Raw genomic sequence first — 61,806 nt, forward strand, 5'->3', positions numbered from 1 at the left:
AGGCAATCTACAGATGTAATCCTTATAAAAATGCCAATGGCCTTTTCACAGAACTAGAACAAATAATTCTAAAGTTTGTATGGAAATACAGAAGACCCTGACTAGCCAAAACAATCTTGAGAAAGCAAACCAAAGCCAGAGGTATGGTCTCTGGTTTCACACTTTACTACAAAGCTACAGTAATCAAAACAGTATGGTATCGACAAAAAAGCTAACGCATAGATCAATGGAACAGAATAGATAGCTCCATGATGTATATGTATTGGTCAAGTAATCCATGACAAAAGAGGTAGGAATCTACAATGGAGAAAAGGCAGCCTTTTCAATAAACTGTGTTAGGAAAACTGAGCAGTTACATGAAAGGAATCAAACTGGACTACTTTCTCACACTATACACAAAAACAAACTCAGAATGGATTAAAGACTTAAGCGTAAGACGTGAAACCATAAAACTCCTAAAATATAACATAGGCAGTACATCTTTGACATATCTTAGCAATATTTTTTAATATATCTCCTCAAGCAAGGGTAGCAAAGGCAAAAATAAATAAATAAGACTACATCAAGCTAAAAAGCTCGAGAACAGCAAATTATCAACAAGTGAAAGACTGCCTACTGGATGCGAGAAGGTATTTGCAAACAACAGACTTGATAAAGGGTTAATATCCAAAACATACAAAGAACTCATATAATTCAATAGAAAAAAAGCAGACAATCCTATTTAAAAATAAGCAGAGTGGCTGTACTAGTTTGCATTCCCACCAACAGTGTAAGAGGGTTCCCTTTTCTCCACACCCTCTCCAGCATTTATTATTTGTAGACTTTTGGATCGCAGCCATTCTGACTGGTGTGAAATGGTACCTCATAGTGGTCTTGATTTGCATTTCTCTGATAATGAGTGATGTTGAGCATCTTTTCATGTGTTTGTTAGCCATCTGTATGTCTTCTTTGGAGAAATGTCTATTTAGATCTTTGGCCCATTTTTTGATTGGGTCGTTTATTTTTCTGGAGTTGAGCTGTAGGAGTTGCTTGTATATTTTTGAGATTAGTTGTTTGTCGGTTGCTTCATTTGCTAGTACAGCCACTATGGAGAACAGTGTGGAGATTCCTTAAAAAACTGGAAATAGAACTGCCTTATGATCCAGCAATCCCACTGCTGGGCATACACACTGAGGAAACCAGAAGGGAAAGAGACACGTGTACCCCAATGTTCATTGCAGCACTGTTTATAATAGCCAGGACATGGAAGCAACCTAGATGTCCATCAGCAGATGAATGGATCAGAAAGCTGTGGTACATATACACAATGGAGTATTACTCAGCCATTCAAAAGAATACATTTGAATCAGTTCTAATGAGGTGGATGAAACTGGAGCCTATTATACAGAGTGAAGTAAGCCAGAAGGAAAAACATCAATGCAGTATACTAACGCATATATATGGAATTTAGAAAGATGGTAACGATAACCCTGTATACGAGGCAGCAAAAGAGACACTGATGTATAGAACAGTCTTGTGGACTCTGTGGGAGAGGGAGAGGGTGGGAAGATTTGGGAGAGTGGCATTGAAACATGTGAAACGTCATGTATGAAACGAGATGCCAGTCAGGGTTCAGTGCATGATGCTGGATGCTTGGGGCTGGTGCACTGGGACGACCCAGAGGGATGGTGTGGGGAGGGAGGAGGGAGGAGGATTCAGGATGGGGAACACATGTATACTAATTAAATAATTTTCTATTAAAGAAAAAAAAAATAAGCAGAGGACCTAAATAGACATTTTTCCAAAGAAGACATATAGATGGCCAACCAGCACATGAAAAGATGATCAATATACTAATCATCAAAGAAATGCAAACCCAAACTACAGTGAGATATCATCTCACACCTGTCAGAATGACTGTTATCAAAAAGGTAAGAAATAATAAGTGCTGGGGAAGATGTAGAAAAAAAAGGGAAGTCTCATTACTATTAGTGGCAATGTAAATTGATGCAGCTACTATGGTCTTCCCTGGTGGCTCAGTCAGTAAAGAGTCTGCCTGCAATGCAGGAGACCTGGGTTCAATCCTTGGGTCAGGAAGATCCCCTGGAGAAGGAAATGGCATCCCAATCCAGTATTCTTGCCTGGAGAATTCCATAGACAGAGGAGTCTGGTGGGCTACAGTCCATGGAGTCACAAAGAGTCAGACACAACTGAGTGACTAACACTTTCACTTTCACTATGGAAAACAATATGCAGATTGCTCAAAAAGTTAAAAATAGAACTACCATACGATCCAGCAATTCCACTCCTGGGTATTTATCCAAAGAAAACACAAACACTAATTCTAAAAGAAAGATGAACCCCTATGTTTATTGTAACATTATTTACAATAGACAAGATATGGAAGCAACCATTGATAGATGGATAGATAGATGGATAAAAAAGATATATATATATATATACATACATTGCCACCAATAGTAACAGAAGAGAAACAGAGTCACAGATACAGAGAATAAACAGGTGGTTGATGGATTAGGGGTGTTAGGGGGATGAGGAAAATAGATGAGAGAGATTAACAGACTTCCAGTTACCAAATAAATGAATCATGGTTGTAAAATGTGCAGAGTGGGGAATATAGTTGATAATAATGTAATATCTTTGTATGGTGACAGACTTATCATGGTGATCATTTTTTAATGTATAGAAATGTTGAATCACTGTGTTGTATACCAGGAACTAACATAATAAATCATTTGTACTTCAAACAAATAAACTCATAGAAAAAGAGATCAGATGTGTAGTTACCAGAGGAGGGGTTGGAGGGAGAGGGAATTAAATGAAGGTAGTCAAAAGTGACAAACTTCCAGTTATAAGATAAACAAGTACTAGGGATATAGTATACAACATGATAAATATAATTAACACTATTGTAGGTTAAATATAAAAGTAGTTAAGGGAGCAAATCCTGTGAGCTCTCATCACAAGAATTATATATACATTTTTTTCCTTTCTCTGTTATTTAGTATCTATATAAGATGATGGATGTTCACTAAACCCACTGTGGTAATTATTTCATGATGTATGTAGGTCAAATCATTATGCTGCACACCTTAAACTTACACAGTACTGTATGTCAAATATATCTCAATAAAACTAGAAATAAGGAAGGAAGCTAAGTGATAAGAAAAAGAAAATGGCAAAAGTGCCAAGTAAATATCAGCAATACAATATCGTAATACTAGCACAAAAAAGTGAAAATGTCTTGTAGCAACAGCAATCATGACAACTAACACTCCCTGGACCAGACACTCTTTGAAGCATTTTAACTATGGTATATCCATATGACAGAATACTAGGCAGCCTCAAAAACAATGATGTAATATTTGGAGGGAGTTTAAATTAATATAGTCTTTACAGAGAACAATTTGGCAAAGTGAATTCTTTCTGTGCTGAGATATAAACAACAACAGCTCCTTGGAGTCCACCCCCTGCCCTTGAGACACATTTCTGTGGTTTCAGTAGCACAGGGCTTTTCAGCTTGCTGTTTAATTGATCAATGTGCTGATTGTTCATTAACTTGTCAAATGAGAATAAATCTGTGTATGGCAGCAACAAGTGGCTCACAATTTTCTTGGTTGCTTCTTCAGACTGACATTTTTGGACGGGTTCTTTGTCATAACCCAAGTCAAAAAACCTAAATTAAACGTGCTCTTACATATAATAACTGGCATTTGGTTTATATAAAGCAGATATATTCACAAAAGTTCACCTAGTAGGTTTATTGCATCACTGTTGGTAAAGGAAACAAGATGTCAATCAGGACTGTCTAAATATGATATATTCGTATAATATAAATAATATGCAGTCAATTTTTAATGGAGATATATTTTCATATGTTCTTATAAAAAGACATCCAAGATACATGTGTCATGTGAAAAAAGTGCACGGTTTTTTAGCACTCCAGTTTCTGCCACAGAACCAGATACATTAGGAAAAGTTGCTAAATATACTGGTCCATTTCAGAGTTGTAGGTTTCCCTCTCTCCCACTGCATCCGTCCCTACTAAGTGGTTTTGTGACTGTCTCCCTAGTCGAGAACCATAGTCCATGTTGAACATGCAGGGACCTGATTGAGGGTGATGTTGCAATCCTGTCCTCTGGACAGGGTACAGTAGAGGTCAAGCGGTTCTTCAATAAGCAGTGCATGGTTCAGTGAGTATAATACAATCTTTTTTGTGCTTAAAAAAATTGCATAAGTAGACAAGTTTTATAGGGTCTACTGCTGCTGCTAAGTCGCTTCAGTCGTGTCTGACTCTGCGACCCCATGGACTGCAGCCTACCAGGCTTCTCCGTCCATGGGATTCTCCAGGCAAGAACACTGGAGTGGATTGCCATTTCCTTCTCCAATGCATGAAAGTGGAAAGTGAAAGTGAAGTTGCTCAGTCGTGTCTGACTCTTAGCGACCCCATGGACTGCAGCCTACCAGGCTCCTCCATCCATGGGATTTTCCAGGCAAGAGTACTGGAGTGGGGTGCCATTGCCTTCTCCCTTTATAGGGTCACTTCCTATCAAACAGATTGAGTGAATTTTAGAGAAAAACTTCAAACAGATACAATAACAGACAGATAATGCATTCCAAATGTGTATTTAAAAGGCAACCCATTTTAAAACAAAAACAAAATTAGAATCTCCATGAACTGGAAATGAAAATATGATAGATGGGGAGTGAAACTACAGGACCAGTATTAGCCACCTGGAACCAGTTCCTTTGGAGTGTTTCCTAGATGTTCCGCAGCATGACAGGTGGCTGTACGCTGCTGTGACTCCTGACTGGGCTCTATACATTAAAACTGCATGCCTGTGGCTTCCCTGTTGGCTCAGTGGTGAAGAATCTGCCTCCAATGCAGGAGACATGGGTTTGACCCCTGATTCAGAAAGATCCCACATGCCAAGGAGCAACTAAGCCCTTGCTCCACAACTATTGAGCCTGTACTCCAGAGCCCCGGACCCGCATCTACTGAGATCATGTACTGAAGCCCCAGAACCCTAGAGCCCCTGCTCTGCAATGAGAGCAGTCTGCAAACTACAACTAGAGAGTGGCCTCCGCTGGCCACGACCTAGAGAAAAAGCCCACGCAGCAACAAAGACGCAGCACGACCAAATGAATAAACAAATAAAATTTTTTAAATGCTTGCCTGGAGTGACTGCAAAGAGCAGAGAGGATTAGGCTAGCCAGCCCTCCTAGGCTACTGTGGTGAATAAACTACACCTGCAGCTGGCAGAGGACAGGATTGCAACATCACCCTCAATCAGGTCCCTGCATGTTCAACATGGACTATGGTTCTCGACTAGGGAGACAGTCACAAAACCACTTAGTAGGGATGGATGCAGTGGGAGAGAGGGAAACCTACAACTCTGAAATGGGCCAGTATATTTAGCAACTTTTCCTAATGTATCTGGTTCTGTGGCAGAAACTGGGGTACTAAAAACTGCCTCTCTCCAAATCCCTTGCAGCTAGCCATTCCTTCATCAATTAGATGCATGCCTAAGAAACCTGAGTAGGGATAGCCTTAAATTGGGGAAGGAGGGATGTGACTATAGTAAAGGTCAAGTGGTTCTCCAATAAGCAGCTTCCTGTTTTCGGAAGTTTGTTGAGGTTGTGACCTCCATTTTGCTGATGCTAGAGGCTCAGGTATATTCCTTCAAGTTGTGCCCAAAGCAGTATTTTCAACAAGTTTGTATCAGCATCTAGGGAAGGACAAGTCTTTGTTGCTTAGGCTTGTCCTATTAATTTAACTTAGCTGACACCTGCCCACCAATTGCTACTAGCTTCACCAGTCACTGTCAGCGCCAAAAGTGCCCCCACAAATTTCCAAAAGTCTACAGAAGGCAGAAAGTGAAGAGAAACTAAAAAGCCTCTTGATGAAAGTGAAAGAGGAGAGTCAAAAAGTTGGCTTAAAGCTCAACATTCAGAAAACTAAGATCATGGCATCTGGTCCCATCACTTCATGGGAAATAGATGGGGAAACAGTAGAAACAGTGTCAGACTTTATTTTTCTGGGCTCCAAAATCACTGCAGATGGTGACTGCAGCCATGAAATCGAAAGACCATACTTCTTGGAAGGAAAGTTATGACCAACCTAGATAGCATATTCAAAAGCAGAGCAAAGCATTACTTTGCCAACAAAGGTCCATCTAGTCAAGGCTATGGTTTTTCCAGTGGTCAGGTATGAATGTGAAAGTTGGACTGTGAAGAAAGCTGAGTGCTGAAGAATTGATGCTTTTGAACTATGGTGTTCGAGAAGACTCTTGAGAATCCCTTGAACTGCAAGGAGATCCAACCAGTCCATTTTAAAGGAGATCAGTCCTGGGTGTTCATTGGAAGGACTGATGCTGAAGCTGAAACTCCAATACTTTGGCTACCTCCTGCAAAGAGTTGACTCACTGGAAAAGACCCTGATGCTGGGAGGGATTGGGGGCAGGAGGAGAACGGGACGATAGAGGATGAGATGGCTGGATGGCATCACCGACTCGATGGACGTGAGTCTGGGTGAACTCCTGGAGTTGGTGATGGACAGGGAGGCCTGGCGTGCTGCGATTCATGGGGTCGCAAAGAGTCGGACACGACTGAGCGACTGAACTGAACTGAACTGAACAGAAGGCACTATCACTAGTGCAAAAACCAACTCCAGAACGACATTGTAAGCCAACTGATGCTGAGCAATAAACACTTAATCTACAAAGATACTAACCAAGACACATGTGAGAATGAAACACAAAAGACAAGCTAGCAAACTAAAATTCAAAGCTCGTAATGAAAAGTACCACCATGACAGACAGTCAACAAATTGAATAAATAGAAGAATTCACTCTACCTAAGAGGAAATAATAGAAAACTTGAAAAATGTTTTAAATAAGTATGTTTAATATCCTCAAAGATAAGGAAAGGAAAGGGACATGATAAAGAAATATACTCCTTGATTGAAATTCTTTTAAAAGCTATAAAGGACATCATTATGACAACTGGAGAAATTTAATATGGACTGTGTATTAGATAATTTTTTTTAAAAATTTGGGATTCTCTGGTGGTTCGGATGGTAAAGAATCTGCCTGCAATTCAGGAGACCCAGCTCTCTCCCTGGCTCAGGAAGATCCCCTGGTGAAGGGAATAACTACCCACTCCAGTATCCTTGCCTAGAGAATTCCATAGACAGAGGAGCCTGGTGGGTCACAGTCCATGGGATCGCAAAAAGTTGGACAGGACTGAGCAACTAACACTTTCACTTTCTTTTTTATCAGCAGTAAACTTCCACAGTTTGATAGTCATATTGGTTACTTAGGTGAATACCTTTGTTGTTAGGAGATAGATACTGAAGCATTTAGGTATTTATGAGTAAAAAGTCACAACTAATTCAAATGGCTCAGCAAAAATAATGTGTGTGTGTGTGTGCGCATGCGTACAGAGTGATAAAATCTGTATTTAGCTGAAACTAAATATCTCCATCAAAGACTGAAATGTTGAGATACAAAAAACAAGATGAAACTGTATTAGAATGCTCATATTATTTCATTAGCTGAAACTAAATATTTAGCTTATATTATTTCATTAGCTTATATTATTTCATTAGCTGAAACTAAATATCTCCATCAAAGACTGAAATGTTGAGATACAAAAAATAAGATGAAACTGTATTAGAATGCTTATATTATTTCATTATTAACAGTTTTTACTTGCCTGTTGTTATAAGTGTGACTGTAATATGCTGAAACAATTCCTTAGCACCATCACTAAATTACTAAATAGATGCTCACTTTTAACTAAAGCAGTGAAGAAGCAAAATTTTTTTTCTTTTTAAATTTTTACTTTGAAACAATTTCAAACTTAGAAATTTGGAAAATACATACTGAGTATTCCCACATATCTTTTTTTCTTCTTTGACCACTTTTGTTAGCAGAAGGAGAGTCTGGAGAGCCTTCCTCCAGAAGGGAGGGCCTCAAGGATGAAAAGAAGAATCTCAGGGCTTACCTGTTGCAAGAAAGTTTATTAACAATAAGGAAAGAAAGAATAGGTTACAAAGAATCGGATGTGACTTGCTCTTCAGTCGCCCAGTTGTGTCTGACTCTTTGCGACCCTATGGACTGTAGCACACCAGGTGTCCCTGTCCCTCACAGTCTTTCAGAGTTTGCCCAAGTTCATGTCCATCACATCAGTGATGCCGTCCCGCCATCTCATCCCCCGATGCCCTCTTCTTCTGCCCTCAATCTTTCCCAGCATCAGGGACTTTTCCAGTGAGTTAGCTGTTTTATCAGGTGATCAAAATATTGGACACAACTGAGCACACACAAAGTAAAAACAGAGGGACTACCTGAAGAGAGAGGTGGGCCACGACAAGGGAGGCAAATGGCCCTGGAGAGCTGGGTACAGTTTTTTTTTTTTTTTTGGGGGGGGTTACAGTTTTTAAGGCAGGGTTATTTGCATAATCCACAGGGGCCGTTGATGGACAACATGATTGACAACTGCAGGTTATATAACAAGACACACTATCTCACATGTTCTTCCCATAATTTGGTCTGTTATAATTAGATGTATGTATTTGTGGAATATTCACGAGCAGTTAATGAGTCCAGTGGCCGCAGAAGATTACTTTAGTGCAGGATACTGTGAGGTGTGGGCACGTGCTAGAGGTAGGGCAAGTCCTGCCAGCCTGGTGGGTGGGGGTTTTACAGCCCCCTATTTTTGGAGTTCTAGTGAGCATATTACTAGGCAGGGCTGGGAAATTGCTTGGTGGGATTAGGTGCCTATTTGACAGTGAGCTGAAGTGGCCGCCTCTAGTTGCTCTCAGATAACTTTCTGCTTATCACTTTTCTCCTATCTAATCCATGTATCTTTTATCCAGCTTCACCAATTCTGGACATTTTGTCAAAATTTGTTTTATCATTTGTTTTTATCATTCTCTATAGATATTATTTTATATAGTTCATAATAAATAATTAATAATTACATTCTCTCTCTACTAAGTCGCTGCAATCATGTCCAACTCTGTGCGACCCCATAGATGACAGCCTACCAGGCTCCTCTGTACCTGGGATTCTCCAGGCAAGAATACTGGAGTGGGTTGCCATTTCCTTCTCCCAATAATTACATTAATAAAATATAAATTATATATTGTATATATCACATGCACATATATATACAACACATTCTATTATTTATTTATTTTAAATTTATTTTTACTTGTGTATTAACTTATTTTGACTGCTCTGGGTCTTAGCTGCAGCACACAAGATCCTTGATCTTTGTGGCGGCATGTGGACTCTCTAGCTGCAGCATGTAGGATCTAATTCTCTGACCAGGGATTGAACCTGGGCCCCCTGCATTGGCAGTGTGGAGTCTTAACCACTGGACCACCAGGGAAGACCCAATTATTTCTTTTTCTTGAGTCATTTGAAAGTAGATAACATACATCATGCCACCATATCTCTTTAACACATCAGAGTACATTTTCTAAGAACAGGATACTGGTAACTACAGTTACCAACTATGGGAAATTTAACATTTACCATCTATCTCTTAACAAAGATAAAACAGTGACTTTAAACCACCATCCATATCCCAATTTTGTCCCCAAAATGTCTGTTACAGCATTTTCTTCTCCTCTCAAGGACAGGACTCAATCTAGGATCACATATTGTATTTAGTTGTTTCTTTCGTCTCCTTTTTTTCTGGAATAGTTAGTTACTCAGTCTGTCTTTGTCTCTCATGACATTAATATTTAAAGATAAAATACTGGCCAGTTTTTTTAAATATATAAAATATTCTTCAACTGGGGCTTGTTTGTTTTCCCATATTTAGAATCAAATTATGTACCCCTAGCCAGAATACTGCCTAAGTGATTCTGTGTCTTTCCTGGGGTGGAGACACATACCTGGAGGCTCACAACACCCTCTGCCTCTCATCAGTAATATTAATTTTGACCACGTAGTCAAGTGCTGTCTGTTTTTCCCACTGTGCAGGTATAATTTTCCCTCTTGTAACTAACAAGCAAACTGTGGGGAAACACTTTAAACTATGTAAACACCTTATTTCTCATGAAACTTCCTCCCTTAAAATTAGCACCCATTGATGACTCTTGATCAAACCAATTTTTACTCTGATGGTTGCAGAATTATTTTCTACTTCATCATTTCCCTTATATTTGTCAATCAGCAATTTCTCTTTTCCTACATTAATTTATTCAGTCTGACATTCCAAGTTCATCTTTAACTTTTCCTGGGAAAGGACCTGGAATGAATCCAAGGACCCTGGTTCCTTTTAGTGGAAAAGGGTATTAAAAGATCTGCGTCTCTTTTTGATTGTTATTTGGTATATGTTTATTTCCAGGCACCTTTGTGTATAATGCTCTGTCATTTCAGAGCAATATTCCTTATAATGTTGACACCAAGTTATTCAGACATTCTTCCTTTCTAAAAGTACCTAATTAAGCAACAATTCCTGCACTTAGAAATTTGGTTATTGGTGATAATGGAAGATTTAAAATGGTCATGGGACTTCCTTGGTGGTCCAGTGGTTAAGAACCTGCCTCAAAAACAGGTTCAGTCACTGGTTCGGGAAGATCCCACATGTCTCAAAGCAACTAAGCCCATATACATCAACTCCTGATCCCACACACCACAACTGCTGAAGCCTGGGTGCCTAGAGCCTGTGCTCTGCAACAAAAGAAGCCACCATGATGAAAAGCCCGTGCCCCACAACTTGAGAGTAGCCCCTGCTCGGTGCAACTAGAGAAAGTCCTCTCATAGCAGTGAGGACCCAGCAGAGCCAAAGATAAATAAATAGGTGAATAAATAAAAATTTATAAATAAATACAATGATCATAAATGTTTTGCATTTATATCCATCAAGAGATGGAGTATAAGCACTCCTTGAAGCTGGGATAACCTGATACTTTGCCTTAGCACCTAAATATACTTGAGAGAGAGGGTGGGGAAGGAATAATACTGTGTGAATTACAAGCAAGGCTTCAAGGGAGCCTGAAGCTTCTGCTCTCACACACTGGCTACCCTGAGATTGCCATGAAAGACCTCAAGGAAAAAGAGGTTCAGCCAAGAGCACCAAACTCCCATCATGTGAGAAAAGGCAAGTTGTATCATCCAGCCCCAGATGAGCTGCCAGTTGCCTACAGCTACCTGATTAACCCAACCTGACTATCAGAAGAATCACCCCACTGAGAGTAGGTATACTGCTTGAAGAAAAAAGCTTCTGAATATTTTCAAAAGCAGATTACAAGTGTTCTCTCATATTTTTAAACTGTGTATTCATGTACAATATACATACAGGAAAGTACAGATTACAAGTATACAACTTTGTGTATTTTTACAAATTAATCACACTTGAATGCAGAAACACAACTTTACCAGCACCCAGATTGACCCCTTCTAGGAAAATCCCATGGACGGAGGAGCCTGGTAGGCTCCAGTCCATGGGGTCGATAGGAGTCAGACACGACTGAGCGACTTCACTTTCACTTTTCACTTTCATACATTGGAGAAGGAAATGGCAACCCACTCCAGTGTTCTTGCCTGGAGAATCCCAGGGATGGGGGAGCCTGGTGGGCTGCCATCTATGGGGTCGCACAGAGTCGGACACAACTGAAGTGACTTAGCAGCAGCAGCAGCAGCAGTTACTACTCCATGCCTCAAAGGTAATCACAATTCTGACTACAAACATAGATTAGTTTTGCCTGTATTCTACTTTTGTTAACCAAGAAAAAGATTCTAAATAAAAAAATCCATGTAAAACTTTATAGTCAGTCCTTGATGAATCTGGGGTTCTGCATTCATGGATTCAACCAGTGTTGGATCATATAGTACCATAAAATGTATTTAGTGAAAAAAAAATCCTCATATAAATGGACTTGAACAGTTCAACAATACCTTTGTGCTGTTCAAAGGTCAACTGTATAGACTGAGAAGAAATGATCTACAGCTATACACAATAACTCATAATGCTGAAAGAAAAAAAGTCAAAACACAGAAGACTACATTCTGTATGATTCTTTTTATTAAAGTAGAATACAGGCATTACTCTAGGAGATGGATTGAAAAAGATATTGCTGCAACTTAAATGGGACCTAATCAAGCTCAAAAGCTTTTGCACAGCAAAGGAAACCATAAACAGAATGAAAAGATAACCCACAGAATGGGAGAAAATATTTGGAAATGATGTGACTGACAAGCGATTAGCCTCCAAAATTTATAAGCAGTTCATGTGGCTTAATATCAAAACAAACAACCCAATCAAAAAAATGGGCAAAAGACCTAAATAGACATTTCTCCAAAGAAGATATACAGATGGCCAAGAGGCACATGAAAAGATGTTCAACATCACTAATTATTAGAGAAATGCAAATCAAAAGTACAATGAGATATCACCTCACACCAGTCAAATGGCTATCATTAAAAAAATCCACAAACAAAATATGCTGGAGAGGGTGTAGAGAGAAAAGAATCCTCCTACAGTGTTGGTTGGAATGTATATTGGTATAGTCACTATGGAGAACAGTACAGAGGTTCCTTAAAAAACTAAAAATACAGCTACATACAATTCTACAATCCTACTCTTAGGTATATATCCAGGGAAAAACATGGTGCAAAAGGATATATGCACCCAAATGTTCATTGCAACACTGTTTACAATAGCCAGGACATAGAAGCAACCTAAATGTCCATCAACAGAGGAATGGATAAAGAAGATGTGGTACATATATACAATGGAATATTACTCAGCTGTTAAAAGAATGAAAATAATGCCATTTGCAGCAATTTGATGGACTTAGATATTGTCATACTAAGTGAGGTAAGTCAGACAGAGAAAGAAATATCATATGATATAGCTTATATGCAGAATCAAAAAAATGATACAAATGAACTTATTTACAAACAGACTCACAGACTTACAGAATGAACTTATGGTTACCAGAGGGAAATGTAGAGGAGGAAGGAAGGGATAGTTAGGAAGTCTGGGATTGACATGTACACACTGCTTTATTTAAAATGAATAACCAAGAAGAAAAAAATTAATCAGAATTTGTTCTTGGTAATTTATTTTATTTTTATTTTTTTTAATTTACAGTTTGTATTTAATGCAAATCAATTTCATAACATGAAAAGATACTATGAATCAAAGCATAAATACACAAACACAATATACAATCCAAAACAGATACACAGAATTCAGGTGTGAAACAAAAGGGAATGTTCATTCACACACACAGTAGCTTGAGATCTGTTGGATATGTTTATTTCAGTGTTGGTTTCTAAAGATGGAAAAAAAAATGACTTTGGTTTTCAAAACTACTGTGGCCATATTAGATTCTGGAATATCTAAGCATCAGTGTGTGACCATGTGAACAAAAGACTTTAGGGAGTGTCTATTTTTAAAAAGGTTGCTGTGCATCAAGGCAGTTGTGAAAAGATTTACTTTCCAAAATCAAGCCCATTTTAGGCCTAGGACCAGGTTCTAACTATCTAAAAACATCAAATGATAGCAAAAAGTGTTCCAAATGTGGCTACTCTGATGCAGTTTAAAAAGAAGTATTTACAGAAAAGAGTATAAAGTTTTTCTAAATTCAATGTAAGCGGGACTTCAGATGAGTTGGTCCAGTGGTTAAGAATCTCCCTTGCAATGCAGGGGACATGGGTTCGATCCTTGATCTGGGAACTAAGATCCCACACGCCTTGGAGCAACTAAGCCCACATGCCACTGCTACTGAGCCTGCACACTGCAACGAAAGATCCCATATGATGCAACTGAGACCTGACGCAGCCAAGTAAATGAATAAATATTTAAAAAAATAATAATAAATAAATTCAATGTGAGCAAGCTTCCAGTGTTGACTTCACAAATATTTGAGTTACAGTTTGGCTCCTTCACATATTAGCCTTTTTCATTTCAAAATTTGTCAATTTTACCTTCAAAACAGAACATTTTTTTAAACTGTAAAAGTTATTCAATGTATGCAGAAATAAAAAATATTTTGAAATTCATTGACAGCAATGTACTTCTATTCTTTGTTATCTGTTTAAATAAATCTAGTGTTCTTTTTGAATAGGAATAGTATGCAAGCAAAATGTATTCATTATGCTTGAATTTGGGGTAGATTAATCCATCTTTGCCCTGGCACTATATAAAAAGTCAAATGCAATGTCAGCCCAAAGCCCCAGAGGAAAAGTTCAGTTCCCAAAAGAAGAGTTGATAGCTTTATGTGTCCATACTTCTTAAGCCACATTTAAGGAAATCATCTCAACTAATTTTGGACGTTGTCTCTCTTCATCTTGTACAGGTAACTCCAGCAGATTTAATATTGGCATTCATCATCTAGCCAAACCCTTCACATGCTCTTCAAACAAATTTGGGATCCTCAATAATTTCTGTCAATTAAATAAGGTGTGTAATTAGCAGATTTATTCAATGAAGACTTCTTTTTCTCTCTTTTTTTTTTTCCTTTGTCACACAGGATGTATAGATGCCATTTGAACTGGATTTAGAAGTACTGGTGAAGTACAGATGTTTCTTCGCCTGAGTCTCTTAACAGTAGAGATGTAGAAGGGAGACCGAGATCACAAAAAGACTGGCTGTTGACTGCAGAGTACCATCGCTTGCCTTGGTGGTGGCATTGGCTGGATGAGAGGCAGGTGAGGTAGTATGGGAGGAGTTACTTGAAGGTGTTACAACAGTTGTTTGATTTGAGTAAGTCTGCGTAGGTAAGAGCAGGGCCAGAAGCAGCAGCCCCAGTCCGAGCCTGGCTATGATCGCTCTCCCCATGTCCGCTCCGTCGGTGCGCAGCTCGTCTCGCTGGTGGGGTGCAGGCAAGGTGGGGTAATTTATTTTAAATAAAGCAGTGCCTGTAACCCCCTCATTGTTCAAGGTCAACTATATAATATTCTGAATTAGTTATCTATTGCTGTGTAATACATTACTCCAAACTTGGGGGATTTAAAACAGCAAACATTTATCTATCAGAATAGTAAGAGAGAATTATTCTATCACCAATAAAATTCTGCAAATGCAATTCTCTTAAAATCTTTATAGTTCTTCTGTGAATCTTATTGAGGTTAACTACATCACATGAAAGCCATATTCACAAATATTATTGAGATAAACCTTTCTCTTCCTTGGGCTTCTTTGATCACTGAGAGTCCTATTGTTTAATGGAACCATTCTGAGGCACTGCCTTAGCTCTTTCTTTAACAGAGGATTTATGTTTATATCCTTGGCTTTATTTTTAGACAATAGTTTCTTGAGCATTCCTTAGATATGGTCTTTCCCTGAAAGCCTTTTTTTTTTTTTTTTTTGGCGGCATTGGGTCTTCCTTGCTCTATGTGGGCTTCTTCGTTTCCATGTGCAGGCTTCTCATTGCAGTGGCTTCTCTTGTGGAGCACCGGCTATAGGAACTCAGGCTTCAGTAGTTGCAGCACATGGGCTCAGTAGTTGTGGTGCACTGGCTTAGTTGCTTCACAGCATGTGGACTCTTCCCGGACTAGGAATCAAACCCATGTCTCCTGCATTGGCTGGCGAATACTTATCCACTACACCACCAAGGAAGTCCTGGAAGCCATTTTTTAAATTTCTAGCCTCACTGGTCCTTGGAGAGGCCACTGCTGCTGCTGCTGCTGCTGCTGCTAAGTCGCTTTAGTCGTGTCCATCTCTGTGCCACCCCATAGACGGCAGCCCACAAGGCTCCCCCGTCCCTGGAGTCTCCAGGCAAGAACACTGTAGTGGATTGCTATTTCCTTCTCCAATGCATGAAAGTGAAAAGTGAAAGTGAAGTTGCTCAGTCGTGTCCGACTCCCAGCGACCCTATGGACTGAAGCCCACCAGGCTCCTCCATGCATGGGATTTTCCAGGTAAGAGTACTGGAGTGGGGTGCCATTGCCTTCTCCATTGGAGAGGCTAGGAAATTTCAAACCTAACAATCCCCAGGACTTTTTTATTGGCATTCTTTCTTTAGCTTATCTCTTTCTTTTCCAAGTGGGAGACCCGGGTTCGATCCCTGGGTTGGGAAGATCCCCTGGAGAAGGAAATGGCAACCCACTCCAGTATTCTTGCCTGGAAAATCCCATGGACAGAGGACCCTGATAGGCTACAGTCCATGGGGTCGCAAAGAGTCAGACACGACTGAGCGACTTCACTTTCACTTTCTTTTCCTACATATTCTACTAAAAGTGACAAGAAGAAACCTGAAGGCATCTTCAACATTCTGCTTGAAAATCTCAATGAGATCCCCATTTCATTAGGTAGGTATGCATACATGCTAAGTCCCTTCAGTCATGTCTGACTCTTTGCGACCCCATGGACTGTAGCCCACCAGGTTCTCTGTCCATGGGATTCTCCAGCAAGAATACTGGAGTGGGTTACCATGCCCTCCTCCAGGGGATCTTCCCAACCCAGGGATCGAACCTGCATCTCTTAAAATCTCCTGACTTTGCAGGCAGGTTCTTTACCACTAGTGCCACCTGGGAAGCCCCTCAGTTTCCCTACTTTCCTCACTTTTCTTTATCAGCAGCCTCCTCAAAGGACATGAGGCTTCTACTAATATGCTCTTCAATATTTTTCAGTCTTTCACTAACACTCCTAGATTCCTTCCTGCTTCTACCTAAGACCCAGTTCCAAATCCATTCCCACATTGTTAGATTTTTATTATGGTAGCACTTCATTTCTAATATTTGAACAATCCTAGAAGCTAAAAGCCACACTCAGGAGCCAACTATATATGCTGTTGTCTATTTTGCTTAACAGCTTTGGATATCATTCAGTATCAGTAGATATAGATTAATCCAGTGTCCCATTGTCTGATTGAATCATATCTTTAAAATTTTAACTTACTAATATTTAAGATTTAAATGATTAATATTTTAATTGTTAATAGATTGGCCAATTGCTCTAAGCTGGGTCCATTTACACTCACAACAGTGTATGATAGTGACTATTTCTTCAAATACTTGACCACTTGTGTTAGCAAACTCTTTGACCTTTACTAACTTGCTAAACAAAAACCATTTCATTGTTACTCTAATTTGGATTTTATTTATTATGAATAGGGTCAAGTGTACATTCATTTGTTTGAAAAGCCATTTTTACTTTTTCCCTCAACTGTCTAATCACAATTTTTGCCTATTTAGGGGTGACTGATCATTTTTTCTTATTGATGTTTTATAGCTCTTAAGAAAAATAGACCTTTATCTGTCTTACATGTTGCACATATTTTTTCAGTTTGTCATTTCTCAAGTTTGTTTATAGAAATTCCTTCACTCAAGCTTTTTATACAGGCAAATCTATTAATATGTCCTTTTATATCTTACTTAGAGATCTCTTCCCCACTCCAAGATTATTAAAAAAAAAAAAAAAAAACTCCATGAATTATTTTACTACTCTTTGTGGTTACATTTTTAATAACAAGATATTTGATACATCTAGAATTTATTTTGGTGTAAAGAGGGTGAGAATCTCAATTTCCCTCCAGCCGATTAGTCATTTCTTTGTACACAGTTCCTCCAATAATCCAACCTTCCCTCCCCCCTGCCCCCACATTTACATTATGTTTTACATTTCCTATTATATCTTTTTTCCCTATTAAATTGTGACATCTTTTATTAGAATCATGGAACCACAGAACTTAGGGCAGCATCAAGAATCCAGCTACAGCTAAGGTAGTACAGGTCTGCAGCTTGCACGCATAAGTACAACCAATCTAGGCACTGTTTGGGGATCTTCCCTTCCTCAAGTCTGCAACAAGGAGCAGTCAGAAGAAGCAGGCCCTTGAATTACTGAGTGTTTGTTACATCATTGAGTATTCCTTAGAGAACTGGGGTATGCGGGGGCCGGTGGGCGGGGGAGGCGAGGCTAGGAGGGAGGCTGTCAACTTGTCTTTGTTAGCTAGGCAGTCTTTATTTTCCAGTCTTGTCTGGGTTCCTTTATCTCACCCTAAGTATCCAAGTCTTCCTTGAAATGGGTTTACAGGGCGTCCCCGCCCCATCACTTCCTAAAACCCTTATCGCCAGTCCTGGCCAAAGTCTCGATGGAAAGACGGCTGCGAACGAATAGGAACAGAGTGACTGGAATCGCGGTGGGGCGGGGCAGATGCCAGGGTTCGGGGGCAAAGGGCTGGCGGGGAGGGAGGGGGCGTGAAGAGAAGGACCTTCGTGCTTCGCTGGCTTCGCGCCCCCGCAGTGTCCTCCGCGCCCACCAGAAGGCGCCCCAGCGCTCTCATTCTCGGCGCGTAGCCTGACGCCCCTCCGCAACCAGCACCCAAGCCAAGCTGCCGCGATCTGAAAAGCCGGGCGGCGGCCCGGGCTCTCCCGGCCCGGCAAGAGGGACAGGGTCCCAGGGAACCCCGGATTTATTTCTGGAATTGAAGTGCGGCGGTTTCTCGACTCCGATCCCCCAACCCCGCAGGAAACGCCCAGAACCACCCCAGCGCGGTGGTCTACAAAGCCCGGAGAGTCCAAAGGCGGGCGGGGTTGTGCGCGCTCGGGAGGCAGGATTCCCCGTCACTCTCAGACTCATGCCCGACTCCCCAATCAGGCCGCCTCCAGCCCCATGAGGACTCTCAGGCCAGGGCTGAGAGCCTGGCACAGCCCTGACCGAAATCTTGCGGCGGCCTTAAAGCGTTAAGACAGGTCAGTGCTGGGGCGGGACGCGGGACTGAGCCGGAAGCGGGAAGAGGCGCGCGCACCGGTCCACCTTGTCGCCCCGCACGGCTTCGCGAGGCCACCCACGGGGTCACCTCCGCCGGGGCCACCCAGCAGCGCGGGCGTGATTCTGCATTTTTTCATGACAGGCAAGGTGTGGCGCTGCCCTCTGCAGCCCACCCGGGCCAGGTGATGCTCGGACTGAGGGGGTGGGGGATGCGTGGGCCAAGGGAGGCGGCGGGCTCCGGAACATCGGCTATTCTAATAAAACGGTGCTTTTTCTACTTACGAGCCGCCGCGTCGAAACAGCTACCTCCAAAGGTCTCTTGCTTCATCGAGATAACAGGCCTCGGGCGTGAATGGAAAGCGAGATGTGGGAGAGGGCGAGAAGAAAGGAGGCTAGGAGACCCGAGGCCCGGGGAGTGAGGGGAGGGGGACGAGGGTACCGATTCGCTATACAAATCCTGGCGCCCGAGATGCGGGAAGCCACAGCCGGGCCGGCTGGAGTCTCCGGAACTGCGGGGGCCCAGAGTCTCAACCCACGCTTTCGCCCACCACCTTCTCACCCTCCCACTTCTTCGCCCACCCAGGATGCGGCTGGGCCGCCGGGCCCTCTGTGTGCTCGTCCTGCTGCTCGCCTGCGCCTCGCTGGGGCTCCTGTACGCGAGCACCCGGGTCGCGCCGGGCCTTCGGACACCTCTTGCGCTGTGGACGCCCCTACAGGGCAACCCCAGGCCAGAACTGCTAGGTCTTGCCCCTGAGCCCAGATACGCACACATCCCGGTCAGGATCAAGGAGCAAGTGGTGGGGTGAGTGTAAGGAGTCGGGGTGACAGCATGGCACTCGCTGGTGGGTAGTCTGGGAAGCTTCTGTTTCCTCTACTGCTGAGCTCTGATGCCTGGGTTCCCCAGAGTGGTTGTGGCGGGGCGGGGAGTGAAGTGAGAGGTGGAGGGGGCTACTGAGTCTTGTGCTTCGGGAGTGGGAAGGGACGGTTGCAATCAGGGGAGGGCCCTGACTTTGTGAGTCTTGGTCATTCCCTGTGAAAGGAGTCCAGCTGGGGTCCTGATGGTGTGTAGGCAACTCTGAAACCTTAGCATTTGGTTTGTTCTATATCTCTGTAAAATCCAGATGTAGAGGATGGGTCATCTCATGGGCGGTCCCTCCTCTGGGGGACTATTTGAAGAGCAGTGATTAAGAGGACAGATTTTGGATGAGCAGGGTTGAATGGGGAAGGTGCGGGTGCTGTGTCAACCTTCCGTGGGATGAGTGAGCTGTATGGCTGGGCTCTGAGGACCCTTCCTTCCGGCTCCACAGGCTGCTGTCTGCGAACAATTGCAGTTGTGAGTCCAGTGAGGGAAGCCTTCACCTCCCCTTCCAGAGGCAGGTCCAAGCCTTTGACTTCACCAAGGCCTTTGACCCTGAGGAGCTGAGCACTGTGTCTGCCTCGAGGGAGCAGGAGTTCCAGGCCTTCCTTTCAAGGTACCCAGCGGAAAGGAGGATGTGATTCTGCCTGTGGAGAGCCGTGGGAGGCCTGGAGGGAGGGTGTGGTAGGAGGGAGAGCATGCTCCCCTTGACTCCTCCTCTGTCCTCCCCCTCCTTCACTGCCAGGAGCCAGTCTGCTGCTGACCAGCTGCTCATAGCCCCTGCCAACTCCCCGCTACAGTACCCCCTGCAGGGTGTGGAGGTCCAGCCCCTCAGGAGTATCTTGGTGCCAGGTGGGGAGGAGGGTCCAAGGGGAGGACCTAAACCACTGTGAGGGTGGCAGAGCCCAGGCTGGGTGAGAAAGAATGAGGGAAGATTGGAATGCCAGGTGGGGGGCTTCTAATGAAAGGGAAACTGGAGGTCAGGGAGGGCTCATGAGGTGGGAGATGGGGACAGAAGGGACTCTAGGGTTGTGGGGAATTGCCGAAGACAACTGGAGAGGTTTATGGAGAAGGGTGTGTTCTTGCTGACTGGCTGAAGTTAGATGGACAGGCAGGGCAGGCCACACAAGACCTACTGCTTTGATGGGAAGGAGTGAGAAATCGGTTACTCTGGGCTATGCCCTACAATGTGCCCTGCTGTGGCCTCAATAGGAGGGATGGGTGAGAAGTTCTGTGCTGTGTGAGGTGAAAGAGGGAGGAGAAAGGGAGGAATCCCAAGCTGTCTGTGATTCTGGTTCCCTCTCCTTGCTTCCAGGACTGGGCCTGCAGGCCACTTCCGGTCAGGAGGTATACCAGGTGAGAAAAAACAGGAGGGTGGGGAGGCCGGGTGGGCATTAATGATGAAGGAAGGGCAGCGAGGCTGCCAAAGGAGGGATGGAAGAAGCAGGGAGGCAAGAGGTGGGTAGGGGGCATAACCCTGCACCCTGCACTTGCCAATCCCCCCTCCCAGGTGAACCTGACTGCCTCCTTGGGCACCTGGGACGTGGCAGGGGAAGTAACTGGAGTGACTCTCATCGGAGAAGGGCAGCCAGATCTCACCCTCACCAGCCTAGGGCTGGACCAACTCAATCGGCAGCTGCAACTGGTCACTTACAGCAGCCGAAGCTACCAGGCAAACACAGCAGACACAGGTGCGAGGCCTGGGTGGATGTAGTAACAGGCTGGGTGAACACAGGAAGCCAGAAAGGAAGGAGCAAGCAAATGGCAAAGGGTGTGGGAGACACTCGGGCAATGGCCAGAGCTGTCCAGACACACAATGGGCATTTCAGCTGGGCCAGCAGGGCCAAGGAGGGAGAGAAGGGGCCTTTGTTCAACTGGGGCTGGAACAGGCCAGAGGGAAACCCGAGCCTTGGGTGTGTCCCCCCTTCAGCCCAACCATGGGGGCCCCAGGAAATGACCTGACCCAAGAACTAGAAGACTCAAGCTCTATTCCCAGCCCACCACTTACTAGAGGGCAAAGAGCTTTCTGTCCCAGAGCCCCCATTTCTCCTCTGGCAAAAGGGGTATAACAGCCCTCCTGCTTCTCTCCAAGGCTTCTTTACCAAGCCTACTCCCACTGGGGGGCCTTTGCACTTGCTGTTCCCTCTGCCTAGACTACGCATCCCCTAGATTTTTGTATGGCTGGCTCCTTATCATTTGGATCTCAGCTCAGATGGATCCTCTTCACTCTCACAATACTTGTCTTATTTTCTATTCAATACTTATCTGTACCTGAATTTTCTTATTTACTTAACCTGGAACCAGATGGACTAGGTTCCTACCCCAGCTTTCTTGCCTGAGTTGGGTAATTATGGACAAGTTAATTTCTCTTTGCCTTCTTTTTTCTGTAGTAGGAATCTACTTAATAGGGCTATTGTGAGGATTAAATGAGTTCATATAGTTAACGTAATTTTAAAAGTGCCTGGCACACAGTAAATGCTCAATAAAGGCTAGCTTTTAATGAAAACTTTTATCATCTTTCTCCCACCCATTAAAATGTAAGTTCCAGGGGGATACGAACCTTGCATTCTTATCTAACAGGGCCTAGAAAAGTGCAACACAGGGTAGGCACTTAAATACTGACTTACTGAAAAGAGAATTTTGGCCAAGCCCTAGGGGCCACATCTCATGTCTTTCTTCCCAGTCCGGTTCTCCACTGAGGGACACGAAGCTGCCTTCACCATTCGCATAAGACACCCACCCAACCCTCGGCTGTACCCACCTGGGTCTCTACCCCAGGGAGGTGAGACGGGTATGCTCAGGGGCATAGATCCAGCCTGACAGGAAGAAAGTTGGGAGAGGGTGGCCCTGGGAGGTGTCTTCCTTCTCCTCACTCGCCACTCTCCTCTGCACCTAACTCTGTCCCTCACTCCTAGCCCAGTACAACATCAGCGCTCTGGTCACCATCGCCACTAAGACCTTCCTTCGTTACAATCGGTTACGGGCACTCATCGCCAGCATCCGCCGCTTCTACCCAACGGTCACAGTGGTAATCGCGGACGACAGCGACAAGCCAGAGAGCATTAGAGGTCCCCACATCGAGCACTATCTCATGCCTTTTGGCAAGGTGCACAGCCACAGGGCACCGGGAGGGGGCATGCCCTCAGTCTGCAGTCTCCAGGGTAGTGAATCCAGCATGAGGATTTCTGAAATGTAAGCTCCACGGGAGCGGTCTTATTTGAGCTGCCTTCTTAGAATGGTGCTTAGCATCTAGTAGGGGCTCAATAAATAGTTGATGGATGAATGAATGAACGCATGAATCAAATACATTCCAAGACTTTCCCCCAGAACACCCACTCAGAGCCTCTGGCAGTGGGAAACTGCATTTTTTTTAAACCTAGCTCCCGGCCATTCCTAAGCACTTCCAAAGTTTGGAGAGGGGCACAGGTTGTTGAGGGGCTTCCCAGGTAGCTCATTTAGTAAAGAATCCGCCCGCAGGAGATGCAGGTTGGATCTCTGGGTAGGCAAGATCCCCTGGAGGAGGAAATGATAACCCACTCCAGTATTCTTGCCTGGGAAATCTCATGGACAGAGGAGCCTGGCGAGCTACAGTCCATGGGGTCGCAGACTGAACATACACGCACAGACAGAGGCTGTTGAGAGGGGTCAGGAGTGAGGAGTAGGCGGCAGAGGGCTGCGTCCTATCTCAATAGCATCGCCAACCGTACTTACTCTTTCCCAGGGCTGGTTCGCAGGCCGAAACCTGGCCATATCCCAAGTAACCACCAAGTACGTGCTGTGGGTGGACGATGACTTCGTCTTCACGGCGCGTACGCGACTAGAGAGGCTTGTGGACGTGTTGGAGCGGACGCCGCTGGACCTGGTAGGGGAGGGGCCGCGGGATGGAGGATGGGAGGAGGGCTTCCGGGAGGCTAAGGGCAAGGCCGGGAGACCCGAGAGCAGCCAACCCTGGGACGGAAGCAGAGCCTGGGCCACTGTCTGGGTCCTGCAGGGGTGGGGCGGGGAAGGACCCAGGAGGAAAGCCAGCCTGTTGGGGAGAGGGAGCCTAGACCTAACCCCTTCCAGTGCGCGTCCGGCCTGCAGCCATCCTCCCGCCCCGGCAGGTGGGGGGCGCGGTGCGCGAAATCTCCGGCTTCGCCACCACCTACCGGCAGCTGCTGAGCGTGGAGCCCGGCGCGCCAGGCCGCGGGAACTGCCTCCGGCAGAAGCGCGGCTTCCACCACGAGCTCGTCGGCTTCCCGGGGTGCGTGGTCACAGACGGCGTGGTCAACTTCTTCCTGGCGCGCACCGACAAGGTGCGCGAGGTCGGCTTTGACCCTCGCCTCAGCCGCGTGGCGCACCTGGGTGAGTGGCGCCCCCTCCAGGCCGGGCAGGGACCCTTCGGGGCTCGGGACCAGGGACCGCGGGGTGGTGAGACAGTAAGGTGCCTGGGGCCCTGGGTACTACTGCCCGACCACCCCGCGGAGCCCACAGCTGCCACCGGGGTCCCTAGAGCAGTTCTACGAATATTCACCAAGACCCGTGCCCCGGCCACAGAGAGAGCTCCAAACATCCCAGCCCCAAACATCATTTAAACCTCAGCGGCCAGTACAGCCACTGGGTCTGCCTTGAGCTTCCCCACCACAGTCACCTCGGCCTCTATCCTGCTCCCAACGGAATCTCCTGGTTCAGGCCACCTCGGAGCAGCCAAGTCCGCATTTATTGAATTTTTGGGTGTGTGAGTGTGTGTTGCAGGAGGGAGGAAGGGAGGGAATCCGTTTTCAAAGCACAAGGTAAGGATATTGACTCCATTTTATACAAGACTCAAAAGGGTTAATTTACATGCCTAAGGTCCTTAGAGATGGAGTCTTTGCATATGCACCCACCATATCCCAAATCTCAGTTCTCCTTTAGGGGCAGCGGTGCCTCTGAATCCTCAAGACCCTTCATTGTGTACTCCCCTTCCCTCTGCCCCCAGAATTCTTCCTGGATGGACTTGGTTCTCTTCAAGTGGGCTCCTGCTCAGACGTCGTTGTGGATCACGCATCCAAGTTGAAGTTGCCTTGGACCTCAAGGGATGCGAAGGCAGAGACTTATGCTCGGTACCGTTACCCGGGATCACTGGACGAGAGTCAGGTGGCCAAACATCGCCTGCTCTTCTTCAAACACCGGCTGCAGTGCATGACTTCAGAGTGATGGCCACTTGGGGCCTTTCAGCTGTCAGACTGGGCCTGCCTCCTTGTCCCTGCCAGGAATTCCTAGCAAACCCCGCCAGCCAGTGACCACTCCACTGACTGTCCCAGTCTCCTTCAGAACTTGATCCCAAACAGGGGCTTGTCCTGGTGTCACTCCTCCTTTCTGCAAGTGCCCAGGGCCATGATGGAGCCATAACTTGTCCCACAGCCAGTGCCAAGTCCTCCCCCCTACCCCTTCTCCTAGGGAAGGGAGTGGGGGGTTGCTTTTCAAGTGCCAAAGAGCCCAAAGGGGGACTCTACAAACCTAAAGCAGAAATACTCTCCTCTCATCTCCTTGGTACTAAGGGGTTGGGGAAGTCCCCAGTATATAGTCCCAGGGCTGTGCCCCCATCTCTGGATCCAGGACTCTGTGCAGTGGCTGCAGCCTCACCCCCATGGAGAGAATGGAGTTGGAATGGGGGCTGGTGAACATACAGGGGAAAGCCATTTTTAGTTGTGTCTTTGCAATGCTTTGGGAGTGGAGGAAGGGGCACCAAGTGTCCATGTGCAGACACCCAGACTCATTTCATGAACCCCAGAGGCTCTCAGCGTCATTTTATTAGTTACATGAAGTCAGGGGACTCAGGGGCCATGGCCCGCCTCACACATGTCTCGTTGGGGCCCTCCACACACCAAATGACCGGGTCAGACCCACACTGTGCAAGTCTTTGGACCATTGAGCTCCTGGAACAGGGAAGGGACATGTCAGAAGTAGATTTGGTGCTCCCCTCCCTCACCCATGATTTGGCAGTCCTCTCAGGGGCACACTGCCTGCTTTGGAACTTTAGTCCCTCAGTTCTTCACCCACAGCTGGGCCCAGTCTCCCTGGCTTAGTCTTATATTGACTAATCATTTCATCCCCATCCCTTTCCTTCTTCTTCCTCCTAAGCCCCCTTTGAAAATCCCTCTGCCAGGGTCTTCAGTCACTGACTCACACCTCCCCTCGCCATAGGCCAGCACCTCCCAGCTTCCACTTTGTTGCTATTGCCGCCTCACCAGCCTCTCCAGAGCATGCGCAGCTGCATCCTGGACACTCACAAACAGCTGTTCTGGGGTCACTCTGTCCAGGAGTCCTGCCTGGGTCAGCGTCCCCAGCACTGAGGCTGTGTGGAGAGGGGATCAGGTCCTCCGGTCCTACGTCCACACTGTGTCCTCTTCCCTCCCCACCAAGTGTCTGGTCACTCCCCTGTCTCCAGATCCCTCCATCCTGCACATCTCACCATTGCACTGAGCCAGGAGAAGGTGGATCCCAGCGTCTCGGCATCGACTGGCCAGCTGCGGGGGTGGGAGTGGGGGTGGGGGTGGGGGAGGGGGTTAAGTCCTACATCAGACGGTGTTCATGAAACCACAAGGGGACTTCCTCCTTCGCCTACCCTCTCCCTCACCTGAACCACTTCTCTGGCCCCTGCAGCATCTGCAAAGGTGACACCACTGCAGTCTAGGACCACCACCCTGACAGGCTCGGCAGCTAGGATGGGAGAAGGCAGGAGGACTCAGATGCCTCCGTGGGTGGTGCCCAAATCTCCCTCCTTATCCTCCCACCTCACCTGCATCAGGTGGGCCATCTGTCTTTGGAGCCTCCTGTGAGTAGAGAAAGGGAGTCACCACCTCTGAGACGTGAGCACAAACATGCACCCAGTGAGCCCAAGAATCCCCCCTGGAGCACCCACCTGCCTCCCAGCCCCAAAGAAGCCACACTTCCCTTTGACCAGGTGCCTCACCTTTCTTCCTTCTCCAAGCCCCAGATGCCACTCCAGGACACGGCGAAACTGCCCTCGGGTCCCAAAGTAAAGTGGTGCTGGATAGCTCAGGATGCAGAGCCCTGGGACCTGGAGGAGCTAAGGGGTCAGAGGGTCAGTGAACCATCCAAGTCTAACCTTCCCTTCCTTCTTTGGCTGTAGCCCACCCACCTTGTGGCTCTCTCTGAGTGGCCGGTAGAGCTCTGTTCCCTCAGCCAGTCCAAGTGCCAGGCACTGTACCCTGGACAGGAAGCTGGGGTCAGATTCCCAGCCTGATATGGCTGGAGAGTCACCCCAAGCACTCTGTTCTCTCCCCTCCTCTCATCGTGACTCCCCTCATCTCTGCTCCCACCTCTGGGTGCGGCAGACCACAGTCATCATGGAGAAGACCACACCTACAGCCAGGCCCAGGTCCACACTCAGGGTCACGACAGCCACCCATGTGACCATCCACACAGCCTGCAGGACATGGATGGGAGTGAAATGCCCAGAAGAAATGCCAGGCCCTCACTGCCAGGGAAGGTGGGTCCAGGGGCAGTGACTGCCAGGGCAAATGATGGGGAGGGAGGGCCCAGGAGAAAGTAGAAAGAATGACAGAAGGAAGGGATGAGGTTGACCTAAGAGGGGATACACACCAAGGGTAAGGACCTCACACCTTGAACCACCTGGGGAGTTACAAATACTCAGGTCTGAAGAGGTTCAAGCTTTACCCTTCACCTTGTCTCTGAGTAAAGGGATTAGGAGGTATACAAGTTGAAGGTGGGTAGGCTGCAGAACTCAGGACTGGGTTCTGAGTTTACTTTGATCAAGGGCAGAGGCCGGGGACGCTAGGAAGGTGGGAGGGGGCATCTGAGAGCAATGCTGCCATTTCTCACAAAGTCCACGCGGCTGATGCGCCATAGTTGAGGGAGTTCTCGCATCTGGAAGAACATCTGGCGCATGCTGGAGATGTTGATGCAGGCCAAGACAGCCTTAGGGCAGAGGAGGTAGGCTGACCACCTCCATGTGTGGGGAGGTAGCTGCCCCTCCCAGACATCCCTCTGCCTCCTCTGCTGCTTACCTTGGGCAGATAGTAGAAGAGGGGCCCCAGCCACAGTAGTACAGACAGGACAACCATGCAGGAGAAGAGGCCTGCCAGCTGTAGGGCAGAAAGGGACAGAAGCAAAGAAGGGAGGGAACCTCAGCCACCCCTACTGAGAGATGGTCTCCTGCCTCTGTGTCAGCCTTCTCGGAAGTCTCCCTCCTCCCAAAATCCCCTTCCACACTGCTGTTCTTCACTCCTTAACCCCTTCTTGATATTGTGCTCCTCACTTTTCCCCTTGCCCAATTAAATACCTGTCATTTGTTGGTTTCCCCCAAGATATAGTTCAACATCCCTATTTTTGCAGCCTACCTCCATTTTAAAAGCCACTGTTGGATGACTCTAAAAAGCAGGCTAACCACATGCTTAGGACACCAACAAATACAGGAAACCAAAAATATCAGGGAGAGACTTTAATATGTGACATTTCTTTGAAAAAGAATATGTCCTCACAAGGAAAAAGTCCAGAATTTTGTTTCTTAAATTTACTTTCCAGATTAGTATTGTCCTTATTTTGAACTACATATAGGACACCATGCCCTTTCTCAGTGCTTAGAATCTACAGAGGTCTTAACCGACCTTTCTTCTCTATGTTCTTCCCAGATAATCCCACGCCCCACTCACATTCCCTCACAGATTCCCATCGTCCTCTACAGGACTGCCACCTGGGTATCTTCCAATCTTCCACCTGTTCCACCACCACCCAACATGGATATCCCTCCCTCCTTCTCCTCACCCGAGAACATGGCTCTTACCTGTGTGTTCCCACCAGCATCCACGAGTAGGCTGGTCGTAGCCAATGTGGCAGAGTTGGGAAAGCAAGAGAAGAGGGAGGAGACGAGGTTGGAGACACCATGTGCCAGGAGCTCCTGAAAGGATGAAGTGAGATGAAGAGGAGAGATAGGAAGGCATGGCTAGGAGGGAGAAACCACATTAGGGGGCTGTCTGTCTCCTGAATGAGGCTAGGGTCCTCATTCAAAGTCACACCTGGTTGGAGTCAATAGTGTAGCTGTACTTGTCTGCATAGATGGAGGCCAGGGAGGCAGACACTGCAAAGGTAACCAGCGCCATGGGCAACGAGTCGGCCAGAATCCTGGGCAGCTCAGCCAGGCTGGGGAGGAGAGGTTGGGGAAATCTGCAGAAAGAGAGGAATCTACAGTGAGGGTGGGTTGGGAATAATAAGGATATGAGGAAGAAAGAGGAAATAGTACAGGGCAGGGCAGGAGGGGGCGTTGGGTGGGAGAGTTGTGAGAAAAGAAAACAGGTGCTTTTTCACTCTCTCTTACCCTCCAGGCAGCAACCCAACTATCTGGACATTGTATCTTGTGTCCAGGGAAGAGGTGAAGCAGAGCACAGAGGCCAGAAGCACCTGGGAAAGAGAGCAAATTAGAGCATGGGTGGAGATGGCCCCCAGCAGAGGCTAGAAGGGGCTCAGTATGAGAGGACTGTAACTCAGGATTAGGGGTTGCAGGAGCCCAGCAACTGAGGGAGCTGGGGTGTGTTTGGGATGGGTGTCTGACAACTGAGTTAGAGTGGAGAGGGAATTCCCTGGTTCTCCAATGGTTAGGACTCTGTTCTCTAAGGAGTCGGTTCAGTCCCTGGTGTCCGGGAACTAAGATCCTGCAAGCCGCGCAGCGGTTCAAAAAAAAAAAAAAAATAGAATGAAAGAAAGAGAAATGATGTGTGCCGGGAACTATGGAGAGAGATGGACCAGAGGAAGTGAGAGGAGACTGCTATGAGAGACGGTGGATATCGAGAGGTACAACCGAGCCATTCTAAGCACGGAAGCTGGGTTACATCTAGGGATATATGGGGTATCTGTGGTGTATGAATGGAATGCTGTTTAACTGAGGAGAGACATGTAGGTGGACGCCGGAAGGGAGATGAGCCTTGAGTTACGGTGAAAGACCAGGTGAGAGGAGAGAAAAGACGGGAGTGGAGGTGCCGTGGCCAGAGGCACCGCAAGGGGGCGCTGTAAGGAGAAAGAAGACTTTCTTAGAGGCTTTGTGAGAAAAAGGCAAACCCGTGGGTGGGGGATTCCCGAGGGTCAAAGCGTTCTGACAAGAGCCTGGCAAAGCACACGTGTGAGCAGGACCTCTCGTGTGTGACCTCTCCGCGCTCCACGAGGGGGCGGCAGCGGCCACTTCCTACAGGGTAAGCAGGGTCTGCGTGGTGCACGGGGCTGGCACCCGGGAGCCATCCTCACCATGGCGATTTCCCCCGGGATGGGGGTGGGTAGCCTGTCTCTGAATCTCACGTTCAGTTCCTTGACCGGCACGAGCAGCGCCAGGCTGAGTGCCGAGATGGTCAGTTCGGCGGGACTGCTCCGGGGCAGCGCCGTCAACACAGCAGCCAACGTCTGTGGGCAGGGCAGTGAGCAGAGGGGCCTGGGGCCAGGGTCGACTGCCGGCAGTCCGATCCCCAGACTGAGGCGAGGCCTTCTCTCCTGGCTCCCAGTAGGGCTTCCACCTCCTCCGCGACCCTCACTGCCCCCCCACCACCACACACTGTCCCTCCACTGGCCCTCCTTCCTTCCTTTGCGGGTTTCCCTCTTCCCGGGATCACTAGAAGCCTCCTCGTTGTTCTCCCACCCCCACCTTGAAAAGAGCGAAGCAGCCAATCTGACGTGGGAGGGGCACCCCCAAAAGGCTAGGCAGCTGGGACACGAGCACATGCAGGGCGGCCCCGCTGGTCAGCGCTTTGACTACAGGCTCCGACAAGAAGGTGGCCAGGACGCCCAGCTGCAGGGCAAACATCCCCAGCTGCAGAGGAAAAGATGCACGGATCACCACGGGAGAAGAGCAGACCAGTCCCCGCACAGGGTCATCGGCTTCTTCGCACACCTCTTCTGCCTAGACCACCTCTGGACACTTGTCCCTCCCTCTCCCCTGCCCCCCTCCAGAGTGGACTCCCCCAGTCTTTCCCCCCCACCCCCCTTCGGTCCTCCCTCACCATCAGGGCCCCGCTCCCGAAGGCCACTGCCGCAGCCGCACCAACCCGCTGAGCATCCAACTGTTCCTTCTCAATTCCGCTCAGGTTCCCCGAGAGGGGTTCGGGCACCAGCCGCTCCACGGCCGAGCCGGTCATGAGGCTGAGGACAGCGAAAGTTCCTAGGGCCAGGGGAGAAACCCACAGATCACTAGATGTGCCAGCCTGGGGCGAGGTGACCGCCCAGGCTCCGGGCACTATGCCAGAAAGACTGCTGTCAGACCACCTCTGCTAGAAGGCTGGCTGCTCAGGTGAAGGCTGCGGGGCCAAGATCCCTGCCCTTGCCCCTCCTGAGGATGCCCTGCGGACTATGCCCTCCTCTGGGTGACAGTGCATCTCTTCTCCCCACCTTCCTTTCCACCATCCCATGCTGGACTGCCCTGAGCCTCTGACCTAGGCAGTGACTACTGGAGGTTTGAGGTGGGTGCAAAGAGGCAGGAGTTTACTCAGACTTTTCCTCTCCATGAAATCTGGCTCAGGGCAGTCCAGCATGGGATGGTGGAAAGGAAGGTGAGGGACTGAAGAAGAGAGTAAGAGCAAGGGAGCTTATAAGAAGGGAAGCCTCAACCCCCTGTCCATTTCACCCTACAGAGAGGGAAAGGAGTCCGTGGGTCACTCACCAGTAGACAGGTGTCTCCCAGTACCCAACAAGGTGTAGATGAGGACGGGAAAGAAAGAAGTGTAGAGTCCGAACACTGGGGGCACAGAGGTCAGGAGGGCAAAAGCCATGCCTGGGGGCGTAGTGGAAGGAAAGGTCTTTGGTGTGTGGGTGAGGGGCTGGGGGCCCACCCTCCAGGACCGCTCTTCCTCTCCCACACTCTTGGAGGCTGGCACAGGCACATTAAATCACACCACAGAAGGGAACTGAAGGGTTAACAGGCCTCGGTGGGTGGGAGGTCGTGGGGCGGTCAAGGTCAGAGATCCGTGTCCACTGTGTCCTGGTAGGGGGCAGGCGTTCAAGCTGAGAGGTCTCTCCAGTTCCCTGAGTCGGATCGTGGCCAAGACTTCGCGCAGGATTGCACAGATGAGGGGAGCTGGGGGCGGGGATCTGATGGAGCTCCACTGTCCTTACCCAGAACTCGGCCTTGGGTCCCTGTTGCCGAGCCCGCAGCCACACTAGCCCACCCACTTCGCTCCCGGTTGCCAGGCCCTGTGCCCACCCGAAGCCCCCTAGAGCTTGGGCCCCTGCCAGGCTGTTGTTGGGGCCGCTCACCCTGGGGCACGTGCACGATGCCCACGGTCAGTCCGGCCACCGCGTCCCCGAGCAGCCAGGCCCGCCAGCGGTAGTGGGGCAGCCAGCGCAGCGGAGGCAGCCGCGCCAGGAGCAGGCGCCACGCCCCTGGTCCAGAGCAGGCGCTGGCCCGCCGCCGCCACAGCCGGGACCAGCGCGGCTCCGCGAGCAGCTCGGGCTCCTGCTCTGCGTCTCCGAAGAGCTGCTGGAACCGGGTCTCGGTGAGAGGTTCCCTGAACTTGGCGCTCAGAGGGGACTTAAGGTCGGAGGCCTCTCCCGGACCTGGGCAGGTCCTGGCGCCCGGTAGCCCACTCATTTCGCCCTTGGCCACCTCCAACTCCGCCCAGCCTTAAATACCCCTCAGCCCGCCGGCCCCGCGGCCCGCCTCCTTGGAGCAGAGTCCATCCCGTCCCGGAGGGAGCCCTCTCTTGGGGACCTTCTACAGTCGGGAGACAGCTGAGCCTTGGGGAGGGGGCGTCTCTGTGTTAGGCGTTTCCCTCAGACATCCTTGGTGCGATCGCTGGCTCTGGAGCCTGCTGTGGAGGAACCAGAGAGATACGCCAGAAAACAAACGCACCCAAACACCCAACACCCACGAACGCTCCTAGGTCTTTTGACTCCCACCTCTCATTCTTGGTGGTTTCTTTCCGCATTAGCACCTGGGGCACAGACAGATGCTGACTCCTCTGGGGTTGCTGGTCATCCTCAGGGCTGCTGCATGGCCCACAAGAAAGTTCAGCGGTGTTCCAACCTCCCTTTCTCCCCCTAGACCCTAATTCTCAAGGGGCAGAGCTTCTCACCAGAAAGTATAAGGGGCTCCATTGGCCTCAGCTGTTTCACAGACCACCTAGATGGGAAGCAGCTACACGCATTGGATAGGGACTGCCAGAGGGACCCCCACCCCACACCTCTGCTGGGAGTGGCTGGGCCCAAATTCCCAATTCAGGACCTCAGGGGGGAATACTGAACAGATAGCAAATTTTGATTTTATTGCTCAGAAGGCAAAAACACTGAAGCATTCCAAGTCAACAATACGTATGTGGTTAAATTAAGTACAAAAGGGTCACCCACCCATGTCATGTACCCCTGAGGTCCCTGAAGAGATACAAAGCTTCTGAGCGCCAGAATCCTGCTAGTTGCCCCATCCCCTCCTCCATTCACAAGAATTCTTAGCACCCCTCCCCATCACCCTCTGGTCCCTAGTCCCTGACCCCAAAGCCCTGGGTGTGGGGTACAGTGAGGGTGGGTCTCCCCTCTTCAATTCCTCCTATTGTTCCCCAGAAGTCTTATCTGGGCTGTACGTCCTGTCCCCCCCTTAGAGTTCCCTCCCCCCATTGTGGCCAGAGAGACCTCAGGCCCACAGGGAGGCTCCAGCTCCTCCTCAGCCTCCCACCCCAGCAGTCTATTGTCTGCTGAGGAAGCTCAAGTACACGTGACTGGGCCCAGGGGACGAATGGACACAGTGGACACACCGATACCCAAGGACCCAGGCAGGACAGGGCATCTGGACGAGAATCTCTGCACGTTTGGGTCTCGGTCCCAGGGGCTGTCCCAGAAGTTGGGAGGGGTGAAGACCTCCACTCTTAGGTCTATGGCTTGAAGAAGAATCCCTTCCTGCTCAATATGGATATGCTTTGCAACCTCCCAGACAGCAAAAATAAGGAGACCCAGAGCCAGAAGGGGCCAGAGCCCCCAGCATCCTCTCCACCTCCCCATGTTCCCTCAGCTGAACATGGCGGCCTCAGAAAGAAAGGTACTGTGGGCATTCAGTGCTTTAGCATCTGGGTGTTGAGGGAACGGTGGGAAGTCAGCCCACAGCGGGCTTTCCAGTGGCGTCTAGAACAGAGACCAGACGGGAGGGAAAGGGGCTGGATAAAAGGGAGAATACATCAAGGTTCTAGGGTTTTCCTGTAGCCCCAAGACCCGGACTGAGAGATGCTGCAACTGCAAGTGAGGGACAAAGATAACTACATTTTTTTTTATCTTATATCCTGCACCCTTCTCCTTTCACCAGACCCTTCCTCCAATGACTGATTCGAGGGGCCATCTGATCTCTTCCACACTCCTTTACCCCAACTTCAGCTTCCCCTTCCCTCTGCTAAGACAGCAGCTTTAGTGATATAACAAAATCTTTATTCTCAGAAAACAAAAAAATCAAAAACAAAACCAATAATTTCTATCTGGCCCTTGCCCCAGCCCTCCCACCCACCCACATATCCTCCTTTTGGGGGGACCTGTGATGCATGCATAGGGGTGGGAGCTGAAGGAACCTGTGTTCCTTGGGCAGAAAGAAGTCTTTTTGAATCTAGGTGCCCTCCTCCAAGTTGACACCGCTCCCAGCCTTGCCCACCCTCCAGACACACCCAGAGGGAGGAATTCTGGAGCGGTGTGAAAAGATTGCCCTGAAGTTCCTGGGGGAACAGAGTGGCTGAGTCAGCACCACCCCCATGGCCTTCACCAGTTACAGCTCATCTTCATCCAACTTGGCAAGTCTGGCTTGGCAGGGAGGGGTGTCTGGAATTGGTGGAACTGGAGGAGAGTCATGAGGAGCCTGGGGGATGGCACTGGGGGCCTGAAAAGAGACTCAAGTCAGAGAATCAACTAGTTCAGGCATCCACCCTCACTCCTCTCTTGTCAGTGTAAGCCCCTAGTCAAGCCACGCCCTCTTGCCAGAAATCTCAGATCATCTGAGACCATCAGCTTCTCCCAGGGTTAAACTGGAGTTGGGGAGGGCAAGAGATGGGAAGTAGGAAGGGGCACACAAAAGGAAGGTGGTGGAAGAAAGGAATGATATGGGGGTTTGGGGACCTGGAACCGAAAGAGAAGCCCTCCCCATTCTGCCCTTACAACCAGGGAACTTCATTCCTCATACCTGTGTGTCCAGGCGCAGGGGGGCTCTGGCCACCTCCCCTTTGGGTGACAGCAGCAGGGAGGGGAGAGAGCCATTGATGGGTGTGTGTGTGCTGAGCTGGGCCCGGTCTCCAGGCCGAATTCTCCCCGGGCTCCCCACCCCAGGCCCTCCTGGCCGCCCCAGGCTGTTGGTCTGACTTTCCCGTCTCTGGTATTCAATGGGTGACTGCAGCGCTGGAGCAAAGAGAGGGACAGAAAGAGGGTTACAGCAGAAACACACCCTTTCCCAGGGGCTCTGCTCAGGCCATCTTCTCCCACTCTGCCCTCCCTCCCAAGACTGTCAGCCAGTGTAAGTTGCTTGAGGCTTTAGGGGGATTCTGAGTTACTAAATCTCGAGTTAGTAGTGAAAAAGTGGAGATGAGGGGAGAGGGCAGGGATCGGAGACTGGGCAGGGAGGGATTCAGGAGATCAAAGGGCCGAGGGCGGATGGGAAGGAGTGAGGGGGTGGGCTTCACCATTGAGAAAGTCCCGCTGGCTTTCCAGGATCTGGGCCACTTGCTTGATCCAGGCCTGACTGATTGCAGGGTCTGCAGCCTGCAGGACGTAGCGCTGGATCCCACCCTCTGGCCCTCTGGAGGTCAGTGCAAACCGGCAAGGGTCACCTTGAAGGTTCGCCTCCAGTCCCAGGCAGCTCACCTGGATTGGCAAAGAGGAGGTAGCCCCCAAATTCTTCAGCCCCTACTCTGGATCCTGCCCCCTCCAACAAATATCCCAGAGCCAGACATTCTCTCAGAGGTCTCCCTGACCCCAGTCAGACCCCTCCTGGGGGAATCCCCCTCCCCACCTTGATACTGTTCTTGTACACATAACCAGGCTGCGCTCCACCTCGTACTCCTCCTCCCAGGGCCTCGCTGAAGATGATGATTTGCTCGAAGAGAAAGACACGCCTCTCTCGGCCCCGGGAAGACAGCAGCCCCCCAGCCTCCGGCTCCGTGACCCAGAATGTATCCTGGCCCAAGAGCTTTCCCTGAGCAGTCAGTTTGCCCTAAAACCAAAGGAAAGTGGCCTTTGAGAGAAACCAGAAGAGAATAGGGGGCCACTCTCTGCTCCTCCCTCCTTCCCCTGACACTCCGACCAGCCAGCTCCTGTCAACCCCAGGAGAGAAGGACAGCTCCCTGTAGGGGCTCTCTGCTCTATCCCCGTACCTCAAACCCCCGAAGTCTCCCCAGGGTCATCATGTCATTGCAGCGCTTGGGTACGAAGCACATGACCTCCACCGCTTGCTGGGATGCAGGTAAAGAGAGGAGCGTTGTCAACGTTGGGAAAGAGGCCTCTTCAGACCTCTTCAACCAGCCTCCCCCTATAAACCAGATAATGCTATAAAGGAACCCAGGAGACTAAGAAGATAAGGTGTGCCTGGTGTGTCCTACGAGACATGGGAGCCCTCACCTCCAGCTCTTCCGTATCCATCCCAGCTCTCCTATAATACTTGAGAAAATCCTAAGAGGCAGAAAAGAAATTCTCAGGGAGGTCATGAGGACATCCTCAAGACGCCTCACACCGTCCCCTGAGGACATAGGTAAGGGCCCCCAGGAAGTCGAGGGGGAACCTTAGGAACCCTGGGGAGATGAATGAAGAAAAGGTTGTCTCAACCTGCTGTGCCCCCCAGGAAGCAGGTGGCCCTGACCTTGAGCAGCAGCTGGTACTTCATGATCCTCTGCACTGGTTTGATGAGGAGGTCGTTGAGCTGCAGGCGGTGCCCCAGCTGCTGCCGGAGCTCCTGGGGACAGGGACAGATGGGGTGGTTTTGCAGCCTGGAAAGCCCACTGGTACTGATGATTCTGTCCCCCTTTCCCCAAGGTATCTCAGCCACTGACCTCAAAATAGCTGTCCCCAAATTCTGATACCACATGCTCTGATTTGGGCTTATTCTGACAGTACACCACGTACATATGCAGCCGGCGCTCCTAACAGGGGTAAATTTTAAGAAAGAGTCGAGGCAGTGAGGCCGGATCCACTCCCAAGCCCCTCCCCTTCTGGACACCACGCCCTCAAGCCTCACGTGTTTGATGAATAGCTGAGCCAGCCAATCAGGATCCTTCAAACAGCGCTGTAACTCCCGCAGGAAATAGCTGGAGGGGTAGACAGGGAAAGGCAGGTCAAATACCCCATCCCAGGCAAGTTAGAGCTGTCTGCCCCGTAGTGTTCCCCGGGAAGTCTGTCCAAACATTCCTCAGGCCACAGTGGGCCCATGGGAGGACACAGAGACCACCAGACATATGCCCCTCCCCCTTGCTCTCAGGGGATCCATCACTTACTCTCTATGCCACTCATAAATTTGCTGGATGTTCCCAAACACAATCCTGTCACGACCTCGAAGATTCTCGGGTACCCCCTGAGCAGCCATGGTGGCCATGTAACCCTGTGGGAAGGTGGGAAGGGAGCACGCGTGTGCTTGTAGGGCTCGTCCCAGTGGGAACCTCAAAAAGTCCAGGAAGTCTGGGAGACTGGGAAGGTGGGACAGAGGAGCAACGAAGCACCTCCTAACATAGCCCTGGGAAGAGGGAAAGGGCTGGGCCAGGGCTGGAAAGGGAAAAGGGAACTACCTCCACAATCTGCCCCAAGTCGTCCACATACATTTTCTCTGTCTCTACCAGTTCACTCAGGACGTACCTGGGAAGAGAACAGGTTTAGCCACTTCCTCTCTCCTGGACTAAAAGCCCCTTCATTACCACGGCCAACCTCAGAGGAAATCCCAAGTCTCAAATCTAAAATGCGAGAGACAGTCCTCTGCAAGTTGTGTGATTGGAGGGTGGAGGTCAGGGAGAGAGAGTGTGTAGACACTTACATACTCCTTTCCAGAGCCTTCTTCTTCTGTTCCTCTTCACTCTCAGGGGCTTGGGACAAAGTCTCCTCTTCAGGGGGCTGGAAGGAAGAACATCTGAGTAAGCAAATGGATGACCCTTGGGTGAGGGAAGCCACCCCAGATTTATTTCTTCATGTGTGCTAAGTTTCTAAGTCATGTCCAACTCTTTGCAACCCCATGGACCATAGCCCCCCTAGGCTCTTCTATCCATGGGATTTTCCAGGCAAGAATACTGGAGTGGGTTGCCATTTTCTTCTCCAGGAGATCCACCCGACCCAGGGATCCTACCCGCAACTTCTCTGTGTCTCCTGCATTGGCAGGCAGATTCTTTATCACTGAGCTATCTGGGAAGCCCTTATTTCTTCATACCTGTGTCTTATCCCCAGGGCCCCCCAACAATGTGGTCAGCAGGTTCAGTTCTGGCAGCTCCTCTCCTGTGGCTAGGGCTGGTTCCAGCATCCAGTTCTAGGGGCCAAATGTCAAGTCTCAAAGGTCAGGGACAATAGCTGTGTCTCCCCATGACCAGTGGCACCCAACCTGCCCTCTCCCAGCGTTCTTCATGGATGTCTTCCGTGCTTCTGTGGTGCTCCCTGCTCACCTCATATGGTCCAGCCCGGCCACTGTCTGCCTCAGTCTCCACACTGAGACAATGTTTGGAATGATCCAACCATCTTCTCAGGCCACTGACTGGCCGTGGGGGGCCCGGGGAACAGGGGCCAGAGCTGAGACCAGAGCTGGGGCCAGAGGGGGCAGCCAGACCCGAGGCAGCTGAAGCTGAGATACTCCCCTCACTGCCAGCAATGGAGTAGGACTCTGATGGGGTGGGGTGGGGTGGGGGGAGAAAGGGAATGACAGATGTTGCTTCAGCTCTAGATTCAGGGTCCCCAGGGAGCTCCCAGAATCTCCATTCTGTGATACTCAGCCCCTCTCCCCCAGGGCTCACTCTCTTGCCATCCTCATTTGACTTGGGCAGGAAGAAAATTTCACCAGAGCACCCTTGGGATGAAGGACAGTAAACACCTGGCTCCCTAGGCCTGGCACCCCCAGTTACATGTGGAGGTTCCTTCATATCTGAGCATGGCAGTGGGGGCAGCCATCGGGGCAGCCATCTGGGCATACACTGGAAGCTGGGGGTGGCCATCTGCTCTGCTATAACCCTCCCCCTTGCAATGGGTACAGACCATTCTCTGAGAAAGGGGGGAAAAAAAGAGCTAAGAGCCCATCTGCCACCCCCAGACCCCTCCTCCACCAATTGCAGTAATCACTATGAAAAGGAGACTTCTGCAGCCCATCTCCCCAGCTTAAGCACAAACCCAACAGGGGGGCAACTGAGGAGAGCTCATCAGAGTTATCCTTGGCCTGGGCTCAGGGACAGAGGAGCTGAGATTTGTCAAAGAGCTCCTGGTAGCCCCCTCATCCCTCATTCTTCCACCCCACTGTCCCTCTACAGACCTTAAGTAGATTTTCAGCAAAAGGATTTGAGGGAAGATGTGGTTATAGGCCTAAGGGGACTGTGAATGGGTTCTTCTCCTACTCAGTTGAGAGAAGTCCCTTGCCCCTTCCCCAATTTCCTTAACTTGAACTGATAGAAATGAAGGCAGAGGGGAATCTTTGAGATCAGCTATTAAGTCAGTCTCCTGGAAAAGACAGGTATAGTCTCCAGCCTCTAAATCCCTAGGGCCGGGACAAACAAAAGTCCTGAACCCCTCAACCCGCCCCCTACTCAACACTGAGCCCTTTCGACCTTACACTCACCACGTCCCCCCCGGGCGAAGCAGCAGCCGCATTTTGCCAGCACTTTTCGGATCACATGGGGACAGGCACAGCGACCCTCCTTTTGCCCCCCCCGCATGGCGCCCGGGCCCCCCCGCACCTCCCACCCGGGCCGGCCATGCAGGGGGAATCACGGGGGGCGGGGACGGCGCAGGGTGCACACCCCCCTCCCTCCTACCCCGCTCCAGGCTGGGAGAGGGGGGGGAGAGAGGGAATAGAGAGCGGGGGTCCAGGGGTAGGCGGAAGTCTGGTCTGGAAGAGGGCTGGGGGCTCTGCAGAGAGAGCGGCGCGGGGCCCGGCCGCTGAACTGGGCGGGGAGGGTTTCCGGAGCCGGTGCGGGGCCCAGGGTGGTCCAGATGTCCAGCGGGGAGGGGAGGGATGGTGGAGGAAGCTGGGCCGGGATGCTGCAGCCGCTCCCGCTCCGTCTCCGGCCTCTTGGATTGGGGGTGGTTCTAGGCCCGGGCAGAGGAGGAGGCGGGGGCCGACTCCCCGAGTCACTGGCGCGGCGCGGGTCCTGGCCGAGCGGCGAGCGGAATAACAGGCCCCGCCGCCCGGCCGCCGCGGGGAGGGGCCTCCGCGGCCCAGCTCCGCCCTCTCCCTCTGATTCCCCCTTCAGCCGAACCCACCCCCCCGCTCCCCCAGGCACCACCACGTTCCCATTTCACGTCCCCAGCGCCTCCGCCCCTCCCCTCTAGCCGGGGCTCCCCAGCCCCCGGGTTCCCCCTCCCTCCCGCATCTCCAGCTCCGGCTGCGGAGCACTGGGGTGGGGGTTGAGCCCCGCGGCGGGGCCTGCCAGGGTCGCCCCTCGGCCTCTGCAGCAGAGAAGGGCGCAGCGGATGGGGCCTTGGCCTGCGCGAAGATGTCCCGGGGTTGGGACTGTCCTAAGCCGCGCAGGGGGAGGGCGGGCGGGGGACAAGGTCCCCCATTAGAGGGTGCATGAATGGGGAGCTCTTTGTGGGGAACACAGCCCAGGTGCCGCCCTCTCGCCGGACCCTTCTTTCCTCCAGGCCCCGGGACTCCAGCTGAGGCTAATCACCAATTAAGGCGAAGTCCTGGAGACTGGGCTGGCGAGGGGCCAGGGGTGGGGCGCGGGGACACTCCGCCAGCGGGGCTCGGGACCCGCTGAGGTGGAGGACTCACAGCCGACTAGAGGGCGAGAAGAAGCGTGGAGGTCTCAACGTTTCTATGAGTCTCATGCAAATTAGATGCGAACCTTTATGCTAATATGAACAGCATATTTTTTAATTCGCCACTTTGCGCAGGATGGCAAACTGGGCGCCACCCCACCCCCAGCTTCTTACCGAGCAGAGGAACCCAGGCGGGGACCTCACGATCGCTCTCCCCTCTCTGATCCCCCTCCGTACAGTTAGATCCTGGCTCGGTACTCCCCGGCCCTAGGGGGCTTCTCTTCGAGGGCTGCGGGTACAGAGCAGTCGTAAGGAACCCGCCCTCCACGCCCAGCCTCCACCTCCCGCTTCCCCTTCTGTCAAAATCCACTCTTTACAAAAGGGTCGCCGAGGCTAGGGTGGAGAGAGCAGTTAGTTCACCCAAAAACGTGCCTACGGTCCTCTTAATGGAACTCTTGAATTCCTGCGACTACTCCGCAGAATTCTTGTCTGCGGGTATATTGAGTTGTGGGATGCAGCCGTCCTGAAGCCCGCTAAAGACCCCGACCCCACCTTGGTCTCCCTTCTTACCCCCTCCTGCCCGGGTAGGGCGCATGCGCGCAGCATGCCCCCCATGACCCCCAGTATCCGGTCAGTGCGGCCAGGGCCAGGGCGATCCGGGGGCTTCATGCTGGACCCCTACCCTCCTCCAAGTTCCAGAGCCGAGGGGGCACGGAAGCTGGGGGGCTCTGAGGCCTGCGTGCGTCCGGGGAGTTGCCGCCGCCGAATCCGCCCCCCTGCCCGGCTCCGCCCCTACTCCCACCCCAGCCAAACTTTTCTAAAGGGGTAGGGTTGTCGCTTTCTCTACAACCGACGTTCAACAACAAACCAACCCCTCTTAATCCCAACTCCTCCGTCGAAGCACGATCCAGGGCTTCGCTGTGTTATCCTGGAGCCCACTAAGTGCATGCCGCTGTCCCAGGCCCGCCGGAGGCAGGCAGCCTGGCGAGGCTCACAGGGGATTCCCCTTCACCGCCCCCACCCCTTCTCAGCTGGTCCAGCCCCCGCACCCCACCCCTACCCCGGCCCCTGCCCCGGCCCACAGAACAGAAGGGGCGCGGCATAGAGAGTTGCATATTTTACTTTATTTTTATTAAATTAAAAGCTACAGTCTGGCGGCGATTCCAGAACGGGATTAGGAGGCTCCTTATAGGGGGCAGAGAAGAGCGGGAGAAAGACTGACAGAGACAGAGACACAGGAGAGAAAGGACAAGGCTAAGGTAGAAGGGGGAATTGATTCTGAAGAACACACGCAGCCGGCTCCAGGGTTGCTTACAGCAGCCTGATCCCTCTCCCTGCCAGAAGTTCAGCAGGGGAGCAGTGTGTGGGGGTGGAAGGTTCAAGAGACCCTCCCTTCCCACCCAGGTCCTTTCTCAGCAGAGTCACTGGAGCACAGCACATACCAGAAAAAGCCAAGGGCAATGGAGGGGGCAGGGCGGCTGGGAGTATGTACACGCGGAGGAGTGGAGCAGAGCCCGGGACAGCGCCTCTGCCAGAAGGGAGTGGCTCACACTGCACTGAAGCACTCGGCCAGTGGGGGGCTGGGGAAGGGATCACCCTCTGCAAACTCCTTCCCTGGTCAGACAGTCCCCTACTAGAGTGGTGAGGGGGGCAGAGGGAGAGAGAACAGAGGCTTCCTTTGGGTCCTACTGGAGAACAGCAGGGGCTTCCCGAAGGGGCTGTCCTTCAGTCATCAGTGATGCCCTTGGCTCTCAGCTCCTCCTGCACCCGGGTCAGGTAGGTGGGGTCCGGGTACCCAAACCTGGGAGCAAAGAGAAATGAGGGTCAGGGTTAGCCCGTCAGGCTTACTCATATTACCCCCATTCTCACCCTCATTCTGGTGCCCCACTCTAGCCCCTCCCCACCTTCCTTAAGGTTATCCAAACCCAAGATAACTGAGCCCAATTCTGCTGATATTTGTAGGTTAAGCTGGGCACATCAGGACCAGGATGATTACAGGAGACACTGGGATGGACAAGATGGTTGAATAGTTTGGGGGTGGTCCTCTCCAGTTAGGAGGCTCCCACAGAGAAGGGGTTCCCTCTGTTGAAATGGGGAGAAGGGGTAGAGCCAAGAGAAGGGAAGAAGGAATGTCGCACAGCTGTGGTCCCCCTGTGCAGCTGGTCTTGTGGTGGATGTCGTTCCAAGTGATGACATTCGGTCTCCCTGTGGTCATGGAGGTGCCAATAGTGAAGGTGAGACGCTGGTCAAACGCCTTGCGGAACAGGGTCAGCACCTTGTTGCCCTCGGGGCAGTCCGGGAGGTAGGCCACCCGAGTGGTGCCAGGATACCGAACTCCTGGGTTTGGGTGTTCAGCCTGGGGGAATGGGGAGGCAGAATGAGCAGCTGTGCATCTTAAGGCCCATGGAGGGTCGTGGTGGCCAGCCTTCTGGCTGTGCACCCCCAGCTAAGGCTGCTGGGGCAGTGACAGCCTTCCACGGAAGGACCAGCTCTAGGGTCTGGGCACCAGAAGCCTGTTTCCAGACAAAATTCTCATCATTCAGAGGTTCTTTCTGCTCTCCCAATCCCGCAAGCAACAAATGGATTCTCGAAACTGAGGGGAGGTAAGCTGGGCCTTACTCTCCAGATAGCTCAGCAGAAATGTAAAGACAGAATCATTTATCTTTTAGCTTTCCCTTCTCCACCTGAAAGCACTCCCAGTGCATTTTCCACTGTCTAACCTGTTCCATTTTTGTATTTCTCTCCTTCAGAACTCCCTCATCTTCCTGCAAACCAGAACTGGACATTACTCTTTGTCAAGCAGGAAAAGACACCTGTAGGCTCTTGACCACTCCTTTTTAACCTTCGACTGTCAACAAAATTTTCTGTCTCATAAATCTGAAATGGAGTTAACACTCCCAGCACTGTTGAGGGGAGGTCAGACTTTTCCCACTGTGCTGGTCTGCACCTGAGCCGCCATCCTCAGACTTCACCTTTGCTGACAATAGCTGTCAACATCCAAGTTCTTCAAGGAAACAGAATTCGATTCCTTTCTTTCATACCTGATTTTCATGGGTGCCTTGGGGTCGTGGGGATGGAAAAGCTAGGCTTCAAGGGGGCCTCTTGCTCCAGGGCACTGAGCTGAGCAGGAAGGCATCCCAGGAGACAGCACGACTATATCACATCTAACAACCATACTCCCCTCGCACCCAGTTTTCCTAAATCAGAGAACAATCAGAGAACAAGGAGCCTGGGGAAACCAAAGGGTAAGGGCAGCCATAGTCTTCTTACCCCCTGGACACCGGGCGGGAAGACGTACTGGATGACGATGGTGCCGTACTTCTCATAGCTGGGTAGCAGGAGTGTGGCATCTTTAGAGACCAGCATCCGCCCATTCTGGGGCTGGTTGCCCACCAGCTGCCCATAGAAACGGCCACACATGGGGCAGGCCTTCTTCACCTGCAGGGCCCGGGTGATGCAGCCCTCGCAGAACGAGTGCCGGCACTTCTCCAACGTCTTGGCATTCTGGATCTCTCCCAGACAGATGGGGCAGGTGCTCTCCTGCTCTTCTGTCTCTTCCCGAAGGCGGGGAGGAAGGGGAGGGGGCAGCGGAGGAGGAGGTGGGGGAAGCCCCCGGGCCCCTGGGGGCAGGAGTGGGGCTGCTCGGAGAGGGGGCGGGCCTGGGCGGTGCAGCTCAGGGTGCTCCCCTCCACCCCCCAAAGCCAGGCAGCCCATAAGCTCCCCCTGCCTCTGAGCTTTCTTGAGCTCTTTCTCTGCCTCCTTGAGCAGCCCCTTGAGAGCCTTCCTGGCCAGGTAGAGCCCATTGGGAGGAGCTGGGGGAGGGCCCTGAGGGGAAAGCTGTAGAACGTAGATGTCAGAAGTCTCGCCGTCTATGAGAATGGACACGTGGTGCTCCTCCCGAAGCCGGGCCAGCCGGGCAGGGGTCTCCTTGCTCAAGAAGTCCCAAACAGGCTTGGAGACAGTCACTTTGTTCTTGCAGTTGCCTCCACAGGCTGCCATTCTGGACAGGACGAACGACACTGCCCCCAGGGTAAAAGGGACTCAGGGTGGGGGGGTCCCCATTTCACAGATATCAGTGCCTCCTACTTCCCATTCCTTTCCAGTCCTATATTACCTCTAATCTCTCAGAGCCCAACCCCCAACTCCTCCCCCAAGTTCACGTTCTAGTTCCTCCCATCTTTCAAACTCCAGCACCCCCTGAAGTGCTCAGCAAGAGAGCTGCTCTAACTTTATTATTATCATCTAAGGTAAGCATCAGTCTTGGTTCTCCTACACTCCTCCCTAGAGCACAGAAGCATCCTGGCCCTCCCCAACTCTGGACTGGGTTCTGTAAAAGGAAAGGAGATTTCGACCCTCCTTTTTGCTCACTTTGATCCTGAAGAGCTTAGAATTGGCATGCAGGCGCTGTCTGTCCCCACTCCCTACTTGTAGGTTGTGTGACCTGGTGGGTGGAAAGGGAAAGGAGTGGAAAACCCCTTCTCCCATTCCCACATGCCCCCACCCAGCAGCCCACGAGACAGACAGAACCTGGGGGTAAATCTCCTGGGAATGGGATTACTAGAACATGGAATGAAGGAAACCAATTTAAGGGTGAAAGTTGAAGTTTCCATGAAAGGCAGATACCTGGAAAGCCCATGGACGGTGACAGCAGAATTCCCTCTGTTTCCACATTCAGCTGACCAGGACTAGGGGAGAGGGGGAGGGAGGAAGGAGGGGTTAGGATGACAAACATTACCGTTTCCCCCAGTCAGCCCAGAAGCAAACAAAAACTCCTCCTTCAATTTCCTCTCCCTGTCTTTTGCAGAATTTCATCCCTAGCCTCTAGCCAAGTTCCTAAAGAACGAACTTCAACAAGCTAACTTTCCTCTTCCTCAACTCTGGGGCTCTTAAGAAAGCTTAGGGACACAGATTAGAGAAGTCTGGAAGGGAAAAGCCCACACACAGAGAGGTCTGTTTTGCCACCTCCCTCAGATCACAAGGACAAGAATATCTCCTTTGCTCCCCAGCTTCTCGCCCTGCTCCACATTTTGCCAATAATCCAGCTCCTAGTGCTAGGGTGCCTTCCTTAAGCTTTAACCCAGTCCCTTCTGCTGGAGTCTGTTTGGAATGCGGACCAAGTGGCAGAAGCCCCTGCAATAACAAAGTTCTTGCTGTCACCTTTTAGACCCAGCACGCGAAGTCCAGGCCTGTCAGCAACCTAGACTGCATTTCAGGAGGGGTGGAGCTCACGCAGGTGATCCACTGGAGCACCCTGATATTCTCCACCACCACCACTCCCTCCCTGCCCCAGTCTTGCTGTGTTCAGCTACAGAATTATCCCTACAACACCTCCAAATTCGGCCCAAATAGAAAGAAGGGCCATTAGTGTGACCTCAATTCCTTGACTGATCCAAAAGGGAACAGCTCTCCGTTTGTGCCTCCTTCCCAGTCCCCTCAAGGCCAGATGCACCTCAAGATTCAGAAAGCGAAATCAGAACCCTAGAGCCTCGCTCATTCGGTCCATCCAGGTGGAACACCCCCTCCCCATCAGAGTGAAGCCAGGACCTAGGTGTCCTTTGCTCCGAGTCCTGCTGGCACAGGAAAGGGAGGCGGGGCCACAGTTTTTGCTGGGTCCGATTCCTCTGGGGCAGCCCAGGCCGGACACGGGGCCAGTCCCTCCCGCCCGAGAGGGGCCGACGGACAGAGGCAGCCAGGAAAGGCCAGGGTCCCTGGGGGCATCAACGGAGGCATCTGCACCCCTCCCCCCACGACCTCCTGCCAGACGCGACCCGGAACCAACTCCCCGCATCCCCGGCTCGGCAGAGCCCCCGCAGCCCCACCACTGGGTGGGGATGCATGTCGGCCGGATCGCGGGCCCCAGAACCCCCAAATGGAGGCCAAGGCTGGAGGGTAACAGACAGAGGATCGGCGGGGCCGGGCCCGGACCCCCGGCGCCGCGCGCAGGAGAAGGAGACCGAGGAGGGGGCGCAGGGGAAGCGGGAGGGCGCGCGGGGGGTGCGAGCAGGGTCCGGGGGGCGCGCGGTGGGTGTGGGGGGCGCCGGGCTCACCTACCTCTCGTCAGCGCCGCCATTGCCGGTCACATGACTGAGGCTGTTGCTGGGATGACGGTCTGGGCCTTAGCAACAAGGGCGGGGGGGAGACCCCGAGAAGGTGTGTGGTGGGAAGAGTTTGCAGGGGGTGCAGACTGAGGAAGAGGGAATGAAGGAGGATGGCACCCCCTTTCCCCTCCCAGGTGATAATCACCGTTTCCTTTGACCCCCTTCCATCCACAAGCCCCTGCCTTCCGCCCCAAAACAGAAATGGAGGCGCCGTCCCAATCTTTGGAGGCGGGGGTGGTGTCGTGGAGCCCAGGGTAGGAGGTTAAATCCCTTAGAGACGCTACCCTTCTCGCTTTCCCCTCCGGAGAGGGGCCATCTCCCTGTTCTTTGCCAGCCAGCTGCGTGGCAGCTTCTGGAAGCTGGTGGCAGATGGGTGGGTGAGGAGTGTCGGTTTAGGTAGGTGGGGAAGAGGGGGCAATTTTTCTATGATCCTTTTTCTAGAAAGGCCTTTGAGGAATAGGAGGTAGGAAGAAGAGTCATGGTAAAAAGCATTGGTTCTAAAAAATAAATCCAGGACTAAGACCTTTCCCTTCTTTATTGCTTGCCTTTTCCTAGATTGTTACCTTCTGTCAAACCTGCTCTCAGATGGGTATTGATCTCTGATTTTTCTCTTTACACTGAGGCTGGTGCAGAATGAGAATGTCCCCAAAAATGCCTTGGAGTGATGGTATCAAGTCTATGGTCGAAACAGAGTTAAAAACTCACAAAGCGAGGGGGGTGGGAACAGACCCTCTTCTGCTTCCCACATCAGAGCCAGCAGTCTCCGCCCCCAGTCCAACTCACTTCCCTGGGGCCACATCAAGCCAGGTTTTTCCAACGGTCAGAAGACCTCCTTGGCCAAACAGTACTGGATGGATTTCTCAGACTGGCAACAAGCTCTGCTGATCCACCCACTTTCTTCACTCCCTCTCCAAGCTGGATGGCTGGTCACTTCCTTCTTTACTTTCCCAGGACCCTGATGTACTCTTCCTGTCCTCCACACAAAGGACATCTTTCCCAGGAAGCCTGGGGAAACACTGGATTCCTTCTCCTTTAGCTCCTGTGTGCTTGGTGCTGTTAAGACTCGCTCACCTTTAGAGATGTGAATGTGATCTAGGCCAGAACCCTGGGGAAAGTGGAGGGGGGGGGGCCACATCACCTCATTTGTCCCTGGCCCCCCTGTAGCTGACTCATGCAAAACTGCGGAATGTCTTCCATTCCCATGCACACTCCTTGCCACCTTTTAAGCTCACAGCCATCTATCTTGAAACCCACATCCTTAGGGACCCAACACCTTAAAGATCAGAGTTCTTTACTTGTCACTACACCCCTAAGCCCAGGCTTCCAAAAAAGAGGAGTGGGGGAGAAAAAGAATTTCTTTGAAGGAAACTGAGTTCAATAATTTATTTTCCTTATAGTGACAGCAATGGGAGTAAATACATGAGATCTTTTTATTAATAAAACAAAAAAAGATGAAAAACAGAAGCAACAAATGAAAACCATAATGCTTATGAATACATCAGCCAGAAATGGGTCAGAAAACCCATTTCTAAACAAAGTTGCTGGTGTCATGGAGTTTTATTGCATTCAACAAGGGAAAGGTAGACGGTGGAATGAAAAAGATTCATGAGGCTCCTGCCAGGAAAATTTTATAGGGGCTCCAATCCTCAACCGGGGACTCCTCGTTACTTCCTTTGGAGAAGATGGAGGGGCAGGAGGAATTCTCCTTTATGACCTCATGACTTCTTATGAGACAGATCAGTCCAGTCAGATACAGAGCAGAGTCTTTGTATCCCTAGAGGCCACTTGCTGGTACCCCATGTTTGTGTTCCAGAGAAATGCAGAAGCCTCAGGGGAGATGCAGGATCACAAGAATGGCTGCCTGAGCCCCAGAGGAATTGTGGGGAAGGGAACTATCCCAGCTCATCAGGGTCCATTGCATTCTGAGAATATCATGCATCAGCTCAACTCTCTTTGGAGGGAGCTGGGTGACTGAGTTATGGCTCTGACTCCTCTCTGGGGGTGGAGAGTGAAGATGACAAAGAGGGCCATCTGTCCCCTGGGAGACACAGTAGCAGTTAAGATGGACAGAAAAGAACAGAATAACAAATCCAACTGGGAAAAGGGTTTGAGAAGGGGCAGGGGAGGAAGGGGCATACTTTCAGGGAGTGGAGGACGCTCCCCCATGTGAGACTTCCATTCTCTTGAGATGACCAGGGTTAACCCAAGTAGAGGTATTCCCTTCTGCTGGGACTAAAACCTCCGGGATGGCTAGACATGAAGAAAGGAAATTCAACACAGGGAGTGAACGTTACTCCCTTGGCTCATCCGTCCAGCCTCCAGAACTGACCACACCCCCACTGAAGGGATCTGGCCCTAGGAAGGATGTGAGATCCTGGTGAAGAGCAGCATTAGTCAAACAGCTTCACCCAGGATTCAACACTGTGGCCATCTTTAGTGAGGGTAGATGGAGTGAGGGAAGAGATTGGAGTAGTCAACCCTCAACAGAGACTTCCAATTCCCTAAATAATCACAGGAGTCCTCATAGGTCCCACCTCCACAAGCTGCCAGCCCACCAACCACTCTCCACCCCAGCTGGGTAAGACTGGCCATATCCTAATGTGTGTGTGCATGCTGGCACCCACATCTGTAGTGTCTTGAAAATCTTCCATCCCAGGGCCTATTAGGAAGGAAGCATGCCACAACAAGTTCTATAAAGTTATCAGCAAAATTCAGATACTCTTAGTTCATCCCACACAGCAAAGTGCATCCAGAGTAAGTTGCTTGAGCCAGGTCCATCTGTCCAGTCAGGTCTTGAAGATGGCCAACAACCCCCTTCCCCCAGCTCCTCCTCTGTTATGGAAAACAACAGGACATTTTACAAAGATCAAGGCACTTGGGAGAGAGTGGATAGTAAACACTCTAATGAAGCAAGCGACTTGGTGGGGAAAGGAAAGAGGGAAGGGAGAAAAGGGAAGGAAGGGGAGGGAAAACAATGTATCGGTATTTCTGAGGGCCAAGAAGAGCCTACTCAACAAGATGGAATTATTTGGATGGAAGCAGACTGTAGCCTGAAGTTAGCAAAAGAGGAAGAGAAGTTAGTGGCCAAAACATCCACAATTCCCCCATGCCTCTCAGACCCCAACCACCGGACACATAGAGCAGCAGTCACCATGAAGTCAGGCAGTCTCTTAGGCAAAGATGTTGGTAATAAAATCCAGGAATCGCTTAGCATATTGCTCAGGATGGACAGTAGAGATCTCTGCCCCCGCCTGTGAGAGGAAGGTGTGGAACAGGGTGTCAGTCCCCACAGCCCTCCCCCGCTCCCTGCCCTCCCCTTCTTCCCACTCCCAACCATTTCCATACCCAGCCCTTCATCCTTCTGCCACCCCACTGCTCTGGCACAAGAGGCTCTTGAATAGTCAAGACAAGAAAGGAAAGGCTTCAGGGAACCCTCACCCCATGCTTGACAGTTTTGGCTGCGTGAGCTGCTTTCTTCTTGGCATCATACTGTGTCAGGATGTCAATGAGGCCCATAAAATATACCTCCTTCTGAGGGGCCCCTGGGGAGAGAGACCAGCGATGAAGACCAAGTATAGTCCCAATTCCCTCCCCTCAGGAACCAGTCAGATTTCTTCTGAAAAGCTAACCAGCCTCTCCATCCACCACCCTGGTCTCTGTCCCCCAGGGACTACCCTCCCTGCCCTTAAAATTTCCAGACTCTCTCTCACCTTCAGCACTCCGGATGGCATAGACATCGATGAAGGATTCAAACTCTCCAGGGCCCAGGGGCCGGTGAGAATGGATGTAGCCGCCGATACCCTCAGGGGAAGTGCCATAGGAGCCCACCGGAGCAGGAGGCCCAGTAAGGCCACAGTCCCCATCCCCCTCTGACTCCTCCTCCCGCACCGGCCCGTCCTCCTCCGGCTCAGAGCCCCGAATGATGTCGTGGATACCCAGAAGAAGGCTGTAGTCCATGATCTTCAGCTGCACTAGGAACTGAGACCCCACTGGCAGGTCAGAACCCCCAGGTGGCTCTCTCCATTCCCATGTACCACCCTTATACCTCCCTCTCTGACTATCCAGGGCCCTCCTGGGGAAAGGAAGTGTAAATACGGAGGGTTGGGAGCATACCATTGCCCTTTATTGCCTAAATATCCTGGTATCTCAGATCATTGTTTTTTAAAGAATTCTTTTAAGATCATTCTTTCAGTTCATACCAGCCACCCCCTCCAAAGGTCACCTCTAGGTTTTCATGAAAGTCAAAGTTGCTCAGTCTTGTCCAACTCTTTGGGGCCCCACGGACTATACAGTCCATGGAATTCTCTAGGCCAGAATACTGGAGTGGGTAGCCAGTTCCCTTCTCCAGGGTACCTTCTCAACCCAGGGATTGAACCCAGGTCTCCCACATTGCAGGTGGATTCTTTACCAGCTGAGCCACAAGGGAAGCCCAAGAATACTGGAGTGGGTAGCCTATCCCTTCTCCAGCAGATCTTCCCAACCTAGGAATCAAACCAGGGTCTCCTGCTTGCAGGTGGATTCTTTACCAACTGATCAGGGAAGCCCAAATCCTCTATAGGCAGAGAGCCCCAAGGGAAGGGGATGAGTTCCCTCATATTGTAAATGGACAGCTGCCCAGGGGGAAGCAAAAAACAGAAGCAAAGTCATTTCCCAGAGCACCCCAATCATCACCTCCACATCTCTCTTTAGCTTCTCTAGAAAGACTTTCTTCTCCTCTTCACCAATATAAACTTTCTGGTTCTTGTTGAGAAAGTCCATATCCTTAAGCGTGGGCAGTTCCTTAACCTGAGAACAGGTAAAGGGACATCTTGGGAATAGTCCTCCCCTACCATCTCAGCCAGTGAACCCTGCTCTATGTAGGGCTCAGTCTCTCGCTCTGGGGCCCCTAGGGGAGAGGGGCCACCCCTCTCACTTGACTTTACACTGGGAGGCTGCCCAGAGTCTGTTCTTGCCTCTAGTGGTGACCCCAGACTTAGTCACTGCATCTGTATCCCAAATCACACCCCACTACTTTCTACCTAGGGTTTTCAGTTCACACATTCCATTCTGACTTTTCTTTCTTCTTCTTAAGCACAGACAGCTGGCTTGAATGAAAGCTCAGAATGGGAGGTGGTCGGTGAGCATTTTGCTCTTGAAGTCTGGCATTTTCACCCATTCCCAAATCCAAGACGGTGACAAAAAGGCCCTTCCCACTGCCCCTTCCAAAAAGTCCCTGGATCAGGAAAAGTTTACATTTCTCTTTTTTGGTGGTTTAAGATAAGAATTAATATCCAAGGATCCCTACCTCTTTATCCTAAGAAGATCCCTTTCACCTGCCCTCCCCCACCCCTCACACCCTGTCATCTAGAATTATATCACCTTCTCCTTATCGCTGGCTTCCCGGGACACTAGGGAGCCCTGTGGAGAGATCCAAAGACCAAGTCAGCAGAAAAGGCTAAAGGAACAGTTGGAACCTACCTCCTAAGACAAGTCCTCGAACCCACAGCCTTCTTTCCTTTAAAATGAATCATCCAGTGCCCTCCCTGGCCTTTCCCCGCCTCAGGCCATCAGGAGTCTCCCCTTTGGCACTCGCCTCCTCTCCTTACCTTGAGGTCATACTTCCTGTGCACAGGAAGACGGTGGCTAAACATGTTGCGCATCACGAGCATGTAGCTGTCTTCACTGTCCACGCTAACCCGGTACATCCCCAGGAACTGGGGCAGCAATGTGTTGCCATGACATTTCACAATGTACTGGGGTAGGAGGGAGGGAGGAAGCAGGAGAGATGAACAGCTCAGGGATGGGAATTCAAGTGCTCCTATTCCATAGGGAGCCACAAAACTTCACATAGACAGGTTATAGGTCAGAGGTGGTGTGGGGCTTTCTGAAGATGCCCCAGGTTATCCAGGCAGTTTCTGAATCCTCATCTCCTCTGATTTATCCCAGATGTATATTATCTCTTAAAGTGCCTTCTCTCCTTTGATCTTTATCATTCTTTGAGATGGGGAAGGTAGGTGTTGTTATCCTTGTTTTTGACCCTCTTTATTCATAGAACCAGGAGCAGAAATTACATCAACAGAATGATTTTACCTAGGCTAATATTTCTTGGTGGGCTAGATTCCCACAATAAAAACGTTTGCATGATGGCCTGTAATTTGGATTCCTAAAAAAATCCCCTTTTAAGTGCTACCATCTCTGTGTTGCTGCCTTGTTCTTCATAGCCAACCTTCTCAGAAAATTAGTCAGCTATCAGTCCATTTTCTCTCATTCATACCTCAAACCAATGAAATCAGATTATACTCTCATTTCTCCTCGGAAATTTCTCTATTCTTCACTGCCTCAAATCCCTCAGTTGCCAACTCAAACAGGCATCTTGTCATTGTCATATTTCAACTGGCTGGTACTTGATACTACTGACCAGCCTGAGCTCCCATCACACCACTCCTCTGTCCTCAAATCCTATGTGGAATGAAGTAGGGCATAAATCATTAACAGCATCCAACAGCTCCAACCAAGAAGACCCAAATGTGGTGCTTGCCCTTGGGGCTTCAGCCTCAGCCTCACCGGTCACATGAGGGTAGGAGCTCTCTAGATTTGTCCCCTGGCAAGGACTTCTGGGGCAGAGCTGGGGACCAAGGCCTGGGGGAAGGAGGAAAAACAACCACAACAGAATCTCTGGGCAGCAGTGACCACGTGGCCTTACTTGGTCCCCATCTCCCCTCCTCTTTTCCTTCCTTGGGGTCGTGGTTGTGGGTTTAGAGAGCCTGGGTAGTCTAGTCACTTGGAGAAGCAGAAGAAAAGGTTTTTGCTCCTTTAAACCTGATGGGAGAGGCCATTTGTATTTGGAAAATGCTCTGTATGTTGGGGACTGCCTGTATTTGAAGATTTATTAAATCTTAGTATCCTATTCTCAACCTCCAAGGTGTATTGATAAATTACTAGTCTGTATTTTTTAAACTTTAAAACTTTTTTTATGTGCATTTCACGTCAACTTTTTTGTTAGAGCTATATCAAAAACAACAAACCTGGCCTCACATCACAGTGTACCTCAGAGAGGAGCATTCTGTTATTTTTACAAGGCAGGAGTTAGTGGAGCTGTTGAATTAAACTTGGCAATCATGTTAAAAAAAAAAAAAAAAACATCCCTTAGTCTCTTTTATGGACTCTTTACTTGCCCAAGTTTCTGTCCTCAACCTTCTTTTCATTTCACTCTACATTTCCATAATCTTATCTATATTCATGGTGATAAGTACCATCTACTTACCTGTAGCTCTGAAATCTAGACTATAAAGAAATCTAAAATTAGAAAGATATTTGATTCTTTCTCCCGAACTCCATACCCCAACCACTCACAGGACATCTGTATCCGGATGAACTGTAGAAATCAGAAACTCAACACGCCTAAATCAGAATTGTCTTCCTTCCAAAGACCTGTTTCTTTTCCTGCTTCCCAACGGGGCACCCAGGAATTTGGAGCCCCTTTGCCTTAATTCCTGCAATTCTCCCAAAGGTCTTCCTTTCCACCTCCACTACCATCACCCTTCCAGGCCCATGTCATTTCTCACCTGGACTATAACACTTAACTTCTCACTGGTATCTCCACTCTCAGTATTTCCCCTCTATGATCCATTCTCTAAAATTCTGACACAGGGCTATTTCTAAATGACATATACATCACTCTGCTGCAAACCACCTTTCAGGATAAAGCCCAAACTCTGTGTGGCTTATAAAGCCCTCACTGCCTGGCTCCTGCCTAACTGTCTTTACCTCAATACCTCATCCTGGTCGCACTGAATTTCTTGCAGTTCCACAACATCAAGCTCATTCATGGCTCTGTGCCTATACAAGTGCTGCTTTCCTTTGCCTAGAGTGCTCTCTTCCACCATGTCCAATGCCTGGTCCCCACTAGTCATGCATGAATCAACTCTAGGATACTCCCTCTAAAACCTCTCCTTGAGCCTGCCAGATACACCCCTTGCTCCAGGTGAGCTGGGATGCTCTTCCTCTACCCACCCAGAGCATTCTCTACATACCTCCACTGCCTGCACACATCGTGTCGTGTGTTTAACTAATGCTAGCTTACCAGTCTCTGCCATTAGAACAAGAGATCCTCAACGGCCACGGCCATTTCATTCACCTCTTTCTTTACTGTCTGACATAGGACCTAATAACAACAGACATAGGTTAGCTGTTGAATAACCAAAAACTCTTTTAGAGTCTTTCATTTATTCCTTGCTCATTGATTTTGGTGAGATTTTCCTCCAGTAGAAAGATATTCAGGTCTTTTTTATTCCCAAAATATTCCAGAAACTTCATATTCCAAATTCATTTGCTCAGACAGAATAGCTTCCCTAATCTCACTTAGGGCTCGTTATGATCATGGCTTCTTCCCTCCAATCTATCCCAATGGTATAATCACCGTGGTTTTCTCCCCAAACTGCATTTATTCCTGATAGTACATCTGATGTTGGCACTTCGTCTAACTCTGACTTAGTCTGAAATTTATACTTTGCTATTCACGTACCCTTTTTGTATCTATCAATTCACAGTGGCTTTAGATTAGAAGCACCAAATGAGAAGGAAGATGTCTAAACTCTTATTTAATCAAACACAAATAGGTATGTGAAGGCTCTCTTTTTGAAATGCCTTGTTTTTCAAAAACATGATGTTGAGTGCTATAGGCTATATAGGGAGGAAGAGGGATAGGAAGTCTCCCAAGTGCTCTGAAGCTGAGCAATGAGTAGGGAGGGGAAGGGAAGAGTGAGGCTGAGAGAGGTCTGACCTGGTGGTAGTTGGACAGGTTGCTATGCATGTCAGCAATGTCCTCACTGGATACTTCTTTGATGACCAGAGTCCGATCATAGGAGATAAGGAAGCGACCATCACTGCCTTCACTTTCAGTTGGGGGACTTCGGGTAAGGGATACCTGGGGACACAGAAGAGGCTAGGAGCTCTTTTCCTCCCCCTTTATATATAAATGCATAGGACAGTGGTCAACTGAACACATTTGAAAGTAGATAAAACCTTGGCATAAGAGGATGAAAAAGGGTTCTAAATCCAGTGTCCATATATAGACTGAATGAAATGAGCAGCAAAATTTTTAATGCATCTGCATTTCTCCCCAAGGACAGGCTTTATACCTTTCTTCAGATTTTTGAAGATGCCTAACCACAGGATAGTAATGACCACAAAAAGGTAAATAATACCTGTGAAGGTCCTCATTTCTCCAAACATTACTGTTCCAAGGAATCCCCTTGTTAGGGAGAAAGGCCTACTCTTTCCCCAAAATGGACACTCACCAAGTAATCCTGGTCATCAATACCAAATCGATCACGCAGGTTCCTGAAGACTTGGGGACAATATTCCTTGAACTTGAAATGACTGGGCAGATTTTCCCTGCAATAGGGGTTTTTTCAAGATAAGAAAACAAAGTAACAATATTATCTTACATTTATAAAGGGCTTGACAGTTTATAAAACACCTTGACACATATTATCTTATTTGATTCTCATGGAACCCATGTGATGTCTTTTATAAGTGTGTTATTCCCGTCTTATAGAAACAGAGACTGGCTTAGGGTGGCTGAGTGACCTGCTTAAACCACATGACTGGTAAGTGGCTTAAGTAGAGCCAGGATCTACTGCCCATCCAAACAGCAGCATTTCCCAAATCTCAAGCAAGTCAGAGACATCCTTAAATCAGTAACAGGTTTTGAATACTACCTTCTGATATTAGGAGGGCTTATAGGATTCAGGTATTTCTTTCAGGGAGTACCTCTCAGAAGTATGGTAATGACAACTACATGTATTTACACTGTGGAATTTTCAGGCTTGAGGAAAGGAAAACTAGTACATGTAGATAAGTGTGTAGGGAACACTGGAAATTATTTTAGTGGTTTCTTTAAAAAATACTGAATTTCTGCATTGGGAAGAAGTTTAAGCAATAAAGTAAGAACTTGTAAGTTGCCTTCTAAATCTAAAACCTTCAACTCATTCAACCTTAACTCTTAAAATGATTTCTTCTCTTTTCTAGGAAGGCTGACAAGAGAAGAGCAGGGATTCCCACATACCTGTGGAAAAGGTGATTGTTGACCTTGATCTTGGAGCTAGCCTTAAAGTCATCTGGCAGCAGCATCACCGGGGGAGGCACCTGGCTGAGCTCATTGATCTGATCAGTCAGAATAAGAATGGGAAGGCAGTGAGGAGGTGTGTGGAGAGCTGCTTATACACTGTCTGGGAAAGAGTCAGAAAAGGGTCACTGGAAGGACTGCTGCTGAAGCTGAAGCTCCAGTATTTTGGTCATCTGATGCAAAAAGACGACTCATTGGAAAAGTCCCTGGTGCTGGGAAAGACTGAGGGCAGAGGGAGAAAAGGGCGTCTGGGGATTAGATGGCTAGATGGCATCACCGATGCAATGAATATGAACATGAGAAAACTCTGGGAGACGGTGGACAGGGAGGTCTGACATACTGCAGTCCATGAGGAGATGACAGACAGGGAGGCCTGGAGTGCTGCAGTCCATGAGATCACAGAGTCAGACACAACTGAGCAACTAAACAACAACCACCTCATTCCTTTAAATACCCTGGTTACGCATATGCCTGACAAAGGTGAGTATATGCTGTCTTCTGCTGCCCAGCGAGGCCTGCAGCAAGCAACCCTCACACATGGCCCCTCACACTCCCGCCCCCGTGGAACTTCATGCTCACAACAGTCATTTTATATTAGGCAAACTCTGTAAGCAACTCTGGATTATTTTTAAAGCTGTGAGAAATTCTAGAAAAAAAAAAAAAACCCTCAGCAGACTCAAGACATTCAAGACAAACATTTCCATGCTCCACTGGAAACAAAACAAAAGACATCTTCAAAGTACAGAGAGTTAATGGGACTCTGAGGGGTCAACAGCAGCAAGAACGAAATGTCCATATCCTGAAGGAGGCATCTTCTTACAAACAGGATCTGTTCTTCCAGACCACTCTGCCCCAGTTCTCTGAATAGGTCCCCACCTGCCTGTATGTAAGGTAAGAGAAAAATTTCTGAGGGAATGCGGGCAGGCAGAGGATATGAGCTTGTTTGTTCACTAAAGTAAAGCCAACCCACAGCCCAAAGCATGCAAGCACCACATGCTCTCCTCAGCCCCAAGAATCAGCAGTCTGCTAATATCAGGGTGGAAGGGGGGTTCCTGTACCAAGAAATGCTCAGGAGATGTGCTTTCTCCCCAGTGACTAATAAGGGTGCCACAGTATCTTTCACGAAGCCTTAGTAGTCCACTTCTCACTTGACTCTAACAGCTAGTTTATATGAGCTCCCCACCTGGGCTGTGAGCTCTCATAGGGACCAGTTCTCATCATCTACCTCTCTCAGGTGACTAGCACAATGTCTGGCACACAGTGGTCCCCAAGTGTTTATTAACCGAATAAATGGATGCCTTGCCTTTTCTTACTTGATCATTCAACAGAAATTCAGTCTAACCTAAATCCCATACGCTGCCATGAAAAACCAGCTCCTCTCATTCTCAGTAGAAAAAGATAGAACATATTCCTCCAGAAAAAAAAAAAAAGAAGAAGCCACTAGAGATTTCCAGCCTAAAATTCAGCTATAGTTCTTCATGGCCCCCTCCTCGCCACCTGCTGGTAAGCAGGCTGACTCATCACTGGGACATATGTTCAAGGAATTTCTCCATTCCAGACCCTTTAAGTAAATGTGTGCTGGCTGGAGGTGGGGTGTTGGGACTAAAGTAGCCATATTTAGGGAAGCTGAGGCAGGTCTTCTGTGTAATTTCCCCAATCTTTATCAAAGGAAAACCCTTCTTCTCAAGCTTCCCAAAGGGATGGATGGATGAGTAATAAGAGAGGAAGCCCTACCTCCATTAGCCTTGCCCATACCAAGTGGTGTAGACTGAATACTCTCCGATAAGACATTACCATCCAGGGACCTGGGGACTACAAATGCAAAAGGGAGCTGATAGACCCCATATAACTTCCTAAGCCCCAAACTAAGAATGACAAAAACTGTATTTTTTCCCCATCCCCTTCCATCTCCACAACACTATATGATGGCTATAATACAACACTCCATATGACTATAATGTTTCAAGGAAATTGAATTTTTAAAATTTTGGTGTCACATTCAAGATCACTGCACTCCTCCCACTCCAGCCATGAGAGAAGGGAGGGCAATGGCTGTGCTTTCTTCACTTGAGGTATCTTGAGGAACCAGAGATGCGCTGGCCTCTCTGGTCTCCTCCTGATTCCCAAGCCGACCGTCTAAACAGCTCCCTGATTCTAAAGTTCAGCACCATAATGTCCACCAGAACTCCTGAGCCAACTCTTCATTCAAAGATGACCCTCAGTTACATCAAATACCATTACTCCAGCCAGCAAAAGGGTGCAGGTAAGACCAAAGGCTTATACACATCAAGTGCTGACTGAGTGCAACCACTAGGCTCAGGGCAGGGTAGCCTCCCTGAAATGCTGTACCTCTGGAAGGGAAACGGACATGCAGGATTAGAAGATCCAGGAAGCCTGGAGCTTCCCCTCAGAACCAAGGTTCCAAAATCAAGGAAGGCGGCTGGAAAGCAAGGTGCAAAGGAGAGTAAACAAACAGTTACTTCCTTTCAGTTACTCTTCCCGCTCCCCTTCTACGCGCACTCTCTCACCGGGGACCTCACCGCCACCAATCTATTACAGTCACTCCCTCTAAAGTCCTTCCAGATGGAGCCAGGTCCCGGCCGGGCTCCGTGGCCTGGGGCTGAAGCTGGAACTGACTGGGAGGAGGCAGGGAGCTGGATTTCATACGAAGAAGAAGGAAACAGAGTGGAGGAGTAAAGGGCGGAGGAAAAGACAAAGCCTACGTTAAAATAGAAAAAAAAAAAAAAAAAGCTTTACAGCAAGAAGGTATGGTGGGGAAGACACCTGAGGGTAGGTGGGCAGGGACCGGGACAGCCTGGTGGAAAAGTGGCAGCGCGATGGGCTCCGGAAGCGGGAGCCTGGGAACAGACACGCCCGGAGGAGCTGAGGGGTTAGGACAGGGCCACAGCGGGGCCGGGGCAGGGTCTCACCGAGTGGGCTACGCCCCACAGGAACACGCCCACCAGCGGGTCGGCCGCCCGGAACACCTTCACCTTCTGCTGCACAAAATGCTTCTTCTTGGTTTTGGAGGCGAAGCCGAAACCCGCGCCGGGGGCCGCTGTCGCCGCCGGTACAGCGGTCGGCGGGACCGAGGAGGACGCCATAGTCTCCCGGGAACCCGACCGAGTGGAAGCTTGAACCGTCTGCGATGCAGGTTCCCGACCCCGGAAGCGGCGCTCACCTGCGCCGCCGTCACGTGACCGGAGGCTGGCCGGCTGGCGCGAGAGCAGGGAGGGGTAGGTTGACTCCGCCCCCTGTTGGTGGCCCGCGCGCCCCGACGCCTGCGCGGTGGGTGGGCTCACCTGACGACGGGGAGTCGCGCGGAAACCTTTTCCCTTGAGGGCTGCGAGCGGTCCGCGAAGCCCAGACCAGTTATCCTGGCGTTGGGGTTGCTGCTTGGGCTAGACCGATTTAACCCTATGGTCGAGGGCTTCGTAGCTTTAAAGTGGCCGCTTTCCAGTTTTGCCCAGTTTCTAGCAATAACCTCCCGCCTGAGGCTAACCTGAAAACATTCGTTTAAAAAGTAGGAGATCCCTTAAGTGGGTTTTGTGCTTTTAGAAAGACCGCTCAGGCATCATTATGGAAGATGACCAGAGTATTGCAAAAGTCTAGGCACGAGGTGAGAAACTAAAACAGTGACTATTGGGATAGAAGGGGATGGCCTCTAAAGGTTCAGTTTGATAACGTGTGTAAAATTCATAGTGGACGTGGGCTTTGAGGGAGAGGGAGACACTGAGAATGAATCCCGGGCTTTTGCCTAACAGTGTTTGGGGCACCTGAGGGCAGCAGGACATCTGGGCCCAGAGTTCAGCAGAATGATCTGGGCTGGGAATACGGGTTTAATTTTTGTGAGGAATCTGTAGGCGTGAATGACAACTCTAAGGAATGTCCAATGACTGAACCCTGGCATAGACCAGCATGTGAGAGGCTAGTGGGAGAAGACTGAGAAGGGGTGGGCAGAGAAATAAAAAGGGCCAGGAGAGCAGGGTCACAAAAGCCTAGGGAGTTGAGTTTCAAGAAGGAACGAATGGAGAGCGGTGTCAAATGTCCTGGAGAGGCGATGCAAGACAGTGCAAGACAATGGGGAAGTGCCCCGTTGTCTTTGGCAACTAGGGGCTTTTATTTTTCTTCTTAGTTGGTGTGTTATGCAGCATGAGGAATCTCAGTTCCCAGAAGGGGAACTGAACACATGCCTTCTGCAGTAGAAATGCAGAGTCTCAACCACTGGACTATCAGGGGAGTCCCACAACTAGTGACCTTTGGAAAGCACTTTCAGCAGAACAAAAGCCAGATCAGGATGGGCTGAGGGATGAGTAGGAAGTGAGAAAGAGGGAAGGGAAAGCTTAAGACTTTTTCAGGAAATTTGGTTATGAGAAAACCTGGCAGGGAGTGTCTTATAGGGGAAGACATGGTGAAACACGCTTTTTAGGGAGACCTTACCAAGGAGAAGAGTCAAAATCATTAAAATAGAAGTTAACAAAGAAGATGCAAACTGCCCAAGACTGCATCGCTTTTATTTTCTCTATCAAGTCTGTGTAAGTACCTTAAGAAAGAATATCTAGAAGGGCCTTGATTTAGTGCAGAGAAGGGAGATTTATCACTTGTCAGAAAGTAGAAACAAAAGGGATCTGTGTAGATAGAAGTGTGTAGGTGTGTGTGTTTGGAGGGGAGGGAATGAAGAATTTCACACTCCATCACCTTAATTTACCCTTTAGAACAGACAAAGTTGTTGCCTGAGAGGCGAGTAAGAAGGGATTTAAGGAGGGAGGGTTTCAACCAGTTGCTCTGGGAAGTGGGAGAGAAAAGAGCAGAGATACACAGAAGGAATGTTAAGCCAGCACCAAGGTCCGGGTTAGCTCTGTGGCTCTTTGTTTTTAACTGCCCCAGTGTTTTAGTTGTGGGGTTTTCTCTGTTCACCTCAGAAGCTTTTAAGTGAGAGCAGGGACAACAGGAAGGGATGTGTCCTGGAGTGGGGGGTTTGAAGTGGGACTGTGGTGAACAATCTTGAGCCTAGAGAATTGAGCTCTTGGCAAGGGAGGGATGGAACTGATGCTGGGGCTCATGGTGGTCTGTGGGAGAACAAGGAAGAAAATAGGATCCCATTGTTGTTAAAAATTACAGAAAACCTGGATAGGTGTCCACCAACATTGAATGGTTGAATAAATTATAGGGTGAGTTTGTGGAAAAAATATATGTAT

At 49.7% G+C, this 61,806-nt stretch overlaps 5 protein-coding genes across 15 annotated transcripts; 1 reads left to right on the forward strand and 4 right to left on the reverse strand.

The window, feature by feature from the left end:
• The first annotated feature begins 16,894 nt into the window (after positions 1-16,894).
• Positions 16,895-25,200, forward strand: B4GALNT1 (beta-1,4-N-acetyl-galactosaminyltransferase 1). Of its 2 annotated transcripts, none has more exons than XM_061416687.1 (11): positions 16,895-18,659; positions 19,262-19,480; positions 19,986-20,150; positions 20,280-20,386; positions 20,850-20,890; positions 21,045-21,225; positions 22,218-22,325; positions 22,450-22,640; positions 23,256-23,396; positions 23,638-23,878; positions 24,492-25,200. In XM_061416687.1, exons 2-11 carry the CDS (start codon positions 19,263-19,265, stop codon positions 24,707-24,709), a joined length of 1,611 nt encoding a protein of 536 aa, XP_061272671.1. In that variant the 5' UTR covers positions 16,895-18,659; position 19,262; the 3' UTR covers positions 24,710-25,200. The 2 variants fall into 2 exon arrangements, with proteins under 2 accessions (XP_061272671.1, XP_061272672.1); XM_061416688.1 differs by having other exon boundaries at positions 16,897-18,659; positions 22,218-22,316.
• A 71-nt stretch (positions 25,201-25,271) lies between these two features.
• LOC133247638 (solute carrier family 26 member 10-like) lies at positions 25,272-33,796 on the reverse strand. 7 transcript variants are annotated; one of them, XM_061416676.1, is made up of 19 exons: positions 32,587-33,796; positions 31,769-32,500; positions 31,176-31,286; positions 30,520-30,677; positions 30,165-30,329; positions 29,774-29,926; positions 28,854-28,936; positions 28,555-28,702; positions 28,323-28,436; positions 27,547-27,624; positions 27,362-27,457; positions 26,839-26,945; positions 26,658-26,727; positions 26,469-26,585; positions 26,295-26,328; positions 26,133-26,215; positions 25,968-26,022; positions 25,744-25,850; positions 25,272-25,431 (listed from the first exon to the last, which is right to left on the reverse strand). In XM_061416676.1, exons 2-19 carry the CDS (start codon positions 32,100-32,102, stop codon positions 25,393-25,395), a joined length of 2,052 nt encoding a protein of 683 aa, XP_061272660.1. In that variant the 5' UTR covers positions 32,103-32,500; positions 32,587-33,796; the 3' UTR covers positions 25,272-25,392. The 7 variants fall into 7 exon arrangements, with proteins under 7 accessions (XP_061272660.1, XP_061272661.1, XP_061272659.1 ...); XM_061416677.1 differs by having other exon boundaries at positions 31,769-32,319; positions 32,411-33,796; XM_061416675.1 differs by having other exon boundaries at positions 31,769-32,322; positions 32,411-33,796.
• A 101-nt stretch (positions 33,797-33,897) lies between these two features.
• On the reverse strand, positions 33,898-41,169 carry ARHGEF25 (Rho guanine nucleotide exchange factor 25). 3 transcript variants are annotated; one of them, XM_061416684.1, is made up of 16 exons: positions 40,973-41,168; positions 40,577-40,691; positions 38,101-38,315; positions 37,872-37,967; positions 37,485-37,561; positions 37,243-37,309; positions 36,955-37,058; positions 36,699-36,768; positions 36,514-36,603; positions 36,324-36,416; positions 36,086-36,136; positions 35,842-35,919; positions 35,481-35,681; positions 35,152-35,332; positions 34,659-34,870; positions 33,898-34,358 (listed from the first exon to the last, which is right to left on the reverse strand). In XM_061416684.1, exons 1-16 carry the CDS (start codon positions 41,069-41,071, stop codon positions 34,248-34,250), a joined length of 1,860 nt encoding a protein of 619 aa, XP_061272668.1. In that variant the 5' UTR covers positions 41,072-41,168; the 3' UTR covers positions 33,898-34,247. The 3 variants fall into 3 exon arrangements, with proteins under 3 accessions (XP_061272668.1, XP_061272669.1, XP_061272670.1); XM_061416685.1 differs by lacking the exons at positions 40,577-40,691; positions 40,973-41,168 and adding an exon at positions 39,258-39,866; XM_061416686.1 differs by lacking the exon at positions 33,898-34,358 and having other exon boundaries at positions 34,768-34,870; positions 35,152-35,267; positions 40,973-41,169.
• Positions 41,170-41,506: 337 nt separating this feature from the next.
• On the reverse strand, positions 41,507-46,845 carry DTX3 (deltex E3 ubiquitin ligase 3). Of its 2 annotated transcripts, none has more exons than XM_061416694.1 (6): positions 46,454-46,845; positions 45,026-45,087; positions 44,771-44,843; positions 43,673-44,402; positions 42,541-42,758; positions 41,507-42,203 (listed from the first exon to the last, which is right to left on the reverse strand). In XM_061416694.1, the coding sequence occupies exons 3-6, from the start codon at positions 44,797-44,799 to the stop codon at positions 42,128-42,130; spliced, it is 1,053 nt and encodes a 350-aa protein (XP_061272678.1). In that variant the 5' UTR covers positions 44,800-44,843; positions 45,026-45,087; positions 46,454-46,845; the 3' UTR covers positions 41,507-42,127. The 2 variants fall into 2 exon arrangements, with proteins under 2 accessions (XP_061272678.1, XP_061272679.1); XM_061416695.1 differs by having other exon boundaries at positions 43,673-44,421; positions 46,454-46,843.
• Positions 46,846-47,869: 1,024 nt separating this feature from the next.
• Positions 47,870-59,812, reverse strand: PIP4K2C (phosphatidylinositol-5-phosphate 4-kinase type 2 gamma). Its single transcript, XM_061416690.1, has 11 exons — positions 59,539-59,812; positions 56,549-56,646; positions 55,779-55,875; positions 55,262-55,405; positions 52,086-52,232; positions 51,859-51,897; positions 51,172-51,285; positions 50,211-50,478; positions 49,939-50,042; positions 49,652-49,751; positions 47,870-49,332 (listed from the first exon to the last, which is right to left on the reverse strand). The coding sequence occupies exons 1-10, from the start codon at positions 59,710-59,712 to the stop codon at positions 49,671-49,673; spliced, it is 1,266 nt and encodes a 421-aa protein (XP_061272674.1). The 5' UTR covers positions 59,713-59,812; the 3' UTR covers positions 47,870-49,332; positions 49,652-49,670.
• Positions 59,813-61,806: the final 1,994 nt, after the last annotated feature.

Source organism: Bos javanicus, chromosome 5 (genome assembly GCF_032452875.1).
Source record: "Bos javanicus breed banteng chromosome 5, ARS-OSU_banteng_1.0, whole genome shotgun sequence".
NCBI lineage: Eukaryota > Metazoa > Chordata > Mammalia > Artiodactyla > Bovidae > Bos > Bos javanicus.

Excerpts from the sequence above, each read along its gene's own strand:
- PIP4K2C (XM_061416690.1), bottom strand. The coding sequence starts at position 59,712 with ATGGCGTCCTCCTCGGTCCCGCCGACCGCTGTACCGGCGGCGACAGCG. Across the intron at positions 51,286-51,858 it reads AAGCCAGCGATAAGGAGAAG|GTTAAGGAACTGCCCACGCT; the intron begins GTGATATAATTC and ends ACCTGTTCTCAG. Across the intron at positions 50,479-51,171 it reads AGCTAAAGAGAGATGTGGAG|TTCCTAGTGCAGCTGAAGAT; the intron begins GTGATGATTGGG and ends GTGGGGTCTCAG.
- DTX3 (XM_061416694.1), bottom strand. The coding sequence starts at position 44,799 with ATGCCAATTCTAAGCTCTTCAGGATCAAA. Across the intron at positions 44,403-44,770 it reads CTAAGCTCTTCAGGATCAAA|AATGGCAGCCTGTGGAGGCA; the intron begins GTGAGCAAAAAG and ends CGTCCTGTCCAG. Across the intron at positions 42,759-43,672 it reads TCCCGCCCGGTGTCCAGGGG|GCTGAACACCCAAACCCAGG; the intron begins GTAAGAAGACTA and ends CCATTCCCCCAG.
- B4GALNT1 (XM_061416687.1), top strand. The coding sequence starts at position 19,263 with ATGCGGCTGGGCCGCCGGGCCCTCTGTGTGCTCGTCCTGCTGCTCGCC. Across the intron at positions 19,481-19,985 it reads ATCAAGGAGCAAGTGGTGGG|GCTGCTGTCTGCGAACAATT; the intron begins GTGAGTGTAAGG and ends CCGGCTCCACAG. Across the intron at positions 23,397-23,637 it reads AGCGGACGCCGCTGGACCTG|GTGGGGGGCGCGGTGCGCGA; the intron begins GTAGGGGAGGGG and ends CCGCCCCGGCAG.
- LOC133247638 (XM_061416676.1), bottom strand. The coding sequence starts at position 32,102 with ATGAGTGGGCTACCGGGCGCCAGGACCTGCCCAGGTCCGGGAGAGGCC. Across the intron at positions 31,287-31,768 it reads CATCGTGCACGTGCCCCAGG|GCATGGCTTTTGCCCTCCTG; the intron begins GTGAGCGGCCCC and ends CTACGCCCCCAG. Across the intron at positions 25,851-25,967 it reads TCTCCTGGCTCAGTGCAATG|CCTCAGTGCTGGGGACGCTG; the intron begins GTGAGATGTGCA and ends CTCTCCACACAG.
- ARHGEF25 (XM_061416684.1), bottom strand. The coding sequence starts at position 41,071 with ATGAAGCCCCCGGATCGCCCTGGCCCTGGCCGCACTGACCGGATACTG. Across the intron at positions 40,692-40,972 it reads CCCTACCCGGGCAGGAGGGG|CCCTCGAAGAGAAGCCCCCT; the intron begins GTAAGAAGGGAG and ends CTGTACCCGCAG. Across the intron at positions 36,604-36,698 it reads CTCAGCTATTCATCAAACAC|GAGCGCCGGCTGCATATGTA; the intron begins GTGAGGCTTGAG and ends TACCCCTGTTAG.